Below are 67,823 nucleotides of genomic sequence, written 5' to 3'. Positions count from 1 at the left end.
AACTTCAGAAGCCTTAAAATGGACACTTCCTGCAACAACAGGGCATTCAAATTAAGAGTCGACATCTGTAGTGTGTTCTGCAACAACAGATGCTAAACTTTTTGATTTCTGTTGTTACATTTCGGTAGAAGGCCTGGCCGGTGGAGGTGATGGTGACTAGGCTGATCAGACTGTCTGGTTTCATGTCAGTCATGGTTCACTCACTCACCACCCTCCCTCTCTTCTGTCCGGGTGTTTCCACTGCTGCTCCTGGAACTGGGTGGAGTGAGTATGGGTTGTTAAGAGAGAGAGAGAGCAAGAGTGTCTGGGTGTGTGTGTGTGAGAGAGAGAGAGAGAAATTAGCTAACAGTGAGCAAACAAGAGAAGAGGGACACCAACTAGAGAGACTCCAGGAGAGAGGGAGTGAGTGATGCAGTGAGTTAGTGAGAGAGTGTTAACTGTGTGGCTCATAGTCGCCTCTAAATCCATCCATATTGTAGTGTGTATGTTGGCTGATTGACCAGAGGCTCGCATCAGTCCCGCCTAATATAGATTGTCTTTTCATGTTTTTTATGTGTTTTTTAAAATGCAGAACTAATTGATTATTTTCAGCTGTGGTGTAGTAGAGGTCTGTATCTGTGTTAACATGGAAGGACACTCTTATAACATGGTACACTCATCATCAAGGACACACACACACACACACACACATGGCCACACACACACACACACACACACACACACACACACACACACACACACACACACACACACACACACACACACACACACACACACACACACCACCACCATTACCATGAACAGGACATGCTAGTGTTCCAAAGAGAGCAGACATTTTAATTTATTTATATATTTAACCGTTATTTTAATAGATAAGTTGACTGAGAACACATTCTCATTTACAGCAACAACTTCAGAAATAGTTACAGGGGAGAGGAGGGGGGATGAATGAGCCAATTGTAAGACATACCTCTATGGAGTGTAAACCTCCACTCTGATGAGTGTCTAAAATCCTAATCTATTCCCTATATAGTGCAAAGTACTTTGACTAGGGCCCCACTATTTATGGAATAGGTTGTCATTTTGGACACCTCTAGGGTTCTCCAGTCTCAGTTTACCCCCCTCTGTCTGATTAGCATACCTTGTCACTGTGATTAATTGCGCAAAACAGCTTATAATGGAAATAATTAACTTGTCAAATCAAATTTTATTTGTCACATGTGCCGAATACAATTGGTGTAGACTTTACAATAAAATGCTTGCTTAATAGCCCTTCCCAACAACGAAGTTTAAAAATAAAAGTAAATATACAAGAGGAATAAAATAAAATACACAGGAATGGAGCTACAGTACATACAGGGAGTACCAGTACCAGTAGCAGTACCAGTACCAGTAGCAGATCAATCTGGAGCTATATACAGGAGTACCAAACACCAGTAGCAGTACCAGTACCAGTACCAGATCAATGTGGAGCTATATACAGGGAGTACCAGTAGAGCAGTACCAGTACCAGTAGCAGATCAATGTGGAGCTATATACAGGGAGTACCAGTACCAGTAGCAGTACCAGTAGCATATCAATGTGAAGCTATATACAGGAGTACCAGTACCAGTAGCGTACCACCAGTACCAGCAGATCAATGTGGAGCTATATACAGTGGAGTACCAGTACCAGTACAAGTACCAGTAGCAGTCCCAGTACCAGTAGCAGATCAATGTGGAGCTATATACAGGGAGTACCCTTACCAGTAGCAGTACTTGTAGCATATCAATGTGGAGCTATATACAGGGAGTACCAGTACCAGTAGCAGTACCTTTAGCAGTACCAGTACCAGTAGCAGATCAATGAGCTATATACAGGAGTACCAGCAACAGTAGCAGTACCAGTACCAGATCAATGGAGCTATATACAGGGAGGCCTAATAGCAGTACCAGTACCAGTAGCATATCAATGTGGAGCTATAGATACAGGAGTACCAGTACCAGTAGCAGTACCAGTACCAGTACCAGTAGCAGATCAATGTGGGAGCTACATACAGGGAGTACCAGTACCAGTACCAGTACCAGTAGCATATCAATGTGGAGCTATATACAGGAGTACTAGTACCAGTAGCAGTACCAGTACCAGTACCAGTACCAGTAGCAGATCAATGTGAAGCTATATAAAGGGTACTGTAGTACCAGTACCAGTACCAGTAGCATATCAATGTGGAGCTATAAACAGGGGAGTACCAGTACCAGTACCAGTAGCAGTACCAGTACCAGTAGTGATCAAATAGGAGCTATATACTAGGAGTACCAGTACCAGTACCAGTACCAGTAGCATATCAATGTGGAGCTATATACAGGAGTACTAGTACAAGTAGCAGTACCAGTACCAGTACCAGTAGCAGATCAATGTGGAGCTACATACAGGAGTACTCAGTACCAGTACAAGTACCAGTAGCAGTACCAGTACCAGTAGCAGATCAATGTGGAGCTATATACAGGGAGTACCAGTACCAGTAGCAGTACCAGTAGCATATCAATGTGAAGCTATATACAGGAGTACCAGTACCAGTAGCAGTACCAGTACCAGTACCAGTAGCAGATCAATGTGGAGCTATAAAGGAGTACCAGTACCAGTACCAGTACCAGTAGCATATCAATGAGTGCTATATACAGGGAGTACTAGTACTAATAGCAGTACCAGTACCAGTACCAGTACCAGTAGCAGATCAATGTGGAGCTATATACAGGAAGTACCAGTACCAGTACCAGTATACCAGTAGCAGATCAATGTGGAGCTATATACAGGGAGTACCAGTACCAGTAGCAGTACCAGTAGCATATCAATGTGGAGCTATATACAGGAGTACCAGTACTCAGTAGCAGTACCAGTACCAGTACCAGTAGCAGATCAATGTGAAGCTATATTATAGGAAGCCCCAGTACCAGTACCAGTACCAGTAGTATATCAATGTGGAGCTATATACAGGAGTACCAGTGCCTGTGTAGCAGTACCTGTACAGTACCAAGTACCAGTAGCAGATCAATGGGGAGCTAGTATATTAGAAGTACCAGTACCAGTACCAGTACCAGTAGCATATCAATGTGGAGCTATAACAGGAGTACCAGTACCAGTACCAGTAGCAGTACCAGTACCAGTAGCAGATCAATGTGGAGCTATATACAGGGAGTACCAAAGTACCAGTACCAGTACCAGTAGCATATCAATGTGAAGCTATACAGGGGAGTACCAAAACAAGTAGCAGTACCAGTACCAGTACCAGTAGCAGATCAATGTGGAGCTATATACAGGGAGTACCAGTACCAGTGCTCAGCAGCATATCAATGTGGAGCTTATATACAGGGAGTACCAGTACCAGTAGCAGTACCAGTACCAGTACCAGCAGATCAATGTGAGCTATATACAGGGAGTACCAGTACCAGTACCAGTAGCAGTACCAGTACCAGTAGCAGATCAATGTGGAGCTAAATACAGGGAGTACCAGTAGCAGTACCAGTAGCAGATCAATGTGGAGCTATATACAGGGAGTATGAGTACAAGTACCAGTAGCAGTACCAGTACCAGATCAATGTGGAGTTATATACAGGGAGTACCAGTACAAGTACCAGTAGCAGTACCAGTACCAGATCAATGTGGAGTTATATACAGGGAGTACCAGTACCAGTATCAGTACCAGTACCAGTAGCAGATCAATGTGGAGCTATATACAGGGAGTACCAGTAGCAGTACCAGTACCAGTACCAGTAGCAGATCAATGTGGAGCTATATACAGGGAGTACCAGTACCATTACCAGTACCAGTAGCAGATCAATGCGGAGCTATATACAGGGAGTACCAGTAGCGGTACCAGTACCAGTAGCAGATCAATGTACAGAGGTACCAGGTATTTGAGGTAGATATGTACATGAAGGCAGGGTAAAGTGACTAGGCATCAGGATAGATAATAATAAGGTATTTGAGGTATTGAGGTGTAAGGTTTTGAGGTGTGTGAATGTGTGAGAGTTTTGAGTGGAAGTGTCGATGTAGTCTGTGAGTGAATGTGAGAGTATTAATGTAATATGTGAGGGAGTGTGTATGTAGTTTGTATAATGTATATAATCTAGCGAGTGTAGGATAGCATAGGGTCAGTGTGCATAGGGTCAGTGCAAGATAGAGTCAGTGTAGATAGTTTGGGTACCATTAATTGACTATTTAGCAGTCTGGCTTGGGGTAGAGCCGATGCTCAAATACCGTTTGCGGAAGGTACTATTCAACGCTTGCCACACTCCAGGCTGAATGCCCACTTTGGCCCGGCACGGGCGGAGAACAGGCATTGGGCGAACTGGACCCTCCCAGCGCTCTGGAGACACAGTGCCACGGTGCAGGATAACCTGGACCGAGGAGGCGCACTGGAGACCAGACGCGCTGAGCTGGCACCATCCGCCCTGGCTCGATGCCTGCACTCGCATGGCACTTGCGGGGGGCTGGTATGTAGCGCACCGGGCTTTGAACGTGCACTGGGGACACCGTCGCTCCACAGCATAACACGGTGTCTTACCAGTACCACGCTGCTTCCGGTAAGCACGGGGAGTTGGCTTAGGTCTACCACCTGACTCCGCCAATCTCCCGTGCCCCCAAAAAATTGTGGGGCTGCCTCCCGTGTCCGTTGCGCTCCCTCTCCTCATCCAGCGCCTCTCAGCTCTCGCCGCCTCGATCTCCCACTGTGGGCGCGATAATCCCCAGCTTGAGTCCATGGTCCTTTCCCGTCCAGGATTTCCTCCCAAGTCCATGACTCCAGATAGCCTTTCTCCTGGTGCCTCTCCTTGTGCTGCTCCTTCCTCTGCTGCTTGGTCCGTTGTCGGTGGGTAATTCTGTCACGTTCCTCGTATTCTCCCTCATCGGAAGATATGTCGAAATCACTTTCGATGACCAATACGCCAGGTTGACTGTTCCACATCATATTTATTTTAGATGGAAACGACAAAACAAAATAAACACTCAGAGGAGAAAGGTGACAGTTTCACAGGTGAAACGAAACACAGTGCAAAATTACAATTACCCACAAAAATCAAACAAACACACCCCACTATATGGGACTCTCAATCAAAGGCAGATAGACAACACCTGCCTTCAACTGAGAGTCCCAACCCCAATTAACCAAACAAACATACACTCACTAAACTCCACATAGAAATACCTAACCTAGAACCTACCCCAACACTCACAACCCCACTATACCATAACCAAACATAACTGCCACGTCCTGACCAAATATAGTACAAAAAAACCTAAGTATATGGTCAGGACGTGACAACGCTGGTCTGACCAATCGGAATCCATGCTTGAAGATTGTTTTGATCACACGGACTGGGAAATGTTACGGGTTGCCTCTGAGAATTACATTGACACATACACAGACACAGTGACTGAGTTCATCAGGAAGTGTATAGGGAATGTTGCTCCCACTGTGACTATTAAAACCTACCCAAACCAGAAACCGTGGATAGATGGCAGCATTCGAGGCAAAACTGAAGGCGCGAACCACCACATTTAACCATGGCAAGGTGACTGGGAATATGGCAGAATACAAACAGTCTAATTATTCCCTACGTAAGTCAATCAAACAGGCAAAATGTCAGTACAGAGACAAAGAGGAGTCGCAATTCACCGGCTCAGACATGAGACGTATGTGGCAGGGTCTACAGACAATCAAGGGGAGGGAAAACCAGCCACGTTGCAGACACCGATGTCTTGCTCCCAGACAAGCTAAACACATTCTTCGCCCGCTTTGAGGATAACACAGTGACACCAATGCGGTCCTCTCCCAAGGACTGTGGGCTCTCAATCTCCGTGGCCAACGAAAGTAAGATATTTAAGGCTGTTAACACTAGCAAGGCTGCCGGTCAGACGGCATCCCTAGCCGTGTCCTTAAAGCATGCGCAGGCCAGCTGGCTGGAGTGTTTACGGACATATTCAATCTCTCTCTATCCCAGTCTGCTGTCCACACTTGCTTCAAGATGTCCACCATTGTTGCTGTACCCAAGAAAGCAAAGGTAACTGAATTAAATGTATCTCGCCCCGTAGCACTCACATCTGTCATGAAGTGCTTTGAGAGGCTAGTTAAGGATCATATCACCTCCATCTTACCTGATATCCTAGACCCACTTCAATTTGCATAACGCCCCAATGATACAATCGCCATCACACTGCACACTGCCCTATCCCATCTGGACAAGAGGAATACCTATGTAAAAATGCTGTTCATTGACTATAGCTCAACCTTCAACACCATAGCACCCTCCAAGCTCATCATTAAGCTTGGGGCCCTGGGTCAGAACCCCGCCCTGTGCAACTGGATCCTGGACATCCTTACGGACCGCCCCCAGGTCATGAAGGTAGGAAACAACACCTCCACTTCGCTGATCGTCAACACAGTGGCCCCTACAACAGTAGTAGGCCTGATTACCAACAGTGACGAGACAGTCTACAGGGAGGAAATGAGGGCCCTGAAGGAGTGGTGACAGGAAAATAACCTCTCCCTCAACGTCAACAAAACGAAGGAGCTGATAGTGGACAGAAGAGGGAGTTTGTTTGTCCACCCGCCTCTTGAGGATTGACCACAAGTTCTCAATGGGATTATGGTCTGGGGAGTGGACCCAAAATATCGATGTTTTGTTCCCTGGATGGTTGGGAGAAGATGCTCTCTGAGGATGTGTTGGTACCATTCTTTATTCATGGCTGTGTTCTTAGGCAAAATTATGAGTGAGCCCACTCCCTTGGCTGAGAAGCAACCCCACACATGAATGGTCTCAGGATGCTTTACTGTTGGCATGACACAGGACTGATGGTAGCGCTCACCTTGTCTTCTCCGGACAAGCTTTTAACCGGATGCCCCAAACAATCGGAAAGGGGATTCATCAGAGAAAATGACTTTACCCCAGTCCTCAGCAGTCCAGTCCCTGTACCTTTTGCAGAATGTCAGTTTGTCCCTGATGTTTTTCCTGGAGATAAATGGCTTCTTTGCTGCCCTTCTTGACACCAGGCCATCCTCCAAAAGTCTTTGCCTCACTGTGCGTGCAGATGCACTCACACCTGCCTGCTGCCATTCCTGAGCAAGCTCTGTATTGGTGGTGCCCCGATCCCGCAGCTGAATCAACTTTAGGAGATGGTCCTGGCGCTTGCTGGACTTTCTTGGGTGCCCTGAAGTCTTCTTCACAACAATTGAACTGCTCTCCTTGAAGTTCTTGATGATCCGATAAATGGTTGATTTAGGTGCAATCTTACTGGCAGCAATATCCTTGCCTGTGAAGCCCTTTTTGTGCAAAACAATGATGACGGCACGTGTTTCCGTGCAGGTAACCATGGTTGACAGAGGAAGAACAATGATTCCAAGCACCACCCTCCTTTTGAACCTTCCAGTCTGTTATTCGAACTCAATCAGCATGACAGAGTGATCTCCAGTCTTGTCCTCGTCAACACTCACACCTGTGTTAACGAGATAATCACTGACATGATGTCAGCTGGTCCATTTGTGGCAAGGCTGAAATGCAGTGGAAATGTTTTTGGGGGATTCAGTTCATTTCCATGGCAAAGAGGGACTTTGCAATTAATTGCAATTCATCTGATAACTCTTCATAACATTCTGGAATATATGCAAATTGCCATCATACAATCTGAGGCAGCAGACCTTGTGAAAATTTCTATTTGTGTCATTCTCAAAACTTTTGGCCACGACTGCATACTGTATTCTATTCTACTCTATTTTAACCATTGCCACTCCGACATTGCTCATCCCAATATTTATATATTTCTTAATTCCATTCTTTTACTTTTAGATTTCTGTGTATTGTTGTGAATTGTTAGATACTACTGCACTGTTGGAGCTAGGAACACAAGAATTTCGATACACATATTTAGCAGATGTTATTGCAAGTGTAAGTGACCAATAAAATGTGATTTGAACAGTCTATGGCTTGGGTAGCTGGTGTCTTTGGCAATTGTTCGGCATTCCTCTGACACCGCCTGATATAGAGGTCCTGGATGGCAGGTGGCTTGTCCCCAGTGATGTACTGGGCTGTCCGCATCACCCTCTGTAGCACTTTGCGGTCAAGGGCAGTGCATTTGCCATATCATGCAGTGATGAAGCCAGTCAAAATGCTCTCGATGGTGCAGCTGTAGAACTTTTTGAGGATCCGAGGGTCCATGTCAAATCTTTTCAGCCTCCAATGGGGAGGAGTTGCTGCTGTGCCCTCTTCACAACTGTGTGGGTCTGTGTGGAGTGGACCATGTTAAGTCCTTAGTGATGTGGATGCCAAGGAACTTGAAATTCTCAACCTGCTCCACAACAGCCCAGTTGATGTGGATGGAGGCGTGTTCTCCTTTCATTCTCCTATAGTCCACGATCAGCACTTTTGTCTTACTGACGTTTAGGGAGAAGTTGTCACACACCCCTGAGTGGCCCCCGTGTTGAGAGTCAGCGTGGCGGAGGTGTTGTTGCCTACCCTCACCACCTGGGGTCGGCCCGTCCGGAAATCCAGGATCCAGTTTCAGAAGGAGGGGTTCAGTCCCAGGTCCCTAGCTTGGTGATGAGTTTGGATGGGACTACTGTATGGTGATGAACGCTGAGCTGTAGTCTATGAACAGCATACTCAAATAGTTATTTCCTCTCTTGTCCAGGTGGGAGATGGCAGTGTGAAGTGCAATTGAGATTGCATCATCTGTAGATCTGTTGGGGTGCTGTGTGAATTGGAGTGGGTCTAGGATGATGGTGTTTATGTGTGTCATGACCAGCCTTTCAAAGCACTTCATAATTATAGATGTAAGTGCTACAGGGCAATATTAATTTAGGCAGGTTACCTTGGAGCTCTTGGGAACAGAGACAATGGTGGTCAGTTTGAAACCTGTTGGGATTACAGACAAGGATAGATTGAAAATGACTGTGAAGACACTTGCCAGCTGGTCTGCACATACTTTCAGAATACGCCCTGGTATTCCGTCTGTGATTGTTCCGGAATTGTGAATGTTAACCTGTTTAATTGGTTTTGCTCACATCGGCCATGGAGAGAGAGATCACACAGTCGTCAGGAAGAACTGGGGCTTCCTCCCTAGCAAGCAAAAGGCATTTAGCTCATTCGGGAGTTCTGCATTGCTGAGCAACTCATGGCTGGGTTTCCCTTTGTAAACCGTTATCGTCTGTAAGCCCTGCCACATACGAGTGTTGGAGACAGGGTATTAGGATTCCACCTTCCTCCTATATTTAGTCATTTAGCAGTCTCCCACTAATAATGTTTTGAAGTGTAACAGGAAATGCAATCGATGCATGAGTTATTAAACACTACACTGTATCCTCCCTCGAAACACAACTTTCCTAGTAAGCCACAGGCAGTGTTGGGTCCCTAGTTCGAATCCTCGAGCTGACAAGGTGAAACATCTGTCGATGTGCCCTGAGCAAGGCACTTAACCCTAATTGCTCCAGGGTTGCTGTTGATAACGGCTGACCCTCCGTGACCCCACTCTCCGAGGGTATCATGACACAAGGTGAGACCCAGATGCAGTTACAGGAGGCAGATGGTTGGAGTCTTACAATGTTTATTAACCCAAAAAGGGGTAGGCAAGAGAATGGTCGTGTACAGGCAAAAGGTCAAAACCAAGTCAGAGTCCAATAGGTACCAAAGGGCAGGCAGATTCAAGGTCAGGGCAGGCAGGATGATCAGGCAGGCGGGAAAGTAGTCCAGAGTCTGGCAGGGGTCAAAACCGGGAAGACTAGCAAAGAGAATAGAAAAGGAGTACGGGGAAAACAAGCTGGTTGACTTGACTAAACATACAAGACGAACAGCCACAGAGAGACAGGAAACACAGGGATAAATACACTGGGGAAAAGATACGACACCTGGAGGGGTGGAGACAATCACAGGGACAGGTGAAACAGATCAGGGCGTAACAGAGGGAAGGTAAATAAAGGCTGTAGGACAGGGTTCCCACGCATAATAGAGAGACATGTGATTGTATAAAAATGTAAGCAATGTTTGAAATGATGTTTCAATCAAATATTATATCTGTTTTGGCTTCTTGTGATCAACGGTCTACAAAAATCATTCCGTAACTGATTCTAGTTGATGATCCCTGATGTAGCAGAAGAGACTGGGGCTAAATATAGTGATTTCAGAAAGGTCGACAGAGTAATTATATGAATCACCTCTGATCTCTCTGCTCTTCGCTTCATCCATTTCGCTCTAATGACACTAACGAGAAGCTTCATTAGCTTTTAAGAAAGTATTACTGCCCAGATACCAGCCCTTTTAAAGCAGTTTCACCCAGACAGTACATAGAGCTGCAGTTGTTGGGTGCTAACGTTGGAGTTTTCCAACAAACAAAACAAATTCTGATAGGAATATGAACATTTCACTTTAGCCCATTTTCACTTTTGACAAAATTCTTGTCTATGTATAAGCAGTGTCAGATCTGCATAGTGGCTACCTTCCCCATGCAGTACTAGGATCAGTCTGGTTGAGGATGCAGTACTAGGATCAGTCTGGTTGAGGATGCAGTACTAGGATCAGTCTGGTTGAGGATGCAGTACTAGGATCAGTCTGGTTGAGGATGCAGTACTAGGATCAGTCTGGTTGAGGATGCAGTACTAGGATCAGTCTGGTTGAGGATGCAGTACTAGGATCAGTCTGGTTGAGGATGCAGTACTAGGATCAGTCTGGTTGAGGATGCAGTACTAGGATCAGTTTATTTTAGGTAGTGGCTACTTTCCCCATGCTGTGCTAGGATAATTTGGGGTTTTGCCCTAGCACTACAAAGCTGATTAAAAAACAACTGATCATCAAGCTTTGATGACTTGAATCAGCTGTGTAGTGCTAGGGCAAAAACGAAACGAGTTTGGGAAACCCTGCCCTATACTCTGCCTGCCATTCTGATTTATGAAACCCTCATCTCTCTCATATTGGAACCGGTTGCCATATTGTGTCAAGACACTGTTATTATTGAAATGAGACAGATTCCAGACTTCCCCAGTCAGATGAGATAGGACTCATTCTCAATACGCTGTTGACTAAATTAGGTTTGGAGATTGTTTGGCACTGGCCAGCTGAGCATCTCTCCGTTCATCATCATGGAAATAAAATCCCTCATCCTGTGTCTGTCGCCATCCCGTGTCGGTCGGGATCCCTTGTCTTTCGACATCCTGTGTCTGTATCGATCCCGTGTCTGTCGCAATCCCATGTCTGTCGCGATCCCGTGTCTGTCGCGATCCTGTGTCTGTCTTCATCCCGTGTCTGTCGCGATCCCGTGTCTGTCGACATCCCGTGTCTGTCGCCATCCCGTGTCTGTCGTCATCCCGTGTCTGTCGTCATTGCAATATTGGATATCCATTATTGGAAAAAAATATCCGAACTTCAATTAAATCAGAGGGTACGAAGATCAAGTTAATTGTACTCTTACCGATGCTGTTGAGCATCCCAAACAGCAACCTATTCACTTTACAGTGCACTACATTTCACCAGAGCCTGGTCAAAAGTAGCGCGCTATATAGGGACTAGGGGGGCCATTTGGAACACAGTATTTTTAGGAGAGGAGAAGCATATGGTCCCTGCTGAATAGACTGTCTGGTTCTCTAGAGGAAACCGCCTGCTGTTCTCATTGTGTTGCAGTCTATTGTAATCTCTTTCAATATGCAGAGGAACTGTCTATCTAAACAACCAGCAGCCGCGGTTTGATGCTGTTAGGGTTGACGTAATGCAGGTTTAAGCTGTGTGTGTGTGTGTGTGTGTGTGTGTGTGTGTGTGTGTGTGTGTGTGTGTGTGTGTGTGTGTGTGTGTGTGTGTGTGTGTGTGTGTGTGTGTGTGTGTGTGCGTGCGTGCGTGTGTGTGTGTGTGCGTGCGTGATTGTTTCCATTAGCTCACAAATACATGCTATCTGTCAGCCGTAGCTGCGAGGTTGAGAGGTTTCCATCAAGCTCTTATCTTAATGTGCCCCCGACACACACACACACACACACACACACACACACACACACACACACACACACACACACACACACACACACACACACACACACACTTATCTACTTATCTCACCTGTTCATATCAACAACAGGCAACACCATTTAGCCATCTTAGTGGATAAGATCGTGTGCTGCAAGTGTGATGTCATTAAAGAGGGTATTCTATTTTTACTCAATCCTCTGGTCCACTTGGCGCTCAAGGGTAGTCTATGTAACACATGAAGAGTTTACTGTCTGTAGGGCCACATCACTGGATACCAGTCTATGTAACACATGAAGAGTTTACTGTCTGTAGGGCCACATCACTGGATACCAGTCTATGTAACACATGAAGAGTTTACTGTCTGTAGGGCCACATCACTAGATACCAGTCTATGTAACACATGAAGAGTTTACTGTCTGTAGGGCCACATCACTGGATACCAGTCTATGTAACACAGGAAGAGTTTACTGTCTGTAGGGCCACATCACTGGATACCAGTCTATGTAACACAGGAAGAGTTTACTGTCTGTAGGGCCACATCAATGGATACCAGTCTATGTAACACATGAAGAGTTTAATGTCTGTAGGGCCACATCACTGGATACCAGTCTATGTAACACATGAAGAGTTTAATGTCTGTAAACAGGATAACGTCCCATAGACTGTAGTGGAGCATCACTGGCTAACGTATTCTGCTCTTATCTTGAGATAGCAGACCTCAACAGGAAAGGCTGCAGACGAGGCTGGCTCTCAACCAGAGCTACATAGGACAGGTCTATTGATGAAATCATTTGACATTTTACTTGAGTAGCCTGATATTATTAAGGTCTATAATCAATATAAGACTACTACCCTGATGGCCCTGTCTCCTGTCAGGGTCTCTTCCTGACCCTCACACCCTGTGGTAGACCACAATAACTACTGACCTTCACAGACTGGTGTTGGGGAAGACAAGAGCTCTCACTTCAAACACACACAGGTCCATGGGGGCTATGTTGTATTGACATCAGTAACCTTTACCTCGAGGGAACCAGGAAGTACCTCATGTGGTGTTCTCTGTATGTTTCCTTACCGTATGAGACGAGATACAGTATGTCTGTGTGTACGTTTCAGGTTACACACAATAGGAAGCTGTGTTGACGTTACGAGAAAGCAAGCTTCAATCAAAAAGGCATTACTCTCAGACATCAAACCAGTCTTCAAACCGATGACAATACCATAGATACAATATCAATGGAAAGCCCACATAGACTTCAGAAAACGCTCCTCATCCATCATGCTTTTGGGCTGACTGATTTCCTCTTCTCAGCTCTTCTGACAGTTGTATCCTCACCTCAGAGAGAGAGAGAGCGAGAGCGGGAGAGCGAGGGCGAGCGAGAGCGAGCGAGAGCGAGAGCGAGAGAGAGCGAGAGAGAGAGAGAGAGATCAGTCAGCCTAAAAGCATGATGGAGGATGTTTATTATCTATTTCACTTGCTTTGGCAATATAAGCATATTTCCCATGCCAATAAAGCCCCTTAAATGTCATTGAGAGAGAGCACAGAGATCAAAACATCACAGTTCACAGATGGTCTTTGCTGTATTGCTGTGTGCTGAACCAGGCAGTAACTCTGTGAGTGTCTAGCTCAGGTCAAATAAGATACCTTTTATTTCTCTATTAGTGGTTAGCCACAGGGTTTTGTTTTCTTCTGTCTTTGCTGTATGCTGATCTTGGCAAGAACTCTGATAGTCAGTCAGGAGATCTAACAGTCAGTCAGGAGATCTAACAGTCTGTCAGGTGAGAGTAACTCAGGAGATCTAACAGTCAGTCAGGAGATCTAACAGTCTGTCAGGTGAGAGTAACTCAGGAGATCTAACAGTCAGTCAGGAGATCTAACAGTCTGTCAGGTGAGATCTAACTCTCAGGAGATCTAACAGTCAGTCAGGTGAGATACTCAGGAGATCTAACAGTCTGTCAGGTGAGAGTAGCTCAGGAGATCCAACAGCCAGTCAGAGATCTAACAGTCAGTCAGGAGATCTAACAGTCAGTCAGGTGTTCGAGATCTAACAGTCAGTCAGGAGATCTAACAGTCAGTCAGGTGAGAGTAGCTCAGGAGATCCAACAGCCAGTCAGGAGATCTAACAGTCAGTCAGGAGATCTAACAGTCAGTCAGGTAAGAGTAGCTCAGGAGATCTAACAGTCAGTCAGGAGATCTAACAGTCTGTCAGGTGAGAGTAGCTCAGGAGATCTAACAGTCAGTCAGGAGATCTAACAGTCCAAGTCAGGAGATCTAACAGTCTGTCAGGAGATCCAACAGTCTGTCAGGTGAGAGTAGCTCAGGAGATCTAACAGTCAGTCAGGAGATCTAACAGTCTGTCAGGTGAGAGTAGCTCAGGAGATCTAACAGTCAGTCAGGAGATCTAACAGTCAGTCAGGAGATCTAACAGTCAGTCAGGTCAGAGTAGCTCAGCAGATCTAACAGTCAGTCAGGAGATCTAACAGTCAGTCAAGAGTCAACAGCTGTCAGGTAAGGGTAGCTCAGGAGATCTAACAGTCAGTCAGGAGATCTAACAGTCAGTCAGGAGATCTAACAGTCTGTCAGGTAAGGGTAGCTCAGGAGATCTAACAGTCAGTCAGGAGATCTAACAGTCTGTCAGGTGAGAGTAGCTCAGGAGATCTAACAGTCAGTCAGGAGATCTAACAGTCTGTCAGGAGATAGTCAGCTCAGGAGATCTAACAGTCAGTCAGGAGATCCAACAGTCTGTCAGGTGAGAGTAGCTCAGGAGATCTAACAGTCTGTCAGGAGATCTAACAGTCAGTCAGGAGATCTAACAGTCAGGTGAGAGTAGCTCAGGAGATCTAACAGTCTGTCAGGTAAGGGTAGCTCAGGAGATCTAACAGTCAGTCAGGAGATCTAACAGTCAGTCAGGAGATCTAACAGTCAGTCAGGAGATCTAACAGTCAGTCAGGAGATCTAACAGTCAGTCAGGTGAGAGTAGCTCAGGAGATCTAACAGTCTGTCAGGAGATCTAACAGTCAGTCAGGAGATCTAACAGTCAGTCAGGAGATCTAACAGTCAGTCAGGTGAGAGTAGCTCAGGAGATCTAACAGTCTGTCAGGAGATCTAACAGTCAGTCAGGTGAGAGTAGCTCAGGAGATCTAACAGTCTGTCAGGAGATCTAACAGTCAGTCAGGAGATCTAACAGTCAGGTGAGAGTAGCTCAGGAGATCTAACAGTCTGTCAGGAGATCTAATAGTCAGTCAGGAGATCTAACAGTCAGTCAGGTGAGAGTAGCTCAGGAGATCTAACAGTCTGTCAGGAGATCTAACAGTCAGTCAGGAGATCTAACAGTCAGGTGAGAGTAGCTCAGGAGATCTAACAGTCTGTCAGGAGATCTAATAGTCAGTCAGGAGATCTAACAGTCAGTCAGGTGAGAGTAGCTCAGGAGATCTAACAGTCTGTCAGGAGATCTAACAGTCAGTCAGGAGATCTAACAGTCAGTCAGGTGAGAGTAGCTCAGGAGATCTAACAGTCAGTCAGGTGAGAGTAACTCAGGAGATCTAACAGTCACTCAGGAGATCTAACAGTCAGTCAGGAGATCTAACAGTCTGTCAGGTGAGAGTAGCTCAGGAGATCTAACAGTCTGTCAGGAGATCTAACAGTCAGTCAGGAGATCTAACAGTCTGTCAGGAGATCTAACAGTCTGTCAGGAGATCTAACAGTCAGTCAGGAGATCTAACAGTCAGTCAGGAGATCTAACAGTCTGTCAGGTGAGAGTAGCTCAGGAGATCTAACAGTCAGTCAGGAGATCTAACAGTCTGTCAGAGTCTCAGGAGATCTAACAGTCTGTCAGGTAAGGGTAGCTCAGGTCTACCAAGGCCTCTGGGTTTAGATTCAGTAAATTAACAGCTAGTTGTTTTCTTCTGTCAGTTAAGTTATCTACATTGTGTGGTGTCTGCTGCATGCTGGGTGCTGATCCAGGAAGTAACTCTGGTAGTGAGGGTAGTTCAGGTCAGCCAAGGTTTCATGGTTTTACCGTATTTAATCAGTAAGTGGCTAGCTAGTTTTGTCGTCTCTGTGCTGTGTGCTGGGTCAGCTGTGGACACCCAGGGGATATCCTGACCTGCTCCCTCTCCCTCTGGGTCAGCTGTGGACACCCAGGGGATATCCTGACCTGCTCCCACTCCCTCTGGGCGGACTCTGTCATGCATCACCTCACTCACTCTCACACTCACACTCACACTCACACACACACACACACACACACACACACACACACACACACACACACACACACACACACACACACACACACACACACACACACACACACACACACACACACACACACACACACACACACCTTACATGTACCATGTCCTGTATCTGTCTATCATCCTTATGTCTTCGCTTGCCTACATGGAGCTGGTTTCTATTTTATTAGAGAGATAAATGGAGCTGGTTTCTATTTTATTACAGAGATAAATGGAGCTGGTTTCTATTTTATTACAGAGATAAATGGAGCTGCTTTCTATCTCATTACAGAGATAAATGGAGCTGGTTTCCATCTCATTACAGAGATAAATGGAGCTGGTTTCCATCTCGTTACAGAGATACATGGAGCTGGTTTCCATCTCATTACAGAGATACATGGAGCTGGTTTCCATCTCATTACAGAGATACATGGAGCTGGTTTCTATCTCATTACAGAGATACATGGAGCTGGTTTCCATCTCATTACAGAGATAAATGGAGCTGGTTTCTATCTCATTACAGTGATAAATGGAGCTGGTTTCCATCTCATTACAGAGATAAATGGAGCTGGTTTCTATCTCATTACAGAGATAAATGGAGCTGGTTTCTATCTCATTACAGAGATAAATGGAGCTGGTTTCTAACTCATTACAGAGATAAATGGAGCTGGTTTCTATCATTACAGAGATAAATGAAGCTGGTTTCTATCTCATTACAGAGATAAATGGAGCTGGTTTCTATCTCATTACAGAGATAAATGGAGCTGGTTTCTATCATTACAGAGATAAATGGAGCTGGTTTCTATCATTACAGAGATAAATGGAGCTGGTTTCTAACTCATTACAGATATAAATGGAGCCGGTATCTATCATTACAGAGATAAATGGAGCTGGTATCTATCATTACAGAGATAAATGAAGCTGGTTTCTAACTCATTACAGAGATAAATGGAGCTGGTATCTATCATTACAGAGATAAATGAAGCTGGTTTCTAACTCATTACAGAGATACATGGAGCTGGTATCTATCTCATTACAGAGCTGAATAGAGCAACCATCCATTTCTTTATTTCTGCCTCTGATGAATGAATACATCTAATCTCATTTTAATAATAAACAGATTCTATCAGTTCTGATTTAGGGTCAGGTAAGTAAGTGTGTGTGTCTGTGTGTGTGCGTGTGTGTGTGTGTTTCAGTGGGTGCGTACATGTGTATCCATGTGCGTATGTTTGTGTATCTTTGCGTGTGTGTGTGTGTGTGTGTGTGTGTGTGTGTGTGTGTGTGTGTGTGTGTGTGTGTGTGTGTGTGTGTGCGTGCGTGCGTGCGTGCGTGCGTGCGTGCGTGCGTGCGTGCGTGTGTGTGTGTGTGTGCGTGTCCCAGTTTGACATCCTGACACATTTCAATAATCAGTGTTGAAAATAAATCTGAGGATGTAATTGATTGAACATGAATTTGACATCTGTACTGTAATGAGGCTCTGTAATTGGATAAACCGTGTATCTGAGGTCACAGATGACTGCAGACCAAGGATGTGTGTGTGCTGTCAGACAGATGAGGGACATCTAACCCTAACCCAACCCTAGTCTCAGCTCTCTGCCTTCATCGATCCCTCAGGCAAAAACCGGCCCAATGTTCTACCCTCTTCAGACCAGACTGACTTGCAATATGCAGACAGAACAGGAAGTTGCAATAGGCCCTGTGCAACCCAAGGTTTGATACCAGCACAAACAGAAACCCTCTCAACTCTAACCCTAACCTGTTATCTACCCCTTCCTGCTGTCGGAAAGACTAGGGACATCTAACTCTAACCCTTAACCTAACCCTAACCCTCAACTCTAACCCTAACCCTTAACCTAACCCTAACCTGTTATCTACCCCTTCCTCCTGTTGGAAAGACTAGGGACATCTAACTCTAACCCTTAACCTAACCCTAACCTGTTATCTACCCCTTCCTCCTGTTGGAAAGACTAGGGACATCTAACTCTAACCCTTAACCTAACCCTAACCCTATCCCTCAACTCTAACTCTAACCCTTAACCTAACCCTAACCTGTTATCTGCCCCTTCCTGCTATCGGAAAGACTAGGGACATCTAAGTCTAACCCTTAACCTAACCCTCAACTCTAACTCTAACCCTTAACCTAACCCTAACCTGTTATCTACCCCTTCCTCCTGTTGGAAAGACTAGGGACATCTAACTCTAACCCTTAACCTAACCCTAACCCTAACCCTCAACTCTAACCCTAACCCTTAACCCTAACCCTAACCCTCAACTCTAACCCTAACCCTTAACCTAACCCTAACCTGTTATCTACCCCTTCCTGCTGTCGGAAAGACTAGGGACATCTAACCCTTAACCTAACCCTCAACTCTATCTCTAACCCTTAACCTAACCCGAACCCTATCCCTCAACTCTAACTCTAACCCTTAACCTAACCCTAACCCTAACCCTCAACTCTAACTCTAACCCTTAACCTAACCCTAACCTGTTATCTGCCCCTTCCTGCTGTCGGAAAGACTAGGGACATCTAACCCTTAACCCTAACCCTAACCCTCAACTCTAACCCTAACCCTTAACCTAACCCTAACCTGTTATCTACCCCTTCCTCCTGTTGGAAAGACTAGGGACATCTAACCCTTAACCTAACCCTCAACTCTAACTCTAACCCTTAACCTAACCCTAACCTGTTATCGGCCCCTTCCTCCTGTTGGAAAGATTAGGGACATCTAACTCTAACCCTTAACCTAACCCTAGCCTCCATCCTAACCCTTCCTGCTGTCAGGTGAGCTATGTCTCGTTGCCGTGGCGATAACCTCACTAGGGGTTAATATACAGGGAGCCAGGAATTGAGAACCATTGTTGTAGACTTCTGTCTGAGTAATACATGTTATGTATGTGACTCATGGGTTTGGCCTGAATTTTCTGCCGGAACTTTCTAATAGATAAACCCTTTATTCAGAAAGAACGTGTGTTACCCTTGAATATGAATGAATAACATGTGGCTAATGTAATAATATGTGGCATTAGCAGACACTTTTATCCAAAGAGACTTACTGTGGTGAATGTATACATTTGTATGGGGGGGGGCAGGTGTTACTTGGCAGGTGTCAGTATGATGAGTGCACCTCCCACTGAAACCCAGACATTTAGTTTGAACCCCACAGTTACCGTAATGATCAGACCCAGAGACAGAGACCCAGAGCTCAGACCAGTCCAACCCAGGGGAAGAGGCCTCCACCCTGGCCTTCTCCCTCTCCACCTCCCCTCCCCTGGAGAGACAGCAGGTGCCCTTTAAAACTGACAGGCTTTTCTTCTCCAGGCTCACCCAGGCTCTCAGGGATCATTACTGAACTGTTAGTCCCAGGGGTCCACTGTTCTGTTATGTGGTGGGTAGGAGGTCTCAGTATGTCAGTTCAGTACTGGATATGAATAAGAATGGAGAAGAAAGGAGGATCAGTGTGTGAAATTGTAGCATTGTAATGCTTCTCTGAAATACAAGTATAAAATAGTGTTTTCAAATGGCTTATGTTGTTGCCTTGGCAAGACAATGACAAAGGTGTTGGCTGATGCAGAAACAGAAGGGTACTCAGCAGGTTGTAATTGGATCACTAGGTGCACTCTACAGTATCACATATGCTGCTTCTCTGTGGGCTCAGGACATAGGACTAACAGGACACCTCCATCTCCTCCATCTGGTGAATGGTAGGGACTTGGGAATGATAGGGACTTGGGAATGCTAGGGACTTGGGAATGCTAGGGACTTGGGAATGGTAGGGACTTGGGAATGCTAGGGACTTGGGAATGGTAGGAACTTGGGAATGGTAGGGACTTGGGAATGTTAGAGACTTGAGAATTTAATTTAATTAAATGATTTTTTGTAGGAACTTGGGAATGTTAGGGACTTGGGAATGGTAGAGACTTGAGAATGTTAGGTTCTTGGGAATGGTAGGAATTTGGGAATGGTAGGAATTTGGGAATGGTGGGGACTTGGCTGTGGGAAGAGTCTAGCTTTTGTGATACTGACTCACCCCATAGACACCTAGTTATTCCTGTACAGTATATATAGGTTTAAGACTCTTCTGTCTCCCACCACATAGACACCTAGTTATTCCTGTACAGTATATATAGGTTTAAGACTCTTCTGTCTCCCACCACATAGACACCTAGTTATTCCTGTACAGTATATATAGGTTTAAGACTCTTCTGTCTCCCACCCCATAGACACCTAGTTATTCCTGTACAGTATATATAGGTTTAAGACTCTTCTGTCTCCCACCACATAGACACCTAGTTATTCCTGTACAGTATATATAGGTTTAAGACTCTTCTGTCTCCCACCACATAGACACCTAGTTATTCCTGTAAGTATATATAGGTTTAAGACTCTTCTGTCTCCCACCACATAGACACCTAGTTATTCCTGTACAGTATATATAGGTTTAAGACTCTTCTGTCTCCCACCACATAGACACCTAGTTATTCCTGTACAGTATATATAGGTTTAAGACTCTTCTGTCTCCCACCACATAGACACCTAGTTATTCCTGTACAGTATATATAGGTTTAAGACTCTTCTGTCTCCCACCACATAGACACCTAGTTATTCCTGTACAGTATATATAGGTTTAAGACTCTTCTGTCTCCCACCACATAGACACCTAGTTATTCCTGTACAGTATATATAGGTTTAAGACTCTTCTGTCTCCCACCACATAGACACCTAGTTATTCCTGTACAGTATATATAGGTTTAAGACTCTTCTGTCTCCCACCACATAGACACCTAGTTATTCCTGTACAGTATATATAGGTTTAAGACTCTTCTGTCTCCCACCACATAGACACCTAGTTATTCCTGTACAGTATATATAGGTTTAAGACTCTTCTGTCTCCCACCACATAGACACCTAGTTATTCCTGTACAGTATACATAGGTTTAAGACTCTTCTGTCTCCCACCACATAGACACCTAGTTATTCCTGTACAGTATATATAGGTTTAAGACTCTTCTGTCTCCCACCACATAGACACCTAGTTATTCCTGTACAGTATATATAGGTTTAAGACTCTTCTGTCTCCCACCACATAGACACCTAGTTATTCCTGTACAGTATATATAGGTTTAAGACTCTTCTGTCTCCCACCACATAGACACCTAGTTATTCCTGTACAGTATATATAGGTTTAAGACTCTTCTGTCTCCCACCACATAGACACCTAGTTATTCCTGTACAGTATATATAGGTTTAAGACTCTTCTGTCTCCCACCACATAGACACCTAGTTATTCCTGTACAGTATATATAGGTTTAAGACTCTTCTGTCTCCCACCACATAGACACCTAGTTATTCCTGTACAGTATATATAGGTTTAAGACTCTTCTGTCTCCCACCACATAGACACCTAGTTATTCCTGTACAGTATACATAGGTTTAAGACTCTTCTGTCTCCCACCACATAGACACCTAGTTATTCCTGTACAGTATATATAGGTTTAAGACTCTTCTGTCTCCCACCACATAGACACCTAGTTATTCCTGTACAGTATATATAGGTTTAAGACTCTTCTGTCTCCCACCACATAGACACCTAGTTATTCCTGTACAGTATATATAGGTTTAAGACTCTTCTGTCTCCCACCCCATAGACACCTAGTTATTCCTGTACAGTATATATAGGTTTAAGATTCTTCTGTCTCCCACCACATAGACACCTAGTTATTCCTGTACAGTATATATAGGTTTAAGACTCTTCTGTCTCCCACCACATAGACACCTAGTTATTCCTGTACAGTATATATAGGTTTAAGACTCTTCTGTCTCCCACCACATAGACACCTAGTTATTCCTGTACAGTATATATAGGTTTAAGATTCTTCTGTCTCCCACCCCATAGACACCTAGTTATTCCTGTACAGTGTACATAGGTTTAAGACTCTTCTGTCTCCCACCACATAGACACCTAGTTATTCCTGTACAGTATATATAGGTTTAAGACTCTTCTATCTCTTCCCTGTTCAGGTGAATGGCAGGGACTACTCCAAGGCCAGCCATGACGAGGTGGTGGAGGTCATCAGGAGAGACCCCATCGTGGTGCAGGTCGTCCGTCACCATGGCAACCCCGCCCACTCACACCAAACACTACAGGAAGTTCACGTGGTGGACGTGTGCACGCAGACGGACATCACTTTCGAACACATCATGGCCCTGGCTAAGCTGAGGCCTGCTACTCCACCTGTACCTGACATCTGCCCCTTTCTGCTGTCAGACAGGTGAGGGGCATCTAATCCTAACCCTAACCTTAACATTAACCTTATCCCTTACCCTAACCCTAGCCTTAAACCTTACCGTAATCCTAGCCTCAATCCTAACCCTAACCCTCAACCCTAACCCTAACCCTCAGCCCTAACCCTAACCCTCAGCCCTAACCCTCAACCCTAACCCTCAATCCTAAACCTCAACCCTAACCCTCAACCCTAACCCTAACCTGTTATCTACCCCTTTCTGCTGTCAGACAGGTGAGGGGCATCTAACCCTAACCTTAACATTAACCTTATCCCTTACCCTAACCCTAGCCTTAAACCTTACCGTAATCCTAGCCTCAACCCTAACCCTAACCCTAACCCTCAACCCTAACCCTAACCCTCAGCCCTAACCCTCAACCCTAACCCTAACCCTAACCCTCAACCCTAACCCTAACCCTAACCCTCAGCCCTAACCCTCAACCCTAACCCTCAACCCTAACCCTAACCTGTTATCTACCCCTTCCTCCTGTTGGAAAGACTAGGGACATCTAACTCTAACCCTTAACCTAACCCTAACCCTAACCCTAACCCTTAACCCTAACCCTTAACCTAACCCTAACCTGTTATCGGCCCCTTCCTCCTGTTGGAAAGATTAGGGACATCTAACTCTAACTCTAACCCTAACCCTAACCCTAGTCTCCATCCTAACCCTTCCTGCTGTCAGGTGAGCTATGCCTCGTTGCCGTGGCGATAACCTCACTAGGGGTTAATATACAGGGAGCCAGGAATTGAGAACCATTGTTGTAGACTTCTGTCTGAGTAATACATGTTATGTATGTGACTCATGGGTTTGGCCTGAATTTTCTGCCGGAACTTTCTAATAGATAAACCCTTTATTCAGAAAGAACGTGTGTTACCCTTGAATATGAATGAATAACATGTGGCTAATGTAATAATATGTGGCATTAGCAGACACTTTTATCCAAAGTGACTTACTGTGGTGAATGTATACATTTGTATGAGTGGCCCTTGGATGGTTCTCCTCAACATGGAGATGCTTTATTATGGGTTACATCAACCTGATGTGGTTGATCAGAGCCTCTACTGTATCATGGAGGACAACAGCATTACTGCCCCCCAGTACAGCTGATCACATCCCTTTAATGTCATTAGGATGCTCTCCAACTGGCATGTAGTAATTGTGTCTGCAGTGCAGCCAGACTGCTGCATCCATTTCCTTTAAGAGTTTACAAGGTGATTAAAAACAAATGGAGTGACTGTTATACAGCGCTACGTTCATTCTCAGTCTATTTATAGGTCTTTACTGGGCCAGAAATGAAATACATTTGTCCTATAAACTACAAATCATCCGGTCCCTCGTCTGTGCTACGGCTGATAAGGGGGAGGCAGTATGGATGCTGTTGTGATTCTAAATAACAGTGATGTTACTGTGGGCTGGTTATACCCAGGGCTGACATGTGTCTGTATACATGCCAAGTAACCATCTGTAAATCAATATATTACTGAGGAGACAGAGATGTCTTTTTACAGGTTCTTTTTAACAGGTTCTTTTTAACAGGTTCTTTTTACAGGTTCTTTTTACAGGTTCTTTTTAACAGGTTCTTTTTACAGGGTCTTTTTAACAGGTTCTTTTTACAGGTTATTTTTAACAGGGTCTTTTTACAGGGTCTTTTTAACAGGTTCTTTTTACAGGGTCTTTTTACAGGGTCTTTTTAACAGGTTCTTTTTACAGGGTCTTTTTACAGGTTCTTTTTAACAGGTTCTTTTTACAGGGTCTTTTTAACAGGTTCTTTTTACAGGGTCTTTTTAACAGGTTCTTTTTACAGGGTCTTTTTACAGGTTCTTTTTACAGGGTCTTTTTACAGGGTCTTTTTAACAGGTTCTTTTTACAGGTTCTTTTTAACAGGTTCTTTTTACAGGGTCTTTTTACAGGTTCTTTTTACAGGGTCTTTTTGCAGGTTCTTTTTGCAGGTTATGTCACTTACATGGGTTTTTTGTCTTGTTAAAACATGTCCATGTTTAAAATGGCACAACGTGTGTTTAGAGCCCTGCCATTAGTTGCTTTACTGGGGGTTGTAAAAGGGATTTTATGTTAGCGACCAATATGCACAGCACAGGGAGAAAGGTGTTGAAATCAGCTTGCTACTCACACATCTGTCTTTCTCCTCTTCCCCTCTCTCTTCCTCTCATTCTGTCTCCCCTCAGCTGTCACTCCATCCACACAATGGAGCATGAATTCTACGAGTGTCCAGAGTACCTCTCCAACACCCCAGCTGAAGTGGACAGGCCAGAGGAGTTTGAGTATGAGGTAAATCAATATGGAGCCACACAAGTTCCTGCGATGACAATTCTCCCACAGCAGTTATATTGACAAGTCATGTGTCTATTGGTCAAATATAGTGTTTCCTACTTATTCACTAAAACGCTAATTACAACCAAATCTCCCCCGCAGCTCATTATGTTATCGGAATGATAAAGATTAAAATACCGCTATGAATCTTACTACCTCAATTTGGTATGTTTTCCCTACAAACAATGACACATTTCAGATACACTTGGAGTGTTGAAAAATAGCCTGTCTGGGAGGCTGGGTGGAGATTGTAATTTGTGTCAGAGAGGCAGTGACCGTGGGAGACGTGAGGTGAGGTGAGGTGATGGGTGACGTGGTAGTGTGTGTGTTTGTGCAGTGGTGCTGCTCGTATAATGGGTGGCGGTGGTTCGCTGCACAGGATTCTGGGTCATTAGTGTTCCTCTGCTGTCAGCTGTGGTTTAACGGCCACTTCTGACTAAATTGACGGATGTCTCTCTGTGTGAGAGAGGGATGAGAGACGGCGTGAAGTTTGAGCACACACTCACAGGCACACACACACACACACACACACACACACACACACACACACACACACACACACACACACACACACACACACACACACACACACACACACACACACACACACACACACACACACACACACACACACACACACACACACACACACACACACACACACACACACACACACTCGCAGGCAGGCGGACACACACACACACACACACAGTCTGGTCAACCCAACTGAGGCAGGGTCAGTGTCAGGTCGTGACCTGATTACTGTTGTTATGGCTACTCCTTCCCCTCACACAGCTGGCCCTCAGTTACTCTTTGTTCAGTCAAGTGTATCTAACTGTACCCTGAATGCCCTTGCTCCTCAGTAGCCCTGGCAGCTCAGGGACATTAACAGTGAAGGATGTGTTTAGCCTGGCTTCACACTACTGCCGTGTAACTTAAGGACAGCTACAGGGCAGCGGTGGGACGTTTTTTCTTCCCAGTGACCCGCTATAAAAACAACACACAGATACAGATGATCTTCTAATCAAGACTAGCGTGGTCTCTCTAGGCGGTGTCTCTCTGACCTCAGTACATCCACAGATTATTACTAGATCTCGTGCTGACGAGTATGAGGTTGTGTCCTGTAGCCCTACACGAGTTAATGTACTGTCTGCACGAAACACTGGGATTTCTCACTCTAATCTAACCTCAAACATCTCCAGATTACAAGGTTGTGTCCTGTACTACTCAGTGTGATTGTTCTCTCTAGTAATGCCCTCTGACAGTAGGGGAGCTAGTGTTCTCTGATCTCTCAGTACATGGTAGTTAATCAACAGTCATGGTGCGTTCGTGTCAACCACTTTTCTCGACCGTTCTGAACCGTTCTAAACTGTGTGGAAGTGTGGAGTCTACTCGCCAGTAACAGCTGTCCTAGTCAAAAGTGCCCTGCCTCCTCTGTTTGTCCTCTGTTTGTTGTGGCTAGATGTCGAAGAAATTCATTTATTTTTTGAATCAGTCATCTAATCTTTCCCAACTGCCACCCGAATCCTTTGGAAATTAGGCTATCCCTTTAATTAGGCTATCCCTTTAATTGGCCTATCCCTTTAATTAGGCTATCCCTTTAATTGGCCTATCCCTTTAATTAGGCTATCCCTTTAATTGGCCTATCTCTTTAATTGGGCTATCCCTTTAATTGGCCTATCCCTTTAATTAGGCTATCCCTTTAATTGGCCTATCCCTTTAATTAGCCTCTCCCTTTAATGAGGGTATCCCTTTAATTAGCCTATCCCTTTTAATTAGGGTATCCCTGTTATAGTGCCTTCTTTTGACCCCCTGCCTTCCAACTGTAACTTCACACGTAAAATACCTTTAGCAGAGCAAAATATCAAACTGTAAAATGATATCTTTCTGTTTCTTCCCAACACAGCAGTGACCAAACAGACCAGGGTTAATACACCTGCAACATTAAGGGAACACGCTGTGTAGTAAATGCCATCGGTGCGACCATCGAAGACGTCCCCAGTGGGACACCCGTCTGTGTTTTATTTGATATGAGGTTTTAGTGCTATTGATGTACAGACCACCCTCTGGGCAGTGGACATGTGTTACCATGGTGAGGAGAGATTAGGAACCACACAACAAGAATAAGCAAAGACCACAGGAGGTGGAATGTCATTTATCAGACAATAATTCAACATCAATTGCAGTCTTAACTGGTCTGGAATGATGCATCTTTAGTACCAATGCCACAGCATGTCATGGTGATATTGGGTTAGTTGTTGAATTTGTTTGAGTGATACAGTTGGTTTACATTTTAACACACACACACACACACACACACACACACACACACACACACACACACACACACACACACACACACACACACACACACACACACACACACACACACACACACACACACACACACACACACACACACACACACACACACACACACACACACACACACACACACACACATATTATTTCACCCTTTGCAGAGACTTACTGGAGAACTGTGTGTTACTCCCTATGAGCTATGTTGATCAACATGTTGGTCTTGGTAAAGTTGAGGCACCAAAGTATGTGTCAGTTAAAGGGGAATCTGGGCTTGTTTTCATCATGTTTGAGGTGTTTCTAGGACAGTGAGATGTGTTTCACACATAGCTGCCCAGGAGGAAGGCAGGTCAGGGCATCACACTCTGAATTATACACCCTATGACAGCTTCCGGTGTATTGATGGTGGGTGGGGCGAGATCTGAAAATGAATGTAATCCTACTTTGTGGATTTTCATGAAGGCTCTATGTTAAACTGATCACACTATATGGTTTTTGTGGGTGTAGATATGGTTGTCCTTGTTCGACAGAGCCATTGGACGTCTTTCAGCGATGTTCCTATCATCGGATTCATTGCTAAATATACAAGCAGATACATCGTTCTCAGTCTCGTAAAGACTACAATTTGTGTTGGGTGGTGCTTCATGGTCTGGCCCCTGTCCCTCCTCCAAGAAGGTTTTTTTTTATTAAAGATACTATATCAGCAATTCTATTTTTACCTCTAATTAAGAATCTTCCGTTTCGCTGTGAAGGAAAAAAATCGATGGTATCTCATCACGTCTCAGCTGGCGTCGAAATGGATTCCCTAGCAGTCCAGTCTGGTAATCCCTCTGGTAATCCCTCTGGGAATCTTTGGTCACCGCATCATTCTTGATAGCCGCAAGCCACTAGGAGGATCAGGGTGAATCTCTGGTAGGTAGAGCAGTGAAGGTAGCACATTTGTGCGCTTGTTGTAATTAGCACAGCAAGGCACAGAACCCCACATGGCATGATGACAAACAATAGTGAAAACAAAAGTTTACAAAGAAATCTTCTGAGATTACTCTGTGTTGGTCATTCGAGATAAACAATGGCATCATTCAAGTTTGTGGGCACGCCCCATCTACCTAGCAGGCGGTATCAGCATTCGCTATGAATGCTGGACTTTGTAGTTCACTATGAGCACATTAAGTCAAAACTTCCCGATACTAACAGTGAAATGAAAATGCCCGAGTTCTAGCTTATAGTTTGGATAATTGTGATGTTTATGATGAAAACATCACGTTGTTAATATTGTAATGGCTATATGCCATGGCAAGGCCAGGGTGACATGGAGTCTGAACCCCACTAGAGTGAATGGTGAATATTTCATCACCGTGGTAACCACAGCCTACTCAGCAATGGGGATCTACACTGGCTCCTAGCTGAATATCCTCAGTAGAAATGACCAGAGGGCCTTAATGCTGGAAGCGTCTGATTTTGAGAGCTTCTGTATAATTATCTCATACTTATCTCACTTTAGAAAAGGATAATTCACCCTTCTGTGTCACTAACCTACTTCCTACACAATGAATGAAGTCAGTATCGTATGTTCTTGGCAACAAGCTTAGTGACAATTCTCAGAGAGTAAGCTCAGAGTACTCATAAAGCGTTTCAGAGTGCTGATCTAGGATCAGATCCCCCTGTCCATTCATTATAAACTGAAAGGCTAAACCGATCCTACATCAGCACTCCTACGCTGAGACGTTTTTGGAATATGGGCCCAGCTCTTGAACTTGAAAAGAACAAGGTCATTATGAAGTCTGTGCAGGTAACACATCTCTGTTGGACTCTCTTCCTTCTCTCCTCTCCTCCTCCTCTCCTCCTTTCCATTGGGAATTCTCTCTGTTCTGTTCTGTCTCTACAGCAGGTAGAGCTCTGTCGGCTCAACAGTCAGGAGAAGTTGGGTCTGACGCTGTGCTATCGGACTGACGATGAAGAGGACACAGCTATCTACGTCAGCCACGTAAGCACCCCCACCACCATCAGCATCCTTAGGAGACATGGGCCCAATTCAGACTTAGGAAATGTACGTCTTTCCTACGCACTTCTCAGTAGTTGATATTCAGACTTACTTTATGCAGGTCCTTTAACGGGCTTTGCAGGCGTGGCTTCCTAGCGTGCTGAATACATTTAATTCAACTGCTGAAAAAACTCCCACTTACTGGCAACAGATTTTCCTGTGGAGTTTTCATTTAATAGGGGTTTCAGTACATTTATGTAAAGCCATCCCTTTAAATTTGGTGTACCTTATATTATAATTTTCTCAACAGGCTCACTAGAATAGATGGAGAGAACGGTTCAGAATATTAGGAATCAATGAAAGAAAACCATACATTGTAAATACATGCATATCGTGTCCTGTTCACCACCAATTGTTTGATTGTAAAATACTCTGATCTTGTATATTATTTAGGGTTAGGAAAGTATTTATGAATAATTTCATAAAAGTTTGGAGAGCCTTTACGCACAAAATATATTGGTGACTCAAAAATGCAGTGGTTTGATTCATCCTTAAAGTTTCCATATTCAATTGTTCAATCCATGACATATTGAAAGGTGAGAAAAGTGTACAATAGGGGTGGAACAGTAGTCCTATAAATCTACTGTAATAATCCTCACTGACCATAGGACCGTGATGACAACGGTCCAGTCGTGGTGAACCGTGCACCAGGGTCCCAGTTTAACCTGCTACGTGTAGTCTGAGTTCCAGAATTGATTCAAATAGGCTACGTCCTAAATTATTTCACAACTTGTAATATGTTAGCCTAATATGCTCTACTATTGCTAGCAATCCTCAGGAACAAACACATGAACGTGACAGAGGAAGGTAAACTAATGACGTAGTGGAATGATGCAAAATGTAAGGAAAGGAACACTAAAGGGACAGTTCTAAATGAATGTGAGTATACCTGAAGGTGACTACCGATAGTGATTCATATTTAACATGATACAAGTTGTAAAAATACAGTGAACAGTCCAGGCATATAGTTAAAACATTCTAGAAATCATAAATCAACTCGGTAGCTATGTTTCAGTTTGCTGCCATATGACTGGTTTCACATTTGTCTCCAGTGATCATAAGGTGAAATGGAACTAAAACAATGTATATTTAAAATCCCCTTTTCCAAATGGCTTATTCATTCACTACATATCCGTCGCCAAACCCACTGGCTCCAGGTCATCTATAAGTCTTTGCTAGGTAAAGCCCCACCTTATCTCAGTTCACTGGTCACCATAGCAACACCCACCCATAGCACACGCTCCAGCAGGTATATTGCACTGGTCACCTCCAAAGCCAACACTTCCTTTGGCTGCCTTTCCTTCCAGATCTCTGCTGCCAATGACTGGAACCAATTGCAAAAATCTCTGAAGCTGGAGTCTTATATCTCCCTCTCTAACTTTAAGCATCAGCTGTCAGAGCAGCTTACCGATCACTGTACCTGTACACAGCCAATCTGTAAATAGCACATCCAACTACCTCATCCCCATATTATTACTTACCCTCTTGCTCTTTTGCACCCCAGTATCTCTACTTGCACATCCTCATCTGTACATCTATCACTCCAGTATTAATGCTAAATTGTCATTATTTTAGCCTCTAGGGCCTATTTATTTCCTACCTCCCTACTCTTCTACATTTGCACACACTGTGCATAGATGTTTCAATTTTTCTTTTCTTTTGTGTTATTGACTGTACATTTGTTTATGTGTGACTCTGTGTTGTTGTTTTTGTCGCAGTGCTTTGCTTTACCTTGGCCAGGTCACAGTTGTAAATGAGAACTTGTTCTCAACTGGCCTACCTGGTTAAATAAAGGTGAAATAATATAAATAAACATTTAAAAAAATGACCTAGCTCTTATCAAATTCTCATCAATCAAATGTATTTATAAAGCCATTTTTACATCAGCCAATGTCACAAAGTGCTACACAGAAACCCAGCCTAAGACCCCACACGGCAATTGGTCTTATCAATAGGTCTTATCAATAGGTCTTATCAATAGGTCTTATCAATTGGTCTTATCAATAGATCTTAACAATAAGTGTTATCAAAAGGTCTTCTCAGTTAGTACATGAGAGTACATGGGGAATGGTGTTATTTCTATCTGAACAAAGAAAGTAGATGTTTCTACACTTGGAACTGACAAGTTGCTCGACCACATTTATTGTTTCATGGTGCATAAGGGTGGTGGAATTGTGAGGGAATTATGTCAAGGTCAGAATACGGTGTATCTGTAGACACCTTCATTTCTTTGATCTTACACACAAACAAATAGCGAATGAATAGCGTGCTATTCTCATGCTTAAATTCAAGGTCAGAATACGCATGGAGAGAAAAGTGCATAAAAAAAGGGAATTATGTTCCATGTATGCGCGCTCAACTCTGGTCGGAATTCCCCGTTATGAGACTCGATCTTCCCCAGAGAAATGTCCTGTTTGGTGGGACACAGATCTATCCATGCTCCCCTCCTGAGTCTGGTTCTCTGGTACACGGTCATATGACAAACTGTACTCCCAAGGAAGGGCTTGGTTAACTGGAAAGGCTAGGTTAACAGGAAGGGCGTGGCTAACAGGAAGAGCTTGGTTAACAGGAACGGCTTGGTTAACAGGAAAGGCTTGGTTAACAGGAAGGGCTTGGTTAACAGGAAGGTCTTGGTTAACTGGACGGGCGTGGTTAACTGGAGGGGTTGGTTAACAGGAAGGGCTTGGTTAACTGGACGGGCTTGGTTAACTGGACGGGCTTGGTTAACTGGACGGGCTTGGTTAACAGGAAGGGCTTGGTTAACAGGAACGGCTTGGTTAACTGGACGGGCTTGGTTAACTGGACGGGCTTGGTTAACTGGCGGGCTTGGTTAACAGGGAGGGCTTGGTTAACAGGGAGGGCTTGGTTAACAGGGAGGGCTTGGTTAACAGGAAGGGCTTGGTTAACAGGAAGGGCTTGGTTAACAGGAAGGGCTTGGTTAACAGGAAGGGCTTGGTTAACAGGAAGGGCTTGGTTAACAGGGAGGGCTTGGTTAACAGGAAGGGCTTGGTTAACAGGAAGGGCTTGGTTAACAGGAAGGGCTTGGTTAACAGGAAGGGCTTGGTTAACAGGAAGGGCTTGGTTAACAGGGAGGGCTTGGTTAACAGGAAGGGCTTGGTTAACAGGAAGGGCTTGGTTAACAGGAAGGGCTTGGTTAACAGGAAGGGCTTGGTTAACAGGAAGGGCTTGGTTAACAGGAAAGGCTTGGAATGAAAGGGAAGAGACACGGCGTGTTAGAATAAATCGAACAAGGAATCCCACCACATATCAATTACCTTTTACAGTCAGAAACAATTAAAAGATAACTGTGAATTCCCATTTGATATCATATAATGTTGTGGAATATTGACTGACTTCAACTGAATTAGAAGGTGTTAAGGAATGAGGAGGTGTTTGAATGTTTGCCAAGAAAATAATATCTCTTTCGCTCCAAATGAACCATGCATGGAGAGAGAGGAGAGGAAAGCAAGTGAAGTTTGAAATACTCCCCTCGTTCTGTTCAACATTCTAATTGAGGATTTTAATTAGTCCACAGTGAGTGACACCCTTCCTTCTCGTCTCCTGCAGAGTGTAAAATGACACATTTTCCCACCACCGCCTCTGCATACCAAAGACTGAAACAAAGAGCAAAGAGACAGTTGAGTGGAAATAATGTCTCTCAGACTAAAGTAAAGCTAAAGCTCTCATTCTGGTGGTGTCTGTTTTGTGTGTGTGTGTGTGTGTGTGTGTGTGTGTGTGTGTGTGTGTGTGTGTGTGTGTGTGTGTGTGTGTGTGTGTGTGTGTGCGTGTGTGGTATTGCCTTGCTCTTACACCAGCTTCCTCTTTAATAAGCTGAAGCGTTACCTCAAGTAAAGTAGGAACAGCACCTGCAGTTGCCTCATACCCCTCTACCATCATGTAATAAACCTCAACACTATATCTGTATATCCTTATCTATCTCTCATACCCCTCTACCATCATGTAATAAACCTCAACACTATATCTGTATATCTTTATCTATCTCTCATACCCCTCTAACATCATGTAATAAACCTCAACACTATATCTGTATATCTTTATCTATCTCTCATACCGCTCTACCATCATGTAATAAACCTCAACACTATATCTGTATATCTTTATCTATCTCTCATACCCCTCTACCATCATGTAATAAACCTCAACACTATATCTGTATATCTTTATCTATCTCTCATACCCCTCTACCATCATGTAATAAACCTCAACACTATATCTGTATATCTTTATCTATCTCTCATACCCCTCTAACATCATGTAATAAACCTCAACACTATATCTTTATCTATCTCTCATACCCCTCTAACATCATGTAATAAACCTCAACACTATATCTTTATCTATCTCTCATACCCCTCTACCATCATGTAATAAACCTCAACACTATATCTGTATATCTTTATCTATCTCTCATACCCCTCTACCATCATGTAATAAACCTCAACACTATATCTGTATATCTTTATCTCTCATACCCCTCTACCATCATGTAATAAACCTCAACACTATATCTGTATATCTTTATCTATCTCTCATACCCCTCTAACATCATGTAATAAACCTCAACACTATATCTGTATATCTTTTGATTCCAGAACATGCTAACAAGCCTCATTGAAATGTATTTCTGTGTATAATGTTGGTGTCACGTTCCTTGTGGAAGCATAGCTATGTTTTTCCGGTTGGTTTTGAACACCTATGTATAGCTCTTGATCTTGACTCAGAGAACTACAAAGAGTGTGAAATAATTGCAGAGAAATGGAAGCGGTATTGAAATCATACCAAGTAGATTAGATTCCCTCAGAAACGTATCCACTGGGATTGCCTGTGAAAAATATGAAATGTTATTATTTAAATTAGAAATGTCTACACTTTTTCAGCCTAATCATTTCTGACTTTTTAATACACTTCCGATGTTGATTTTCTCTTGCTGAGCTTCTTATTTTGATGTTCAGTTCTTTGATGAAAGAAATGCTTGTTTTATTTTAATGAAATTCATAGGTAGGAAGAAAAAAACTGAACACATATCGTCAAGGGAACGATTCGAAATTCGATACAAGCACTCCTCAAAAAATGAAAACAAAATAATGAAAAAAATCAATAAATGTTGAAATGAGTTTTCTCAGGAAGATTCATTCCCCTTTCTTAAGCCAGGCAGGAAGAAGGTTGTTGGACAGCTACCACGCTAATAAACCTCAGATACTACAATCCATACTGTCACATTTCAAACTATATATGGTTCCAAATGGCACCCTATACTCTATATAGTACACTACTTTTGACCAGGGTCCATAGGGCTCTGGTCAAAAGTAGTGCACTATTTAGGGAATAGGGTGCCATTTGGGACACACCCACCCTATTACTATGTGATGATGACCGCAATGGAAGTTTTGAGGATTGGTTGGATGCTCGGCGTTCTTTGTTGAAGCAACATCTTCAGATGGTGATGTTGGCAAGAAGAGAAAGCAATGAAGGTGTTTGATAATGATCCACCAGACAGTGACATGGCAACAGTATTAACTTGTGTATCCAGCTGCCTGTTCTAGCAGACAGTGACATGGCAACAGTAGTAACTTGTGTATCCAGCTGTCTGTTCTAGCAGACAGTGACATGGCAACAGTAGTAACTTGTGTATCCAGCTGCCTGTTCTAGCAGACAGTGACATGGCAACAGTATTAACTTGTGTATCCAGCAGCCTGTTCTAGCAGACAGTGACATGGCAACAGTAGTAACTTGTGTATCCAGCTGTCTGTTCTAGCAGACAGTGACATGGCAACAGTAGTAACTTGTGTATCCAGCAGCCTGTTCTAGCAGACAGTGACATGGCAACAGTAGTAACTTGTGTATCCAGCTGCCTGTTCTAGCAGACAGTGACATGGCAACAGTAGTAACTTGTGTATCCAGCTGTCTGTTCTAGCAGACAGTGACATGGCAACAGAAGTAACTTGTGTATCCAGCTGTCTGTTCTAGCAGACAGTGACATGGCAACAGTAGTAACTTGTGTATCCAGCTGCCTGTTCTAGCAGACAGTGACATGGCAACAGTAGTAACTTGTGTATCCAGCTGCCTGTTCTAGCAGACAGTGACATGGCAACAGTAGTAACTTGTGTATCCAGCTGTCTGTTCTAGCAGACAGTGACATGGCAACAGTAGTAACTTGTGTATCCAGCTGCCTGTTCTAGCAGACAGTGACATGGCAACAGTAGTAACTTGTGTATCCAGCTGCCTGTTCTAGCAGACAGTGACATGGCAACAGTAGTAACTTGTGTATCCAGCTGCCTGTTCTAGCAGACAGTGACATGGCAACAGTAGTAACTTGTGTATCCAGCTGCCTGTTCTAGCAGACAGTGACATGGCAACAGTAGTAACTTGTGTATCCAGCTGCCTGTTCTAGCAGACAGTGACATGGCAACAGTAGTAACTTGTGTATCCAGCTGCCTGTTCTAGCAGACAGTGACATGGCAACAGTAGTAACTTGTGTATCCAGCTGCCTGTTCTAGCAGACAGTGACATGGCAACAGTAGTAACTTGTGTATCCAGCTGTCTGTTCTAGCAGACAGTGACATGGCAACAGTAGTAACTTGTGTATCCAGCTGCCTGTTCTAGCAGACAGTGACATGGCAACAGTAGTAACTTGTGTATCCAGCTGCCTGTTCTAGCAGACAGTGACATGGCAACAGTAGTAACTTGTGTATCCAGCTGCCTGTTCTAGCAGACAGTGACATGGCAACAGTAGTAACTTGTGTATCCAGCTGCCTGTTCTAGCAGACAGTGACATGGCAACAGTAGTAACTTGTGTATCCAGCTGCCTGTTCTAGCAGACAGTGACATGGCAACAGTAGTAACTTGTGTATCCAGCTGCCTGTTCTAGCAGACAGTGACATGGCAACAGTAGTAACTTGTGTATCCAGCTGTCTGTTCTAGCAGACAGTGACATGGCAACAGTAGTAACTTGTGTATCCAGCTGCCTGTTCTAGCAGACAGTGACATGGCAACAGTAGTAACTTGTGTATCCAGCTGCCTGTTCTAGCAGACAGTGACATGGCAACAGTAGTAACTTGTGTATCCAGCTGTCTGTTCTAGCAGACAGTGACATGGCAACAGTAGTAACTTGTGTATCCAGCTGCCTGTTCTAGCAGACAGTGACATGGCAACAGTAGTAACTTGTGTATCCAGCTGTCTGTTCTAGCAGACAGTGACATGGCAACAGTAGTAACTTGTGTATCCAGCTGTCTGTTCTAGCAGACAGTGACATGGCAACAGTAGTAACTTGTGTATCCAGCTGCCTGTTCTAGCAGACAGTGACATGGCAACAGTAGTAACTTGTGTATCCAGCTGCCTGTTCTAGCAGACAGTGACATGGCAACAGTAGTAACTTGTGTATCCAGCTGCCTGTTCTAGCAGACAGTGACATGGCAACAGTAGTAACTTGTGTATCCAGCTGCCTGTTCTAGCAGACAGTGACATGGCAACAGTAGTAACTTGTGTATCCAGCTGCCTGTTCTAGCAGACAGTGACATGGCAACAGTAGTAACTTGTGTATCCAGCTGCCTGTTCTAGCAGACAGTGACATGGCAACAGTAGTAACTTGTGTATCCAGCTGCCTGTTCTAGCAGACAGTGACATGGCAACAGTAGTAACTTGTGTATCCAGCTGCCTGTTCTAGCAGACAGTGACATGGCAACAGTAGTAACTTGTGTATCCAGCTGCCTGTTCTAGCAGACAGTGACATGGCAACAGTAGTAACTTGTGTATCCAGCTGCCTGTTCTAGCAGACAGTGACATGGCAACAGTAGTAACTTGTGTATCCAGCTGCCTGTTCTAGCAGACAGTGACATGGCAACAGTAGTAACTTGTGTATCCAGCTGCCTGTTCTAGCAGACAGTGTCATGGCAACAGTAGTAACTTGTGTATCCAGCTGCCTGTTCTAGCAGACAGTGACATGGCAACAGTAGTAACTTGTGTATCCAGCTGCCTGTTCTAGCAGACAGTGACATGGCAACAGTAGTAACTTGTGTATCCAGCTGCCTGTTCTAGCAGACAGTGACATGGCAACAGTAGTAACTTGTGTATCCAGCTGCCTGTTCTAGCAGACAGTGACATGGCAACAGTAGTAACTTGTGTATCCAGCTGCCTGTTCTAGCAGACAGTGTCATGGCAACAGTAGTAACTTGTGTATCCAGCTGTCTGTTCTAGCAGACAGTGACATGGCAACAGTAGTAACTTGTGTATCCAGCTGTCTGTTCTAGCAGACAGTGACATGGCAACAGTAGTAACTTGTGTATCCAGCTGTCTGTTCTAGCAGACAGTGACATGGCAACAGTAGTAACTTGTGTATCCAGCTGCCTGTTCTAGCAGACAGTGACATGGCAACAGTAGTAACTTGTGTATCCAGCTGCCTGTTCTAGCAGACAGTGTCATGGCAACAGTAGTAACTTGTGTATCCAGCTGTCTGTTCTAGCAGACAGTGACATGGCAACAGTAGTAACTTGTGTATCCAGCTGTCTGTTCTAGCAGACAGTGACATGGCAACAGTAGTAACTTGTGTATCCAGCTGCCTGTTCTAGCAGACAGTGACATGGCAACAGTAGTAACTTGTGTATCCAGCTGTCTGTTCTAGCAGACAGTGACATGGCAACAGTAGTAACTTGTGTATCCAGCTGCCTGTTCTAGCAGACAGTGACATGGCAACAGTAGTAACTTGTGTATCCAGCTGCCTGTTCTAGCAGACAGTGACATGGCAACAGTAGTAACTTGTGTATCCAGCTGTCTGTTCTAGCAGACAGTGACATGGCAACAGTAGTAACTTGTGTATCCAGCTGCCTGTTCTAGCAGACAGTGACATGGCAACAGTAGTAACTTGTGTATCCAGCTGCCTGTTCTAGCAGACAGTGACATGGCAACAGTAGTAACTTGTGTATCCAGCTGTCTGTTCTAGCAGACAGTGACATGGCAACAGTAGTAACTTGTGTATCCAGCTGCCTGTTCTAGCAGACAGTGACATGGCAACAGTAGTAACTTGTGTATCCAGCTGCCTGTTCTAGCAGACAGTGACATGGCAACAGTAGTAACTTGTGTATCCAGCTGTCTGTTCTAGCAGACAGTGACATGGCAACAGTAGTAACTTGTGTATCCAGCTGCCTGTTCTAGCAGACAGTGACATGGCAACAGTAGTAACTTGTGTATCCAGCTGTCTGTTCTAGCAGACAGTGACATGGCAACAGTAGTAACTTGTGTATCCAGCTGCCTGTTCTAGCAGACAGTGACATGGCAACAGTAGTAACTTGTGTATCCAGCTGCCTGTTCTAGCAGACAGTGACATGGCAACAGTAGTAACTTGTGTATCCAGCTGCCTGTTCTAGCAGACAGTGACATGGCAACAGTAGTAACTTGTGTATCCAGCTGCCTGTTCTAGCAGACAGTGACATGGCAACAGTAGTAACTTGTGTATCCAGCTGCCTGTTCTAGCAGACAGTGACATGGCAACAGTAGTAACTTGTGTATCCAGCTGTCTGTTCTAGCAGACAGTGACATGGCAACAGTAGTAACTTGTGTATCCAGCTGCCTGTTCTAGCAGACAGTGACATGGCAACAGTAGTAACTTGTGTATCCAGCTGCCTGTTCTAGCAGACAGTGACATGGCAACAGTAGTAACTTGTGTATCCAGCTGTCTGTTCTAGCAGACAGTGACATGGCAACAGTAGTAACTTGTGTATCCAGCTGCCTGTTCTAGCAGACAGTGACATGGCAACAGTAGTAACTTGTGTATCCAGCTGCCTGTTCTAGCAGACAGTGACATGGCAACAGTAGTAACTTGTGTATCCAGCTGTCTGTTCTAGCAGACAGTGACATGGCAACAGTAGTAACTTGTGTATCCAGCTGCCTGTTCTAGCAGACAGTGACATGGCAACAGTAGTAACTTGTGTATCCAGCTGCCTGTTCTAGCAGACAGTGACATGGCAACAGTAGTAACTTGTGTATCCAGCTGCCTGTTCTAGCAGACAGTGACATGGCAACAGTAGTAACTTGTGTATCCAGCTGCCTGTTCTAGCAGACAGTGACATGGCAACAGTAGTAACTTGTGTATCCAGCTGCCTGTTCTAGCAGACAGTGACATGGCAACAGTAGTAACTTGTGTATCCAGCTGCCTGTTCTAGCAGACAGTGACATGGCAACAGTAGTAACTTGTGTATCCAGCTGTCTGTTCTAGCAGACAGTGACATGGCAACAGTAGTAACTTGTGTATCCAGCTGCCTGTTCTAGCAGACAGTGACATGGCAACAGTAGTAACTTGTGTATCCAGCTGCCTGTTCTAGCAGACAGTGACATGGCAACAGTAGTAACTTGTGTATCCAGCTGCCTGTTCTAGCAGACAGTGACATGGCAACAGTAGTAACTTGTGTATCCAGCTGCCTGTTCTAGCAGACAGTGACATGGCAACAGTAGTAACTTGTGTATCCAGCTGTCTGTTCTAGCAGACAGTGACATGGCAACAGTAGTAACTTGTGTATCCAGCTGCCTGTTCTAGCAGACAGTGACATGGCAACAGTAGTAACTTGTGTATCCAGCTGTCTGTTCTAGCAGACAGTGACATGGCAACAGTAGTAACTTGTGTATCCAGCTGCCTGTTCTAGCAGACAGTGACATGGCAACAGTAGTAACTTGTGTATCCAGCTGCCTGTTCTAGCAGACAGTGACATGGCAACAGTAGTAACTTGTGTATCCAGCTGCCTGTTCTAGCAGACAGTGACATGGCAACAGTAGTAACTTGTGTATCCAGCTGCCTGTTCTAGCAGACAGTGACATGGCAACAGTAGTAACTTGTGTATCCAGCTGCCTGTTCTAGCAGACAGTGACATGGCAACAGTAGTAACTTGTGTATCCAGCTGCCTGTTCTAGCAGACAGTGACATGGCAACAGTAGTAACTTGTGTATCCAGCTGCCTGTTCTAGCAGACAGTGACATGGCAACAGTAGTAACTTGTGTATCCAGCTGCCTGTTCTAGCAGACAGTGACATGGCAACAGTAGTAACTTGTGTATCCAGCTGTCTGTTCTAGCAGACAGTGACATGGCAACAGTAGTAACTTGTGTATCCAGCTGCCTGTTCTAGCAGACAGTGACATGGCAACAGTAGTAACTTGTGTATCCAGCTGTCTGTTCTAGCAGACAGTGACATGGCAACAGTAGTAACTTGTGTATCCAGCTGCCTGTTCTAGCAGACAGTGACATGGCAACAGTAGTAACTTGTGTATCCAGCTGTCTGTTCTAGCAGACAGTGACATGGCAACAGTAGTAACTTGTGTATCCAGCTGCCTGTTCTAGCAGACAGTGACATGGCAACAGTAGTAACTTGTGTATCCAGCTGCCTGTTCTAGCAGACAGTGACATGGCAACAGTAGTAACTTGTGTATCCAGCTGCCTGTTCTAGCAGACAGTGACATGGCAACAGTAGTAACTTGTGTATCCAGCTGTCTGTTCTAGCAGACAGTGACATGGCAACAGTAGTAACTTGTGTATCCAGCTGTCTGTTCTAGCAGACAGTGACATGGCAACAGTAGTAACTTGTGTATCCAGCTGCCTGTTCTAGCAGACAGTGACATGGCAACAGTAGTAACTTGTGTATCCAGCTGTCTGTTCTAGCAGACAGTGACATGGCAACAGTAGTAACTTGTGTATCCAGCTGCCTGTTCTAGCAGACAGTGACATGGCAACAGTAGTAACTTGTGTATCCAGCTGTCTGTTCTAGCAGACAGTGACATGGCAACAGTAGTAACTTGTGTATCCAGCTGCCTGTTCTAGCAGACAGTGACATGGCAACAGTAGTAACTTGTGTATCCAGCTGCCTGTTCTAGCAGACAGTGACATGGCAACAGTAGTAACTTGTGTATCCAGCTGCCTGTTCTAGCAGACAGTGACATGGCAACAGTAGTAACTTGTGTATCCAGCTGCCTGTTCTAGCAGACAGTGACATGGCAACAGTAGTAACTTGTGTATCCAGCTGCCTGTTCTAGCAGACAGTGACATGGCAACAGTAGTAACTTGTGTATCCAGCTGCCTGTTCTAGCAGACAGTGACATGGCAACAGTAGTAACTTGTGTATCCAGCTGTCTGTTCTAGCAGACAGTGACATGGCAACAGTAGTAACTTGTGTATCCAGCAGCCTGTTCTAGCAGACAGTGACATGGCAACAGTAGTAACTTGTGTATCCAGCTGCCTGTTCTAGCAGACAGTGACATGGCAACAGTAGTAACTTGTGTATCCAGCTGCCTGTTCTAGCAGACAGTGACATGGCAACAGTAGTAACTTGTGTATCCAGCTGTCTGTTCTAGCAGACAGTGACATGGCAACAGTAGTAACTTGTGTATCCAGCTGTCTGTTCTAGCAGACAGTGACATGGCAACAGTAGTAACTTGTGTATCCAGCAGCCTGTTCTAGCAGACAGTGACATGGCAACAGTAGTAACTTGTGTATCCAGCTGTCTGTTCTAGCAGACAGTGACATGGCAACAGTAGTAACTTGTGTATCCAGCTGCCTGTTCTAGCAGACAGTGACATGGCAACAGTAGTAACTTGTGTATCCAGCTGCCTGTTCTAGCAGACAGTGACATGGCAACAGTAGTAACTTGTGTATCCAGCTGCCTGTTCTAGCAGACAGTGTCATGGCAACAGTAGTAACTTGTGTATCCAGCTGTCTGTTCTAGCAGACAGTGACATGGCAACAGTAGTAACTTGTGTATCCAGCTGTCTGTTCTAGCAGACAGTGTCATGGCAACAGTAGTAACTTGTGTATCCAGCTGCCTGTTCTAGCAGACAGTGACATGGCAACAGTAGTAACTTGTGTATCCAGCAGTCTGTTCTAGCAGACAGTGACATGGCAACAGTAGTAACTTGTGTATCCAGCTGCCTGTTCTAGCAGACAGTGACATGGCAACAGTAGTAACTTGTGTATCCAGCTGTCTGTTCTAGCAGACAGTGACATGGCAACAGTAGTAACTTGTGTATCCAGCTGCCTGTTCTAGCAGACAGTGACATGGCAACAGTAGTAACTTGTGTATCCAGCTGCCTGTTCTAGCAGACAGTGACATGGCAACAGTAGTAACTTGTGTATCCAGCTGTCTGTTCTAGCAGACAGTGACATGGCAACAGTAGTAACTTGTGTATCCAGCTGCCTGTTCTAGCAGACAGTGACATGGCAACAGTAGTAACTTGTGTATCCAGCTGCCTGTTCTAGCAGACAGTGTCATGGCAACAGTAGTAACTTGTGTATCCAGCTGTCTGTTCTAGCAGACAGTGACATGGCAACAGTAGTAACTTGTGTATCCAGCTGTCTGTTCTAGCAGACAGTGACATGGCAACAGTAGTAACTTGTGTATCCAGCTGCCTGTTCTAGCAGACAGTGACATGGCAACAGTAGTAACTTGTGTATCCAGCTGCCTGTTCTAGCAGACAGTGACATGGCAACAGTAGTAACTTGTGTATCCAGCAGTCTGTTCTAGCAGACAGTGTCATGGCAACAGTAGTAACTTGTGTATCCAGCTGTCTGTTCTAGCAGACAGTGACATGGCAACAGTAGTAACTTGTGTATCCAGCTGCCTGTTCTAGCAGACAGTGACATGGCAACAGTAGTAACTTGTGTATCCAGCTGCCTGTTCTAGCAGACAGTGACATGGCAACAGTAGTAACTTGTGTATCCAGCTGTCTGTTCTAGCAGACAGTGACATGGCAACAGTAGTAACTTGTGTATCCAGCTGCCTGTTCTAGCAGACAGTGACATGGCAACAGTAGTAACTTGTGTATCCAGCTGCCTGTTCTAGCAGACAGTGACATGGCAACAGTAGTAACTTGTGTATCCAGCTGCCTGTTCTAGCAGACAGTGACATGCAACAGTAGTAACTTGTGTATCCAGCTGTCTGTTCTAGCAGACAGTGACATGGCAACAGTAGTAACTTGTGTATCCAGCTGCCTGTTCTAGCAGACAGTGACATGGCAACAGTAGTAACTTGTGTATCCAGCTGTCTGTTCTAGCAGACAGTGTCATGGCAACAGTAGTAACTTGTGTATCCAGCTGTCTGTTCTAGCAGACAGTGACATGGCAACAGTAGTAACTTGTGTATCCAGCTGCCTGTTCTAGCAGACAGTGACATGGCAACAGTAGTAACTTGTGTATCCAGCTGTCTGTTCTAGCAGACAGTGACATGGCAACAGTAGTAACTTGTGTATCCAGCAGCCTGTTCTAGCAGACAGTGACATGGCAACAGTAGTAACTTGTGTATCCAGCTGTCTGTTCTAGCAGACAGTGACATGGCAACAGTAGTAACTTGTGTATCCAGCTGTCTGTTCTAGCAGACAGTGACATGGCAACAGTAGTAACTTGTGTATCCAGCTGCCTGTTCTAGCAGACAGTGACATGGCAACAGTAGTAACTTGTGTATCCAGCTGTCTGTTCTAGCAGACAGTGACATGGCAACAGTAGTAACTTGTGTATCCAGCTGCCTGTTCTAGCAGACAGTGACATGGCAACAGTAGTAACTTGTGTATCCAGCTGCCTGTTCTAGCAGACAGTGACATGGCAACAGTAGTAACTTGTGTATCCAGCTGCCTGTTCTAGCAGACAGTGTCATGGCAACAGTAGTAACTTGTGTATCCAGCTGTCTGTTCTAGCAGACAGTGACATGGCAACAGTAGTAACTTGTGTATCCAGCTGTCTGTTCTAGCAGACAGTGTCATGGCAACAGTAGTAACTTGTGTATCCAGCTGTCTGTTCTAGCAGACAGTGACATGGCAACAGTAGTAACTTGTGTATCCAGCTGTCTGTTCTAGCAGACAGTGACATGGCAACAGTAGTAACTTGTGTATCCAGCTGCCTGTTCTAGCAGACAGTGACATGGCAACAGTAGTAACTTGTGTATCCAGCTGTCTGTTCTAGCAGACAGTGACATGGCAACAGTAGTAACTTGTGTATCCAGCAGCCTGTTCTAGCAGACAGTGACATGGCAACAGTAGTAACTTGTGTATCCAGCTGCCTGTTCTAGCAGACAGTGACATGGCAACAGTAGTAACTTGTGTATCCAGCTGTCTGTTCTAGCAGACAGTGACATGGCAACAGTAGTAACTTGTGTATCCAGCTGTCTGTTCTAGCAGACAGTGACATGGCAACAGTAGTAACTTGTGTATCCAGCTGTCTGTTCTAGCAGACAGTGACATGGAACAGTAGTAACTTGTGTATCCAGCTGCCTGTTCTAGCAGACAGTGACATGGCAACAGTAGTAACTTGTGTATCCAGCTGCCTGTTCTAGCAGACAGTGACATGGCAACAGTAGTAACTTGTGTATCCAGCTGTCTGTTCTAGCAGACAGTGACATGGCAACAGTAGTAACTTGTGTATCCAGCTGCCTGTTCTAGCAGACAGTGACATGGCAACAGTAGTAACTTGTGTATCCAGCTGTCTGTTCTAGCAGACAGTGACATGGCAACAGTAGTAACTTGTGTATCCAGCTGCCTGTTCTAGCAGACAGTGACATGGCAACAGTAGTAACTTGTGTATCCAGCTGTCTGTTCTAGCAGACAGTGACATGGCAACAGTAGTAACTTGTGTATCCAGCTGCCTGTTCTAGCAGACAGTGACATGGCAACAGTAGTAACTTGTGTATCCAGCTGTCTGTTCTAGCAGACAGTGACATGGCAACAGTAGTAACTTGTGTATCCAGCTGCCTGTTCTAGCAGACAGTGACATGGCAACAGTAGTAACTTGTGTATCCAGCTGTCTGTTCTAGCAGACAGTGACATGGCAACAGTAGTAACTTGTGTATCCAGCTGCCTGTTCTAGCAGACAGTGACATGGCAACAGTAGTAACTTGTGTATCCAGCTGTCTGTTCTAGCAGACAGTGACATGGCAACAGTAGTAACTTGTGTATCCAGCTGTCTGTTCTAGCAGACAGTGACATGGCAACAGTAGTAACTTGTGTATCCAGCTGTCTGTTCTAGCAGACAGTGACATGGCAACAGTAGTAACTTGTGTATCCAGCTGTCTGTTCTAGCAGACAGTGACATGGCAACAGTAGTAACTTGTGTATCCAGCAGCCTGTTCTAGCAGACAGTGACATGGCAACAGTAGTAACTTGTGTATCCAGCTGTCTGTTCTAGCAGACAGTGACATGGCAACAGTAGTAACTTGTGTATCCAGCAGCCTGTTCTAGCAGACAGTGACATGGCAACAGTAGTAACTTGTGTATCCAGCTGTCTGTTCTAGCAGACAGTGACATGGCAACAGTAGTAACTTGTGTATCCAGCTGCCTGTTCTAGCAGACAGTGACATGGCAACAGTAGTAACTTGTGTATCCAGCTGCCTGTTCTAGCAGACAGTGACATGGCAACAGTAGTAACTTGTGTATCCAGCTGCCTGTTCTAGCAGACAGTGACATGACAACAGTAGTAACTTGTGTATCCAGCTGTCTGTTCTAGCAGACAGTGACATGGCAACAGTAGTAACTTGTGTATCCAGCTGCCTGTTCTAGCAGACAGTGACATGGCAACAGTAGTAACTTGTGTATCCAGCTGTCTGTTCTAGCAGACAGTGTCATGGCAACAGTAGTAACTTGTGTATCCAGCTGTCTGTTCTAGCAGACAGTGACATGGCAACAGTAGTAACTTGTGTATCCAGCAGCCTGTTCTAGCAGACAGTGACATGGCAACAGTAGTAACTTGTGTATCCAGCTGTCTGTTCTAGCAGACAGTGACATGGCAACAGTAGTAACTTGTGTATCCAGCTGCCTGTTCTAGCAGACAGTGACATGGCAACAGTAGTAACTTGTGTATCCAGCTGCCTGTTCTAGCAGACAGTGACATGGCAACAGTAGTAACTTGTGTATCCAGCTGCCTGTTCTAGCAGACAGTGACATGGCAACAGTAGTAACTTGTGTATCCAGCTGCCTGTTCTAGCAGACAGTGACATGGCAACAGTAGTAACTTGTGTATCCAGCTGTCTGTTCTAGCAGACAGTGACATGGCAACAGTAGTAACTTGTGTATCCAGCTGTCTGTTCTAGCAGACAGTGTCATGACAACAGTAGTAACTTGTGTATCCAGCTGTCTGTTCTAGCAGACAGTGACATGGCAACAGTAGTAACTTGTGTATCCAGCTGTCTGTTCTAGCAGACAGTGACATGGCAACAGTAGTAACTTGTGTGTCTGTATGGCGTCTGGATTGATTTGTTGTTTTGTTTGTTCAGGTTGGACCCAACAGCATCGCTGCCAGGGACGGCCGCATAAGGGAAGGAGATCGAATATTACAGGTACATATTTTCATCTCAAGACCAATTACATGACCGCAACCACACATGCGCACACACACACACACACACACACACACACACACACACACACACACACACACACACACACACACACACACACACACGCACGCACGCACGCACGCACAAACACACACGCACGCACGCACGCACACACACTCAAAGGCACCTGTAAAGCTCTCTTCTAGGAGCAGAGCTGTTGTTGTCTCGGGGCTACAGATCATATGCATATTTAATGGATACACTTAAGCTGGGAAATGAAAGTCCTTAGTGTTGTTTTCACACAGCAGCACCACATCCTCCCTGGCGGGTCTCTCTCTCTCTGAGAGCTGTAGAGCCACCTGGCGGGTCAGACACAGTGATACCTGTGTGTGTGTGTGTGTGTGTGTGTGTGTGTGTGTGTGTGTGTGTGTGTGTGTGTGTGTGTGTGTGTGTGTGTGTGTGTGTGTGTGTGTGTGTGTGTGTGTGTGTGTGTGTTTCTGGTTTTACTATCCTTGTGGGGACCAGAAGTCCTCACAAAGATAGTAAAACAAGGAAAATTTGGACACATTTCGTTGGTCCCCACATTTCGTTGGTCCCCACAAGGAAAAAGTATATTTTAGGTTAGGGGTTAGGGTTAGGGTTAGGGTTTCAATTAGGGTTAGAATTTGAGTTAGTGTTAGGGTTAAGTTTAGGGTTAGGTTAAGAGTTTAGGGAAAATAGAATTTTGAATAGGAATCAATTGTTTGGTCCCCACAAGGATAGTAAATCAAACGTGTGTGTGTGTGTGTGTGTGTGTGTGTGTGTGTGTGTGTGTGTGTGTGTGTGTGTGTGTGTGTGTGTGTGTGTGTGTGTGTGTGTGTGTGTGTGTGTGTGTGTGTGTGTGTGTGTGTGTATGTGTGTGTGCTAGCTGTGTTAGGTGTGTTAGCTGTGTTAGGTGTGAACAGATATTAGAAGTAGTAGTCAGTGATTTCTACACTCCCCAGTAGTAGCAGTAATGATGTAAAGTGACTGGTGGACCCAGACACTGCACAGTCTCTTCTGATTGGAGGGCTAAGCCCCTGTTGTATTCTGATTGGAGGGCTGAGCCCTGGTGTTCTCTGGGTCCCATTATCTCTCTGTGACAAGCCCATTACTCTGCAGGGGAAAGATGAACGCCACCTGTCACAGTACAGTTAATTGTATGTCTGGATGGGGGCAGGGCTCCGCTGGTCTTTCATGAACACCGTGCAGCTCTCTCTCTCTCTCTCTCTCTCTCTCTCTCTCTCTCTCCCTCTCTCCTCTCCCCCTCTCCCCTCTCTCCCTCTCTCCCTCTCTCCCTCTCCCCCTCTCTCCCCTCCCCCTCTCTCCCTCTCCCCTCTCCCCCTCTCTCCCTCCCCCATGGCCGTGGCTGGCCTCCACTGCCCTCCCTCTTTAATCAATGCAGAGTAGAGACAGGACACAGAGCAGACCAGACATCCTCTGCCTGCCTGTGAAAGTGTGAATTCATAATTGACTGGAGGTGCTTTTCTCAGAGAGACGGAGAGGTGGAGGGGGAGATTAAAAGGGGCATGGTTTCCTCAAACACTCCATCTTCTGTGATGGAGGAGTTAAGTGAATGACTGTGATGTGCACTGTATAGAGGCGGAAGGGAGTCATTTAAAGGGGGGATGGTTTCGTCAGTCAGTCAGGAGTTTAATTGCTGTATGTACAATATGTGAGTGAGTGTGTACTGGATACAGTACTTTCTCATCTCTTTGTGTACTAGATACAGTACTTTCTTATCTCTCTGTGTACTATATACAGAACTTTCTAATATCTTTGTGTATTAGATACAGTACTTTCTTATCTCTCTGTGTACTATATACAGAACTTTCTAATATCTTTGTGTACTAGATACAGTACTTTCTAACCTGTTTATGTATGTGTTTTACATAATTTCTTCATGAATTCTTGTTCTGTGATGGAGTTTAGTTGTCAGTTAGTGTAACAGACAGTAAGAGGATCTCTTTCTTAATCACTATGTGTGGACTATGTATTGTCTCATCTCTTTACGTGTGTGTTACCAGATCAATGGCTGTAACGTACAGGACCGGCAGGAAGCTTTCACTCTCCTGTCCAATGAGGAGTCCAGGAGTATCGTTCTCCTGGTGACCAGACCAGAGGAGGCATGGCTGGATGAGGAGCACAATGAACTCCTGGAGGAGCTGAAGATGGAGATCCTAGAGGAGAGGAGGAATGAGGAGGCGCAGAAGACAGGAGGAGGAGAGGAGCCGGTGAGAACAGCCTATTCTAAACAGTATAGATGTCCAGATATTGCTATTCTAGACAAAACACATGTCCAGATATTGTTATTCTGACAGTACAGATGTCCAGGTATTGCTATTCTAACAGTATAGATGTCCAGGTATTGTTATTCTAACAGTATAGATGTTCAGATATTGTTATTCTAACTGTATAGATGTCCAGATATTGTTATTCTAACAGTATAGATGTTCAGATATTGTTATTCTAACAGTATAGATGTTCAGATATTGTTATTCTGACAGTATAGATGTCCAGATATTGCTATTCTAACAGTATAGATGTCCAGATATTGCTATTCTAACAGTATAGATGTTCAGATATTGTTATTCTGACAGTATAGATGTCCAGAAATTGCTATTCTAACAGTATAGATGTCCAGATATTGCTATTCTAACAGTATAGATGTTCAGATATTGTTATTCTGACAGTATAGATGTCCAGATATTGCTATTCTAACAGTATAGATGTCCAGATATTGTTATTCTAACAGTATAGATGTCCAGATATTGCTATTCTAACAGTATAGATGTCCAGATATTGCTATTCTAACAGTATAGATGTCCAGATATTGCTATTCTAACAGTATAGATGTCCAGATATTGTTATTCTAACAGTATAGATGTCCAGATATTGTTATTCTAACAGTATAGATGTCCAGATATTGCTATTCTAACAGTATAGATGTCCAGATATTGCTATTCTAACAGTATAGATGTTCAGATATTGTTATTCTAACTGTATAGATGTCCAGATATTGCTATTCTAACAGTATAAATGTCCAGGTATTGTTATTCTACCAGTATAGATGTCCAGATATTACTATTCTAGACAATACACATGTCCAGATATTACTATTCTAGACAATACACATGTCCAGATATTGCTATTCTGACAGTACACATGTCCAGATATTGTTATTTTAGACATACACATGTCCAGATATTGCTATTCTAGACAATACACATGTCCAGATATTGTTATTTTAGACATACACATGCCCAGATATTACTATTCTAGACAATACACATGTCCAGATATTGCTATTCTGACAGTACACATGTCCAGATATTGTTATTTTAGACATACACATGTCCAGATATTGCTATTCTAGACAATACACATGTCCAGATATTGTTATTTTAGACATACACATGTCCAGATATTGCTATTCTCAACAGTATAGATGTCCAGATATTGCTATTCTAACAGTATAGATGTCCAGATATTGTTATTATAACAGTATAGATGTCCAGATATTGCTATTCTAGACAATACGGATGTCCAGATATTGCTATTCTAGACAATACACACATCCAGATATTGCTATTCTAGACAATACATGTGTCCAGATATTGCTATTCTAGACAATACACATGTCCAGGTATTGCTATTCTAGACAATACACATGTCCAGATATTGCTATTCTGACAGTATACATGTCCAGACATTGCTATTCTAACAGTATAGATGTCCAGATATTGTTATTCTAACAGTATAGATGTTCAGATATTGTTATTCTACCAGTATAGATGTTCAGATATTGCTATTCTAACAGTATAGATGTCCAGGTATTGTTATTCTACCAGTATAGATGTCCAGGTATTGTTATTCTACCAGTATAGATGTTCAGATATTGTTATTCTAACTGTATAGATGTCCAGATATTGCTATTCTAACTGTATAGATGTCCAGGTATTGCTATTCTAGACAATACACATGTCCAGGTATTGCTATTCTAGACAATACACATGTCCAGGTATTGCTATTCTAGACAATACACATGTCCAGATATTGCTATTCTAACTGTATAGATGTCCAGATATTGCTATTCTAGACAATACACATGTCCAGGTATTGCTTTTCTAGACAATACACATGTCCAGGTTTTGCTATTCTAGACAATACACATGTCCAGATATTGTTATTCTAACAGTATAGATGTCCAGATATTGCTATTCTAGACAATACACATGTCCAGGTATTGCTTTTCTAGACAATACACATGTCCAGGTATTGCTTTTCTAGACAATACACATGTCCAGACATTGCTATTCTAACAGTATAGATGTCCAGGTATTGTTATTCTAACAGTATAGATGTCCAGATATTGCTATTCTAACAGTATAGATGTCTAGATATTGCTATTCTAGACAATACACATGTCCAGGTATTGCTAGTCTAGACAATACACATGTCCAGGTATTGCTATTCTAGACAATACACATGTCCAGGTATTGCTATTCTAGACAATACACATGTCCAGGTATTGCTATCCTAAATGCTTAAGAGCTGGTGCTATGATTTGGGCTGATGCATGTTGATAGGCTCTAGTATTATAGAATATGTTCCATCTTCTCTACCACAACTCTTTGTTATCTTTCCAGGCCAAGCAGCTGGAGGAGGATGATGTCATGACAGACACGGCCACGTGTTCCTCCAATACTCAGGACAAAGACAGCGGCATGGGGCGCAACGAGGAGAGCTCCGAACAGGAAGTCCTCCTAGCCCGTGTCCACCGGAGGCCTGCCCAGGGCTTGAGAGACCGATGGAGGGCCAAGCATGGCCAGGGGCTGGGCAGGAGGGTGGTGGTGCCCTCGGACACCCAGGGACCCAGGGGTCTGATCCAAGCCCAAGAGGGTGAGGGCGGAGTGGGGTTAGGACTGGAGTGTGACAGCCACTTCCAGCAGCTCCTGGAGCTCAAGTGCCAGATCCGTAACAGCGGGGAGTGTGGTGTGTACTATAGCAGGAGAAGCACCATCGAGTGCAGCCTGACGGAGCAGAGCGGGGTGGGTCTCAGTGGTAGTGGAGGGATGGAACAGGAGCTGAGGATGTTGAACGAGGAGCTGAGGAGTATTGAGCTGGAGTGTCAGAACATCATGCAGGCCCACCAGCTCCGCAAGAACCAGAGGGATCCCCCTGCACCCCTATGTGCTCCCCAGGACGAAGCCCCAAACATGGGCGTGAGCAGCATGCCAAGCTGGCCGATATCAACGAGCATCCAGGGGAGAGGCAGTGGGACAGCGACAAGCTAAGGGGGGACAAGGACAGCTCCAGTGCCTATAACACGGCTGAGAGTGCCAGGTCCACTCCTCTAGGCATGGAGAGATCCCCGGACCACTCTCTACAGAGACGCATCAGCCTCACCAACCAGAAGAACCTCCGGAGCACCATGGCAGCCTCCAGCCAGTCCATCTCCAAACCCATCCCAGACAGGTATGTAGACAATCAATCAAATGTGTTTTATTAAGCCCTTTTTAGCCTTGAGATTAGAAAGGTGGGCCAGCAGCTGGGGGGTTGCCGGTTCCAATCCTGGGTCTGACGTTTCTATTATAGAAAATGGATAATAATGTATTCTTCTAATCTTCTTTTCAGAGAGCTCCTGAGTGAGACCTCGACCAGGACCCCCTCGCACAGCCGACAGGATCCCAACCCCAGCCCTGGAACCACGGTCATCTCCAGCAGCCCCGACCAGTCCAACCCTTCCCCCTCTGAGTCAGACCCGGCCCTGCCTGCAGACGACGAGCGCTGCGACCGCACCAGGAGCCACCGGGGGCCACGCAGGGTCCCTCCCTACCCGTCCCCTTACCACACAGCCCCCCAGCAGGGGCAGGGTGCCTCTCCAGCCCACGCCAGACACCTTCAGAGCTACATGCAGCAGCTCCTCCAGCAGTCCTCCAGTCTGGAGACTTACTCCCAGTCCCAGCTCAGCCTCCTCAGCGTCTGCCGGGACCGCTCCGCCCGCCCGGGGAACCACGCCTCGAGTGGAAGGTCAAAGTTCGAGCCGACGGGACGAAGTATGTAGCCCGGCGACCAGCGAGGGACCGGATTCTACGAGAACGGGCGCTGAGGATCAGGGAGGAGCGTAGTGGAGGGATGACCACGGACGACGACGCTATGTCAGAGATGAAGATGGGGCGGTACTGGAGTAAAGAGGAGAGGAAGCAGCAGCTGGCCAGAGCCAGGGAGCAGAGGAGGAGGAGGGAGTACATGCAGAGGAGCCGGCTAGAGTGTCTTAGAGAGGGCCCTGGGAGCGGGGCCGAGGGCCGTAAAGAGGTCAACATCCTGGAACTCAGCCACAAGAAGATGATGAAGAAACGCAACAAGAAGATCCTGGATAACTGGATGACCATCCAGGAACTAATGAGTCACGGGGCCAGAGCACCTGAGGACCAGGGGACTAAACCAGTACACAATGCCTTCCTGTCTGTTACTACAGTATAGGACCACAGCTCCGGGTAGAAGTTACCCTGTACACACAGATCTAGGATCATTTAAAACTACCCGGGTCGGGCGTTAACCATTTGGACGATAATGCACAACTGACCTCAGAGCAGTGTCTAGGGACAACCTTGCCCCATCTCTCTCTCTCTCATCGCGTCCATGCGGTATGACCTTACTTGCCTCGTTCAATGTGGCATTTTTTATAATGGGAAAATCCTATATTTTTCACAGTTTGTAAACTCAATAACGTTTTGTAAAATGTTTTTTTTTACACTGGTTGTCGATGTACTGTGATATGTTTTCTGCAGTTGCTCATTTATGCTGTCATCAAACATGTTTCTATCATAATCAGAATTCTCTGTAAACCACATCATCATGGAAGTCAAAGACATCGTTGCACGTTATCATGTTTGCATTGTTTATCCAGCATGGCAGTGATTAACTGTAGTGGTCAGAAATGTACCGTACACCTGAGAACAGAAACTTGACTCTTGTGCAGAATCTTCCTTGTCTTTTACTGAGGATCGACCATATAATTGCACAAGCCTCTCAGACCCATTCAATATGCCAAGCTGGACACCACTACATCTCTGAAGGACCTTTCATCATTTCTGAAAATGTCACTCAGAGTTCTCTTGGAAAATTCAAAAGTCCTGAGAATGTCAATAATTCAGTGGTGTCTCAGAGGCTTTCAGTTTCTCAGTTTAAAGCAATCTTGAAGGAAAGGTTCACTAGTCAACAGTTTTGCCCCAACATCTCACTGCAAAAGTGATCTCAATGTTTCTCATCAATGGTAAATTAGTATCACTAATGAAAAAAGTTAATTGCTTACTGATTAAATAATTAATTGAAGTGATTTGATTGCTCCATGAATACATTATTGTGTAATTTATAAATACAAAACATATTTATTATTTTTTATTGCTTATTTTCAATTATTGTACATTTATTAGTCTATTCTGCATATTTTCGGACCTGTCTGAAGATCTCTTTGTATTGTCAAAAATAACACATGTTATTGTCTCTAAGGTATTATACTTCACCTAACAGTCCTTTCTAGCATTTGGTGGTGCTTCAAACGGGTGCTTTTCATTGTACACTGTTCTTCTATCTTTGCTCAGTGTTTATCGTCTTATTTCAAGTAATCGGTAGTTGGTAACTTCATAGGCAGGTCAATGTGTGCTACTTGTGATATTTGCAAAGGAAATGTTAATAAATTATTGTTTATCTTTATGCAACAAATGATTGTATTGTGGTTGGTTGGATGTATTTCCTGGTTACACGTCATAATATTCCAATCAGCATAGTCCCATATCTCATTCAGCATCTACTTGATCCATAACGTTGCTATGAGAGGTCTATCAGCAATTTTGGGGAAAACTCCACCAGCTATAGTTGTCAAGCCCTGATCCGCATACCACACCAGCTGCAAACGCCTCTGGCTATCAAAAGCACTGGCATGTATCCCGTTCTCGTCACGTTTCAAACATGTCAGAGTAATATCATGACCCTAGAATCTCTGCTCAGTGTCACTGTTACACCAGGAAGCTGTTTCATTATGCAGTTGAAACACAGCAGCTGCGTCTCACATCACCTGAAAGATAAGCACACATACATCATATGGAAGAATAGAAGGCATTGAGAATCAGTGCTGGTGGTGTGTGTTTGGTTTTCAGTAACTCACGAGGAAAATATTATGGCTTTCACGATCAGGATGCCAGGAAGTAACCTCTTTTGTATGCTTCTTGTATTCATGTAGGTAAAAATTTCAAGTCAATCATTTGTTATAAGTGAGTTACACTGTATATGAAACATACTGCACATGGATATAAATACACATTTAGAGAGTAAACACCAAGACTTTCTGACACAATCTACAGCATTATAGATGAATGACTACTCATAAGTCACAGTCAAGTCATGACAGAAAGAGCATCAAGTGAAAGGCTTCAAAGAGGTTCATTGAATCTTTTGTTGACAGAACACTGACGGTTGAATTGGAGCAACGTTCTTTCTCTGTAGTGCTACAGCCACTCACCGCACAGCTCTGAACGGCATGCTTATTCACTTCAGTGCTCAGAGTCTGAACTCTGTCTTGTGATGCATTGCACTGTGAGTACACAGGCTGTCCAACACCAGGTCATTGGTTTTCTGATGTGGTTGCTCTCCTTCAAAGAGATTCTACAGGTCACAGCATCCTTCAGCTGATTCTGACAGAGATATTGGAGCCAGAAGGGGAGAGCGTCAGAAACAGAGGAGTCGTTCAGTCAGTCACCATGGAGTGGATGTTGGTTAGATTAGATAGAAACTGTCTTTCTATGAGAGGTAGAGGATTGGGAGAAAGAGCGACTGAGCCCGACGCTCTCAACCTCTTGTTCTCAGATTGCTTCCATTTAGAAATGTCACAAAGTATTCTCACCACATTATCGTTGACATTTTAAGCGCTTAATGTTTTTGTTGTTGTTGTTGCATTTGGATGAATTTGTATTTATTTCATATTTTTCTCAATTTCAAATGTAGATTTAAAGGAGATTGGATTTGTAAATTCTCCACCTGATTCGCTTGGCCCTATCTACTTACAGCAGAAGGATTTGAATGAAGCAGTCATATTATTAGTCTGTGTAAATGGTTGGCTAGGTGTTGCTACTGGACTGTGACAGATCCTGATCCACAGACCAAATGTATTCAATTATCTTTGGTGTGCACATTGGGGATGAATCATTAATAATACTGTGTGCCATAATTCCACATTTCCTCTGCCACTGACTGTCACCGAATCAGACTGACTTACTAATGGCTGTGCTACGGAGAGTAACAGCATGCAATCACAGCAGCAAGATGTGTGACCTGCTGCCACAAGAAAAGGGCAACCAGTGAAGAACAAACACTGTAAATACAACCCATATTTATTTAACTTGGCAAGTCAGTTAAGAACAAATTATTACTTACAATGACAGCCTACCCCGGCCAAACCCGGACAACGCTGGGCCAATTGCGTGCCACCCTATGGGACTCCCAATCACAGCCAGTTGTGATACAGTCTGGAATCGAACCATGGTCTGTAGTGAAGCCTCTAGCACTGAGATGCAGTGCCTTAGACCACTGCGCCACTCGGGAGGCCTTATGTTTATTTATTTTCAATTTTGAACTTCAACAATTCTGTATATAGACATAATATGACATTTGAAATGTCTTTATTATTTTGGAACTTGTAATGTTTATTGTTAAATTTGTCTTGTTAATTTAACTTTTGTTTATTATATATTTCACTTGCTTTGGCAATGTAAACATGTTTCCCATGTCAATAAAGCCCTTAAATTGAATTGAGAGAGAGAGACAGAGACAGAGAGTGTGTGTGTGTGTGTGTGTGTGAGAGAGAGAGAGAGAGAGAGAGAGAGAGAGAGAGAGAGAGAGAGAGAGAGAGAGAGAGAGAGAGAGAGAGAGAGAGAGAGAGAGAGAGAGAGAGAGAGAGAGAGAGAGAGAGAGAGAGAGAGAGAGAGAGAGAGAGAGAGAGAGAGAGAGAGAGAGAGAGAGAGAGAGAGAGAGAGAGAGAGAGAGAGAGAGAGAGAGAGAGAGAGAGAGAGAGGAAGACACAGTACTTACCTGAGGTAATGTAAAATGGACCAGCATTGGGGTGTGTCTGATATCTCTCATTAATTCCACTGTTCACTGAACTGAAGACAGACAGAGGAGATTGACATGGACGGGGGGATCTCTCTCTCTCTCTCTCTCTCTCTCTCTCTCTCCTAATGCTTTGATATTGGATGGGATGCCTTTGATCTTCTCTATCACTAAATGGACAGGCATGCCCACGCTCCTGACCCCCATCCCAATCCCACTTTACCTAGTCTGTCTGTCAGGATTTATTGGAAGTGTGTGAACAAATGAATAGGGAAAACTACAGTCAACAAGGTAAATGACTAGCTACGGGAAATCAGCCTCCACACGCCAAAACACACAGTAATACTTATCACACCTCATGTAGGGAGAAGGTTTGTTAATGATTACCTGATGGTTATATTATATATTATATTCTGTTTTAGAAACTGGGTGACTCGAGCTCTGAATGCTGATTAGCTGACGGCCGTGGTATATCAGACCATGTACCATGGCTATGACAAAACATGTATTTTTACTGCTCTAATTACGTTGGTAACCAGTTTATAACAGAAATAAGTCACCTCGGGGGTTTGTGGTATATGGCCAATATACCACGGCTAAGGGCTGTGCGTCGTGCTTAAGAAGAGCCCTGAGCCGTGGTATAATGGCCATATACCACACCCCTCGTGCCTTATTGCTTAAATATATCAGGTACAGTATTTAACTACAGTTACACAAATGTGAAACGGAATAGATGAAAAGCTTTTACCAACTCACTCCTCAGAGACTGGCTGTACAGGTCATTATTAACCATTACTCCAAGCTTCTGATTGGCTCTTACAGTGAGCTCCCACCCTCAGAGACCGGCTGTACAGGTCATTATTAACCATTACTCCCAGCTTCTGATTGGCTCTTACAGTGAGGCCCCACCCTCAGAGACCGGCTGTACAGGTCATTATTAACCATTACTCCCAGCTTCTGATTGGCTCTTACAGTGAGGCCCCACCCTCAGAGACCGGCTGTACAGGTCATTATTAACCATTACTCCCAGCTTCTGATTGGCTCTTACAGTGAGGCCCCACCCTCAGAGACCGGCTGTACAGGTCATTATTAACCATTACTCCCAGCTTCTGATTGGCTCTTACAGTGAGGCCCCACTCCAAGTTGGATATTTGGGTTGAAAATGTGAATTTGACTCTTCACACCCTTTCTCTGTCTCCCTTCTTACCCAGATCTGTCACAGTCAAACTCAAATTCCAACAGTTGAATAGAACTACCTAGCTAGCTACCGTAGATCCATCAGACACTGATGAAACCCCTGGTACTGCGGTTCTCTTTAATCTGCTTCTCTTTGAACCTCTGATGGAACAGTAGAGCAAAGTGAAGTGTTCACATGCAGCTGAAAAGGTGTTTAAATGGACGCTGTGACGGGAGGCTCTGTTGTAAGGCTCTGTGAACTGAACTAATTTAACACTATTGTGCCGACCCAAACACACTGTGCTGCTCTGATATCTTCTCTTCAAAATGTCCTTTCAGCACAGTTACAGAAACTACTAAAGAAGAACATAGGCAAATTACAGTTGGCCCATAACAGAGCACGTCTGGCCCTTCAAAGTAGAGGAGAGATAACATTAGCAACATGCATGTCAGTCTCTCCTGACTCAAAGTAGAGGAGAGATAACATTAGCAACATGCATGTCAGTCTCTCCTGACTCAAAGTAGAGGAGAGATAACATTAGCAACATGCATGTCAGTCTCTCCTGACTCAAAGTAGAGGAGAGATAACATTAGCAACATGCATGTCAGTCTCTCCTGACTCAAAGTAGAGGAGAGATAACATTAGCAACATGCATGTCAGTCTCTCCTGACTCAAAGTAGAGGAGAGATAACATTAGCAACATGCATGTCAGTCTCTCCTGGCTCAAAGTAGAGGAGAGATAACATTAGCAACATGCATGTCAGTCTCTCCTGACTCAAAGTAGAGGAGAGATAACATTAGCAACATGCATGTCAGTCTCTCCTGGCTCAAAGTAGAGGAGAGATAACATTAGCAACATGCATGTCAGTCTCTCCTGGCTCAAAGTAGAGGAGAGATAACATTAGCAACATGCATGTCAGTCTCTCCTGACTCAAAGTAGAGGAGAGATAACATTAGCAACATGCATGTCAGTCTCTCCTGGCTCAAAGTAGAGGAGAGATAACATTAGCAACATGCATGTCAGTCTCTCCTGGCTCAAAGTAGAGGAGAGATAACATTAGCAACATGCATGTCAGTCTCTCCTGGCTCAATGTAGAGGAGAGATAACATTAGCAACATGCATGTCAGTCTCTCCTGTCTCAAAGTAGAGGAGAGATAACATTAGCAACATGCACATGCATGTCAGTCTCTCCTGGCTCAAAGTAGAGGAGAGATAACATTAGCAACATGCATGTCAGTCTCTCCTGGCTCAAAGTAGAGGAGAGATAACATTAGCAACATGCATGTCAGTCTCTCCTGGCTCAAAGTAGAGGAGAGATAACATTAGCAACATGCATGTCAGTCTCTCCTGGCTCAAAGTAGAGGAGAGATAACATTAGCAACATGCGTGTCAGTCTCTCCTGGCTCAAAGTAGAGGAGAGATAACATTAGCAACATGCGTGTCAGTCTCTCCTGGCTCAAAGTAGAGGAGAGATAACATTAGCAACATGCATGTCAGTCTCTCCTGGCTCAAAGTAGAGGAGAGATAACATTAGCAACATGCATGTCAGTCTCTCCTGGCTCAAAGTAGAGGAGAGATAACATTAGCAACATGCATGTCAGTCTCTCCTGGCTCAAAGTAGAGGAGAGATAACATTAGCAACATGCATGTCAGTCTCTCCTGACTCAAAGTAGAGGAGAGATAACATTAGCAACATGCATGTCAGTCTCTCCTGGCTCAAAGTAGAGGAGAGATAACATTAGCAACATGCATGTCAGTCTCTCCTGGCTCAAAGTAGAGGAGAGATAACATTAGCAACATGCATGTCAGTCTCTCCTGGCTCAAAGTAGAGGAGAGATAACATTAGCAACATACATGTCAGTCTCTCCTGACTCAAAGTAGAGGAGAGATAACATTAGCAACATGCATGTCAGTCTCTCCTGGCTCAAAGTAGAGGAGAGATAACATTAGCAACATGCATGTCAGTCTCTCCTGGCTCAAAGTAGAGGAGAGATAACATTAGCAACATGCATGTCAGTCTCTCCTGGCTCAAAGTAGAGGAGAGATAACATTAGCAACATGCATGTCAGTCTCTCCTGGCTCAAAGTAGAGGAGAGATTGACTGAATCACTACGGGTCTTTGTGAGAGGTATTGACATATTGAAAGTAGTGAACTGTCTGTTCAATCGGTTAACACAGAGCTCAGATACCCATAAATACCCCACAAGACCAGCGGTCTCTTCATGGTCACTAAGTCCAGAACAGAGCCTGGGAGATGCACAGTACTATATAGAGCCATGACTACATGGAACTCTCTGCCACCTCAGGTAACTCAAACAGATTTAAAAAACAGATAAAAGAACACCTCGCGGCACAACGCAGACTGTGAAGATACACAAACACACACACACACACACATTATTCTTAGTAATATAATGTAAAATTGTTATGTAATAATGGAGCAATGTAAATGTGTATAATGTAATGTTTTATTTCAGTTTGGACCCCAGGAAGAGTAGCTGCTGCCTTGGCAACAGCTAATGGGGATCCTAATATAATATGAACTATGGTGGCTTCGTGACCTGGACAGCACAGAGTTCAGCTCGGCTTGACTCAGTAGTGTGAAAAGGGCATGAAAGAACTGATGAGGACACAGACGAAGCCCACGCCAAGGAGATTATTACTATTCTCTCTCTGTCATTGCTAGATGGCTCAACAGTTCTTTTTCAGTCTTCTATCTGGTAACCCTCAGACTGTCGTATAGAGAGTGACAGCCCGGTTGTCTTCCTGTGTCCAGGGGTTAGGATCCATGGGTTCCATAATGAGAGCACTCTGAAGACTTGAATGTGGCTGAGCCAATTAGGATAGACTTGTTCTGTGAGCTGAACTCTGACCTAACTGGAGAGCATCCGAAATGAACACAGATAAGGCCAAAGAGTTAGTGTTGCTGGGTTACTTTCTATAAGCAACGGGAGACAGAGATGAATCACATTGAGTACACATTACATCTATAAATTCAATTGATTTGTTTTGTTTCCAGCCGATGTCATCCGTTATAATTGGGTCGTTCCACAAAATGGGTGCCTTTTATGTCCCTTTGATATTTTCAGTAGAAGTTGTGCACCATATTGAATTTTAAAAGCCTGTAATATAAAATGAAGTGCCCTTTAATATAGACCACATGGAGAATTCAATAAATCTGGGCTTGCTAAACTGCTAAAATTCATCATTATGACATGTCCCTTCGTCAACCCTGTCACTTCTGAAGATTCTGACTTATTTAATGTAGTGATTCATTTACATCTGTCCCTCATTTTAAGGAGATCCTGTCACGTGAACTAAACTCTCATTTTAATATGCTGAAGGTATTTATTTTTAAATATTTATTTTCAAAGGAGACATTGAACATCTAATAGTCAAATCATAGTGTAAAATCAGCTGAGCTGCTTCTACTCCTTTTGGCCATTATCTGGAGTTTTGTGGTGGGAAACTGAGTGGGTCGAGCAAAACACGTCAATCATGTTACCCATAGATAGACAGGCTAGAAATTGCATTAAATTGCCCCTCCCTTGCTGTTGCACACAACAAGCTTCCATTCCTCCTGTCACAAGGGGATTTATGGCTGATTTAAGAAGAAATTGTCAACCCTGTTACGGTCAACCCTGTTACGGTCAACCCTGTTACGGTCAACCCTGTTACTTTATTTGGCACCTAATAGGCAGTTACTGTAGTATTTTTTTGCAATGTAACCTCTTGAGATGGGAGAACGATGTTTTTGTTGTTGTCTCTAATACTGAGTTAATGACAGATTAGGACCAGCTAATGACTATAACAATATTCCATTAATTACTCCTTCATCGTCACGGCCCATAATTATCATCCAACTAATGGATCGTTAAGAGGTTTTTTTATGAAGAAAGGGAACATTTATCATTGTTGTTTGTACAGCTGAAGGACAACTAGAAATGCAACGTTAATATGTATTATACAAGGTTGGCTGATGAGCTAACGACGAACTGAAGTAGCGTCACCTATAAGAGAAGGACATATGAGGAGAAGGACAGAAGAGAGGAGGATTCACCGTCGAGACAGTAATCTGTTGGATATGCCCTCTGTCATTCCCTCTGTCATTCAGGCCAGCCTTGTTCAGTTGTAAAGGTACGTACCTGCTGATTATAGCCTCTTCTATCATTGTGATGAAAGAAAAACAACACAGAACACAGTTATGACTGCTGCATGGTGTTGGTGTATAAGCCATGTTGTTCAGACAACCACAGAGTTTAAACCAGCTTTACACCACCACATCTAGTTCATCATACAACAATCCCTCACTGGTCAAGCTAGAAATCGTCCTCTTAGTGGTTGAATATTGATAGTTTTTGTCTTGTTTTATTTTGTTAGTGTATCATGTTATTTTATTCGATCACAGCGTCTGTGTTTTTGTTCCTAAGTTCACAGAGCCCTTGAAGGCGGTTGAGATGGAATCCAACATTCACTCCGAAAGGCACACTGCTGTGAAATGACTGAGTCTGTGTCCCAAATGGCAACCTTTCCCTATATAGTGCACTAGTTTTAACCCTTTGGGACAAAGCCTGTAACACCACAGTCTATTGAATACAGAGAAAAAGATCACTCACTCTGCCAGCTTGATTCACAGACCATAGAAGACAATCCAATAAAGAGTTGCTATTTTAGCATGAAAACGGGAGTCAGTGGGAGTTCAAGCAGAGCTTAAGCAGCTGAGAAACCATAGAAGAAGAAGCAAGCAGCTCACCATGTTTAATGAGGTGTATCAAATATTAATATTCCCCGGCATGGCGGTAGGAGTTAACACTTAGGATAATTGGAACAGAATACCTATAGAAGTGCTGGGGTTGGGGAGAACAACAAAAATGTAACTACTGCACAGGGAGGCTTGAGCAACATGAGAGAGAGGAGAGGGAGATAGAGAAGGAGGGAGGGGGGAGAGAGAGACAGAGAGAGAGAGCGAAAGAAAGAGAGAGAGAGAAAGAGAGCGAGAGAAAGAGAGAGAGAGAAGACAGCGGGAGAGAGAGAGAGAGAGAGAGAGAGAGAGAGAGAGAGAGAGAGAGAGAGAGAGAGAGAGAGAGAGAGAGAGAGAGAGAGAGGACAAAAGTGAGTGTATGTTGTATCTGTAGCTGTATACAGCGGTTAGAGGATTCAGATTGACAGGTGTAGACTCTTAGCTGTATAGTGTTATGGTCAGGTATAGACTCTTAGCTGTATAGTGTTATGGTCAGGTATAGACTCTTAGCTGTATAGTGTTATGGTCAGGTGTAGACTCTTAGCTGTATAGTGTTATGGTCAGGTATAGACTCTTAGCTGTATAGTGTTATGGTCAGGTATAGACTCTTAGCTGTATAGTGTTATAGTCAGGTATAGACTCTTAGCTGTATAGTGTTATGGTCAGGTATAGACTCTTAGCTGTATAGTGTTATGGTCAGGTATAGACTCTTAGCTGTATAGTGTTATGGTCAGGTGTAAAAATCTTAGCTGTATAGTGTTATGGTCAGGTATAGACTCTTAGCTGTATAGTGTTATGGTCAGGTATAGACTCTTAGCTGTATAGTGTTATGGACAGGTATAGACTCTTAGCTGTATAGTGTTATGGTCAGGTATAGACTCTTAGCTGTATAGTGTTATGGTCAGGTGTAAACTCTTAGCTGTATAGTGTTATGGTCAGGTATAGACTCTTAGCTGTATAGTGTTATGGTCAGGTATAGACTCTTAGCTGTACAGTGTTATGGTCAGGTATAGACTCTTAGCTGTATAGTGTTATGGTCAGGTATAGACTCAGGTGTATAGTGTTATGGTCAGGTATAGACTCTTAGCTGTATAGTGTTATGGTCAGGTATAGACTCAGCTGTATAGTGTTATGGTCAGGTATAGACTCTTAGCTGTATAGTGTTATGGTCAGGTATAGACTCTTAGCTGTATAGTGTTATGGTCAGGTATAGACTCGTAGCTGTATAGTGTTATGGTCAGGTGTAGACTCTTAGCTGTATAGTGTTATGGTCAGGTATAGACTCTTAGCTGTATAGTGTTATGGTCAGGTATAGACTCTTAGCTGTATAGTGTTATGGTCAGGTATAGCCTTCCCTGTAGCTCAGTTGGTAGAGCATGGTGTTTGCAACACCAGGGTTGTGGGTTCGATTCGCCAGCCAGTTGTATGAGTATGCATTCACTACTGTAAGTCGCTCTGGTACGTCTGCTATTGTCAGGTATAGACTCTTAGCTGTATAGTGTTATGGTCAGGTATAGACTCTTAGCTGTATAGTGTTATGGTCAGGTATAGACTCAGCTGTATAGTGTTATGGTCAGGTATAGACTCTTAGCTGTATAGTGTTATGGTCAGGTATAGACTCTTAGCTGTATAGTGTTATGGTCAGGTATAGACTCTTAGCTGTATAGTGTTATGGTCAGGTATAGACTCTTAGCTGTATAGTGTTATGGTCAGGTATAGACTCTTAGCTGTATAGTGTTATGGTCAGGTATAGACTCTTAGCTGTATAGTGTTATGGTCAGGTATAGACTCTTAGCTGTATAGTGTTATGGTCAGGTATAGACTCTTAGCTGTATAGTGTTATGGTCAGGTATAGACTCTTAGCTGTATAGTGTTATGGTCAGGTATAGACTCTTAGCTGTATAGTGTTATGGTCAGGTATAGACTCTTAGCTGTATAGTGTTATGGTCAGGTATAGACTCTTAGCTGTATAGTGTTATGGTCAGGTATAGACTCTTAGCTGTATACGCTACATGTACTTGACACATCCTAACACACTTGTCACTTCAACATAACCATTAATGTGATTAACAAATAAAATACCCTTTTTTTGTGCAAAATATGCTTTTTAAATTGATATCAGAACATGTAAAAGCACCCACATCTGTGTTTTCCCATGTCAGAGACATCTGCTGTTACTTCACCCTGTGATGGGATGGGAGATTAGGGGTTGGCAGCGATTAGTCTTGCCTGTCTTAAACATGAGCCCTGGGAGTAGCAGCATGTTGATTAGTTCTGTCTCATCATGAAAGGGGCTTTCAGGCTCACATCCATATTAACAATGACAGGGATTTAGAATTTTTTTGGGGGGAGTGGTACAGTCGTCGACATTACTCAGTTTATCCTCTTAAAAAGGCTTGTGGCTAAGCTTCTAACCTTATTGTTTAAACAATGATGTCCTCTCGCTGATGTCCTCTTGCTGAAAAATAACTAGATTACTGAAAGATGGGTTTTCAAAGGTGTGCTGAAGATATATGTTGTACTTTTTGACAGACAACACAGAAATTATTCCGACCAGAATCATAAAAGGGTAAAATTAGGTTACTAGCACCAAGTGGTAGTTCCCACCCCTCTGATGTTCTGTAAATCAGATGTCTTGATCCACCCCTCTGATGTTCTGTAAATCAGATGTCTTGTCCCACCCCTCTGATGTTCTGTAAATCAGATGTCTTGTCCCACCCCTCTGATGTTGTCACGTTCTGACCTGTAAAGGTGTTATTTGTTAGTGTTTAGTTTGGTCAGGACGTGGCAGGGGGTATTTGTTTTATGTGGTTCAGGGTGGTTGTGTGTATGTGTCCATGTAGAGAGGGGTATTTGATTTATTAGTCCAGGGTTTTGGTTATTGTTCTATGTTAGTTTATTTCTATGTTCTGTCTAATCATTTGTATTTCTATGTTTATTTAATTGGTGTTGGGGCCTTCAGTTGGCGGCAGCTGTCTATCGTTGCCTCTGATTGAAGGTCCTATAATTAGGGGTGTGCTTGTATTGTGGATTGTGGGTAGTTGTATTCTGTTTTGTGCTTATCACCTGACAGAACTGTTAGTGTCGTTTCCGTTAATTGTATACGTGTTTCATTTGCTTCTCCTTCTTCAATGTTAAAAAAAGAAGATGAGTATACACTTCCCTGTTGCGTCTTGGTCCTCCACACACGACAATCGTTACAGATGTTCTGTAAATCAGATGTCTTGTCCCACCCCTCTGATGTTCTGTAAATCAGATATTTTGATAAAATAAACCACACTATAACATTAAACCACCACACTATGATATTAAACCACCACACTATGATATTAAACCACCACACTATAATATTAAACCACCACACTATGATATTAAACCACCACACTATGATATTAAACCACCACACTTTGATATTAAACCACCACACTATGATATTAAACAACCACACTACAGACTATGATATTAAACCACCACACTATAACATTAAACCACCACACTATAATATTAAACCCCCACACTATAATATTAAACCCCCACACTGTAATATTAAACCACCACACTACACACTATGATATTAAACCACCACACTATGATATTAAACCACCACACTATGATATTAAACCACCACACTATGATATTAAACCACCACACTATAATATTAAACCACCACACTATGATATTAAACCCCCACACTATAATATTAAACCACCACACTATGATATTAAACCACCACACTATAATATTAAACCACCACACTATGATATTAAACCACCACACTATGATATTAAACCACCACACTATAATATTAAACCACCACACTATGATATTAAACCACCACACTATAATATTAAACCACCACACTATGATATTAAACCACCACACTATGATATTAAACCACCACACTATAATATTAAACCACCACACTATGATATTAAACCACCACACTATGATATTAAACCACCACACTATGATATTAAACACCACACTATGATATTAAACAACCACACTATAATATTAAACCACCACACTATGATATTAAACCCCCACACTATGATATTAAACCACCACACTATGATATTAAACCACCACACTATGATATTAAACCACCACACTATGATATTAAACCCCCACACTGTAATATTAAACCACCACACTACACACTATGATATTAAACCACCACACTATGATATTAAACCACCACACTATGATATTAAACCACCACACTATGATATTAAACCACCACACTATGATATTAAACCCCCACACTGTAATATTAAACCACCACACTACAGACTATGATATTAAATCACCCGACTTACAGACTATGATATGACAGCAGGTTACAGTTGTTATCTCCTGGTTCATCTCGTGTAATGTTCTGTTGTGTCTCTCTGGCTGCGTGTACCTTTTGAAGTGCCAGTAATCTGCTTCACATTGATCTGGCAGAGTCTGAGTTTCACATCTGTTGTCTTTTCTTTCTTATTGACCCTCGTTCTAATTTCTGCCCTGGTTATTCCAACTCTGTCTTAGAGCTAGAGGTGACTCTCCACACGTTTCTGGAGTCAATGATAACAATCAATCAAATAATCTATATATGTAGTTTGGAAATGTTGACCATTTATTAACACACTAGGAAAATAACTAATGAAATGGGTCCTGTCCTTAACACGTTTTCTTATTGACCATATTGAGCGGAGACTATTACCGTCTTTTATCCATCATTCTCTAGCCAATATTTCTGAATATTAAAATGGCTTATATCAGAACACTTCACTAACAAAGAGTCATTCACTCTGATAATAGATTTTATTGGCAAGAGGATTGTCATCGAACAATAGGCTACTCTCCATCCACGAGATCATCTCAAAACACAGGAAGATGATGCGTTGCTTTTCTCTACACCGCTATGGAAGAGAACAGAGTGGCACAGATGGGCCATTCCTTCAGCAATCCCCTTGACACGCTGAACAATGATGAAGTAAAATGAAAACAAAAGTCAAGTCCCACTCAGAGTGATTGATCTGGGCCTGTTCCTTTTTCTCTCCGGCTTTGTGAGAAGCTCTAGCGCTAGGCGGAGCGGTGGTGCTGCTGCCATTTCACCGATGCCTTCACCTGGGACACTTAGGCACACAAGCTGTGTTCAAGTGCCAGACAAACTGACACAGTGGCGCTGTGTGAGTCTGACAGTGGCACCAGTCAAAGATTCTACTCACTTCACAGGGAGCTTGCCAAAAATGGAACCGGTACTTTTTTAAAATGACCCCATTATGTGTAGTTTTAGTTAC

At 43.9% G+C, this 67,823-nt stretch overlaps 1 pseudogene; it reads left to right on the top strand.

The window, feature by feature from the left end:
* Window positions 1–22,002: 22,002 nt before the first annotated feature.
* LOC106594226 (PDZ domain-containing RING finger protein 4-like) lies at window positions 22,003–54,240 on the top strand (annotated as a pseudogene).
* Window positions 54,241–67,823: the final 13,583 nt, after the last annotated feature.

This window comes from Salmo salar, unplaced genomic scaffold (assembly GCF_905237065.1).
Source record: "Salmo salar unplaced genomic scaffold, Ssal_v3.1, whole genome shotgun sequence".
In the NCBI taxonomy this organism is placed as follows: domain Eukaryota; kingdom Metazoa; phylum Chordata; class Actinopteri; order Salmoniformes; family Salmonidae; genus Salmo; species Salmo salar.
The sequence above is the reverse complement of the archived record's forward strand: the minus strand, read 5'-3'. Positions and strand labels throughout refer to the sequence as shown.